Here is a 67,886-nt window from a genome sequence, read left to right on the forward strand (position 1 = left end):
GTAGCAGCGCACCACGCAGCGAAGCAGGGTGTTCGTGTCAGCTCGTGAAAACGCAATGCGTACTTCAGGGGCAGTGCTTAAGGTAATTTTAGCTTTAGCGTCTGCCTCTTCGTTTCCCATCCCGCCGCAATGCGCGGAAATCCACTGGAATTGATAAGATGGCCATTTGTTGAAGCAACCTGAATAACTTCTGCGATTTCTATTGCCAAGCTGTAATACGAACCTCGCTTCACGATCCAATTCGTGGTTAGCAAAGCGGGTTTGGCATCACAGAAAATTGTGCAGGCTCAAGGTCGCTCTCTGGAAATAAATCTTATTGCCTCCCGGATAGTGACAAGCTCTGCGGCAGTTGATGTGATTTAATGGTCCACTTTGAATCGTCGAGTGATATCCATGTCTGGAATGACACAGGCTGCGGCGGAGGTGTTTAGTGTGGTGGACCCGTCGGTGTACACGTGCAGAGAATTACCATACGTTGTATGAATGTGATATAGGGTTAGTTGACGGAGGCCAACAGAAGAAACGAGCGACTTCTTCGTAATTCCAGGTGTCGTAAAACAAACAGGTGGTTTAGGCAGGACACATGAAGCCACTGCAGAGGCATTTGGCGGAGAAAAGCGTGATAGTATAATATTCTCACGCTGCGATATTACTCTTGAGAAACTGCACTCTGGGTGAGTGGCGGGTAGTACTGATAGTGGGTGCTGTCTGTGTCGGCTCAGCAATCGAAGGTGAACTCTAAGTGGCTCGCAGAGCATGAGTAGACTGATGGGACAAGCCCGACCCTCTGCGATTGTCCGACTTGTTGCACGGTAGACCCAAGCATCTTCGTAAGCAATGAGCTTGAACACTCTCTAGCATCTTCACACAACTAGGTTTCATATTAGAGAGCACCGGCATGCTGTATGGAATATAGATCACAAATAGAGCAATGTACAATTGAAGTAGCCATGATTATAATGGGCCCCATCTTGCTCCTGCCACGTGGCGATGAATGAGAGCAAAGCTCTTCAATTTAGATTTAAGTACCGCGACATATCTTGTCCACCATAGATCTCTGTGTATGACAAACCCAAGAAACTTGTGGTGCGTTAAAGCAGGTATCGCTGCCCCATTAATAAATATCAGGTATTGCGACTTATGCTTGCACGTGAACGCAAGCACTGCGCATTTGTCGATTGAAAGAGTGAGACCCAGACGTCGTAGATATTTGTATGTGAGCGTCACTGCATGCTGTAGGCGAGCCCGCAATTGCGGGCGAGTAGTTCCGGATGCCGATGTGCATATGTCGTCAGCTTATGCACTGATCGTCACCGTGCTCGGAAGTTCTGCTGCTAGACCGATGACTGTGACATCAAATAGAATTGGGCTGAAAATTCCTCATTGGGGAACACCACAATGAACCTTATATTAGTCGGTGTCTCTGTTATCGGTCGTCATGTAAATTGTGCGGTCACTTAAGTAGCTAAAAATGCAAGTATACAGTCCTCCACCGATGTCGAAATCTTCAAGCGCATCAAGGATCGCATAATGCAGCACATTATTGTAGGCACCCTTAATGTCTAGGAAGACCATCGCCACTAGTCTGCGTTGGCTACTTTCCTCTTCAGCGCTAGTGATCCAGTTGACCACACCGTCAATGGCAGATCGGCCCCTTCTGAAGCGGTTCATAAATGCAGGAAAGGAGTTGTTGCTCTCTAGAAGCCACTCTAATCTAGACAGTACCATTTTCCCCATTACTTTCCCGATGCAACTGGCTAAGGCGATTAGTCTGTAGAAGGAAAGTGCATAAAGACACTTCCCTGGCTTAAGCAATGCAATAATCCGACTGCATTTCTAATTAGCTGGGGCTTCTCCCGACTCCCATGAGGTGTTATAATGAGATAACAGGATATGTCGTGCTTCTGTACCAAGGTGGTTGAGTGCAGCATACGTGATTCTGTCAGGTTTTAGTGCCGATTAGCGTCAAGAGGCAGAAATCACGGCGTCAAGTTCATGCATTGTATAATGCACATCAAGGCGCTCGTCAGACGATGGAGGCGCAATGGTAGTAAGAGGCTCCTTAGTGGCAAGAACATCAGTGGTGTCCACGATGAGGCTACAGTAGTGGCTGGCTATCTTAACTTCTGTCCGCCCTTGATGTAGAGCAACAGCTTGAAATGATTGACGTTATTGGGGAGTTGTATGCAAACTTCGTACTACCCACCAGATCTTAGATAGAGGTTGCCTAGGGTCTAGAGATCCACAGAATTTTCTTCAACGCTGCCTTTCGATCTTGTGAGGATGCCAAATAACATGTCGTTAAGCTCGACGACAGGCGGAAAGGTCTGAAGGCGACTTCGTTCGTCGGTATCGGCGTTCTGCACGGCGACGGATTGCACGAAGGGCCTCGTATTGGGAGTCAACTGCTGATCTCTGCATTGGTAGGTTAACTTGCTTGGTTGTAGTCACGCAGTGAAGAAGCAATGATGTTCTCTACCTCGGATGGATCAGTCGTTGCTCACAGCCGGACTTGACAGATGCCTTGAACAGTGTCCAGTCGGTTCGACGAATGTAGCGTGTGTGTGTGTGTCGAAACCACCTGAACTGATCATAGCTTGGAAGGTGCTCACTGCCGCGAGTGTCCAAATCTGTGCACCAACATGCGGAAGACAGAAGGCTTCTGGAAATGAAACAGAGGCTAAGGCAGCTGCTGCAGGACGTGCCACGAATAAATGTAGGTGATTCGTCGTTGAGCACGCTTAGTTCATTGGTGCATATAAAATTGGCCTAATTCCTTCCGCGATAATTCATTGTAGTGCTACCCCAGAGAGGATAATGTGCATTAAAATCGCCAATCACAATGTGTGGGCTTTGTGCTGCTTGAAGAATGGTCCCCAGGTGGAAGCAGTCTGTGCGCTTGGGTGTATGTCTCCTCCTATTACTGAGAATGTCCTGCTTTTTATGGTATAGTCAGGCTCACGTAAATGCTGGTATGCGACGTGACTTCATGTCTCAAGAATGTCAAATCACGGCGTACACAAACGAGAACTTTGGTCGTACGTTGATCATCGTCATCATCATCATCATCAGCCTGTCTACGTCCACTGCAGGACAAAGGCCTCTTTCATGTTCCGCCAGTTAACCCGGTCCTGTGCTTGCTGCTGCCAATTTATACCCGCAAACTTCTTAATCTCATCTGCCCACCTAACCTTCTGTCTCCCCCTAACCCGCTTCCCTTCTCTGGGAATCCAGTTAGTTACCCTTCATGACCAGCGGTTACCCTGTCTACGCGTTACATGCCCGGCCCATGTCCATTTCCTCTTCTTTATTTGAACTATGATATCCTTAACCCCCGTTGTCCCCTGATCCACTCTGCTCTCTTCTTGTCTCTTAAGGTTACACCTACCATTTTTCTTTCCACTGCTCACTGCGTCGTCCTCAATTTAAGCTGAACCCTCTTTGTAAGTCTCCAGGCTTCTGCTCCGTAGCTAAGTACCGGCAAGATACAGCTGTTATATACTTTCCTCCTGAGGGATAGTGGCGATCTACCTGTCATAATTTGAGAGTGCTTGCCGAATGTGCTCCACCCCATTCTTATTCTTCTAGTTACTTCAATCTCGTGGTTCAGCTCTGCGGTTATTACCTGCCCTAAGTAGACATAGTCTTTTACAACTGCAAGGGCACTATTACCTATCTCGAAGCGCTGCTCCTTTCCGAGGTTGTTGTAATTACTTTCATTTTCTGCAGATTAATTTTAAGACCCACCTTTCTGCTCTCCTTGTCTAACTCCGTAATCATGAGTTGCAATTCGCCCCCTGAGTTACTGAGCAATGCAATGTCATCTGCAAAGCGCAGGTTACTAAGGTATTCTCCAATAACTCTTATCCCTAACTGTTTCCATTCTAGTCTTCTGAAAACCTCCTGTAAGCACGCGGTATATAGCATTGGAGAGATTGTGTCCCCCTGCCTTACACCTTTTTTGATTAGTATTCTGTTGCTTTCTTTATGAAGCACTATGGTAGCAGTTGATCCCCTGTAGATTTCTTTCAGAATGTTTATATATACTTCATCTACGCCCTTGATTCCCTAGTGTCTGCATGACGGCTGATATTTCTACTGAATCAAACGCCTTCTCGTAAACTATGAAGGCTATGTATAGTGGTTGGTTATACTCTGAGCATTTCTCTCTTACCTGGTTGATAGTATGAATGTGGTCAATTGTTGAGTAGCCTGTTCAAAATCCTGCTTGTTCCTTTGGTTGATTGAATTTTAATTTTTTCTTTACTCTGTTAGTACGTTGATCACTGCGGACCAAATCTGGGTATATCCAGATATAGCAAAAGTTGAAACCATATTCGATTCACACATCTTTTAACAGAACACTGATATTTAAAAACTAATTATCTGAAGTCTGACAGACGACCACATAGACCACGAACATTCCATTGCATAACAAGTGACTGGTGCATGCGTTCTTCGAACATCAATGCCATATTCACTTATTGAAGAACCACTAGATGAGGCTCCAAAACCGCAAGTAGCTGCACATACACCTTAGCACCGGGAGTGTTTAGGCTGCTGAGGATCTTACGCATCGAACCCATCAAATTTTTAAGCATAGCTTTGACATCTGCGTTGTCCAACTTCTTGTTTTCTTCATTGGGGGTAGGGGCACTATGCGATGATGGCGCTACGGTGGCTCTTGACAGTAGTGAATGCCACTGAGCTTCCGGCGAGGTGAGAGCCAATGACTGGTTGCCTTTTACTTGCGTGGACTGTTTGGCACTTGACTTGAGCACCTGTATCCTTGTTTCTGGCGGAGAAAAGTAGGCTAGGAGGTAATTAGGGGACAATTTTGTGTGTCGAACTGGATAAGCTATGAGCACTGCTGCTTCGTTTGCGTCTGTGTCGCGAACGATGCTTACGGCGCCGTACAGACATTGCAGCTTTTCTGTGAGTGGAGTGTTCTCGAACCATCTTCTTAAGGATACTGACTTCATTGCTCATTTTGGGACATTCCTTTGATGTTGTGTCGTGGGCGCCTGAACAGTTCGGGCGTTTCGCCGCAGAATCGCAGTTATCATTACCATGAAGGTCACCGAAATGCTTGCAGGTAACTGCACCTTGCAAACTGCACTAACTTGCCCAAATTTATAGCATTTGTGACATTGCAGATGTTTTGGTACGTGAGGACGTACCAATTGCCTCACGTACCCAACATTTAAATATGTGAGTAACGTCTTCGACTGAAACACTACTTTAACACAACGCGTGCGTCCAAAGCAGCGGAAACCAAGCACGAGAGCCGACGATGACAGCAATTTCTCGAGACGTGAGTGTGTTATCTCCTCATCCACATCGTATAGAACTCCTGTTGTCGTTTCTTCGTCGTACGAGGAAAATGCGTGAACCGGCATGTTTCCTAATTGAACAATTGCTTTCATCGTGTCCAATAAGGTCTTCGTAGTGACCTCCACGGACAGGATGTTCTTTCGAGTACTTATGCGTATTTCTACGACTTTTCCTGGGGTGATGAGCTCAAAGTACTCCGACAGGATCGGCCTATTCAGAGAGTTCAAGATGCCTGTCTTCGATGTTGGCACATTTAAAATGGTGAACGACCGCATACTACTCGCCTTTGTCTGCGCTTGCCGGCCAGTCGGCGATGTCCGGCTGACTTTCCCCTTCAGGCGTCGGCTTGGTACGACCACGTAGTCACTGTCCGAAGCCATATCTTCAATGAAGGAGTCATCAGAATGGTGAATATGGGTCATGCTTGGGCCGGGGTGAGAACTTGCGTCAGACGCACTATGATGTGGTCGGCCCCGTCTCAGTTGTTGGATGGGGTTTGGGTCCCCCAATCTAAGGAAGAACGTTCCTCCGCGGTGTGTCGATTATTGAAAAATCTTGGCAAAAGAATCAGAAACTCACAGAGCTTGATGCAGAGGCTGCTCTCAGTGACCACTTCCTCTTCCTCCCTAAATACTCCTGAATGACTAACATATTTAGACGCAATTTTCACAAATCCCCAAGGAACGTTTTAGAATACGTTTATAATATGAACGTTAGCCATTTCTCGAGTACGCTTGCGCTGCATGGGACCCAGACACCCTGTGTCTTGTAAATAAACTTGAGCGTATCCAGAATCACTCAGCCAAGTTTGTCTCTCGTAATAACAACTATAAAAGCATCATTTGGTTAATGAAAGACAACCTTGGCTAAAAATCCCTAGCCCAATGCCGCTTAGCAATGCAATCGGAACTTTTTTTCATATTTTCTCTGATCTCACACGTATTAACAAAAACTTGCACATTTTCGCCCTCCCTTGTTTCTACGCGTTGTGATCATGAGTGTAAAGTAGTTGAAACGCGACGCTGCACAAATACGTTTCATTATTCATTTTTTCCTCACACCTCAATGCTTTGCAACAGACTTTGTAAATGTATAGCAGATAGTAAAACACTCTCCCAGGTCCAGTCGTTTTTACATCCAAATTTCCCGTGAGCTTTAAGTGAGCTGACCCCTGGCTTTTGCTTATACTGCCTTTATATATTTTTTCTTTTCTTCTTTTGATGAGATTGTGCCTTAATTATACGTCATCACTTTTTATTGTTGCATACACCGCTTTGTTAGTCGCTCAATTTTTATAATTTTATATGCCTTTTTGTAAACATATATTCTTTTATGTGAATATTTTTGCTCGTGTTAACTCCTGCAATAATGCCGTCGTGGCGTTGCACGTACTTGTATTAAAAAAAAGTTGGAGGAACAACAGCAACAACAACATGAGCGCGACTGCATTCATAGTGTTGCCGATGTCATGTAACAATCCTGTCACGGATATACTGTAGACGGAGCAGGGCTGCATGTCAATAATAGACTTAACGGCCACCACGCCAAGATGGCGAAGAAGCAGTGTTCGTCAAAGAAAGCGTTTCTTCGAGTGCCAATGGTTACCTACGAAGGCAGTGAAAACTGAGAGAAACAAATAAACGCAGAATTGATTTATTTTAAAACCATCTTTTCTCCCCACGGCGTAGAGCTTTAAAACACGTTCAAAATTACTGTGTGGTTATGTTCTTATATAAAATGCTACTCAGCTCTTTAGCAGGCTCCAGTCAATGGGTACAAGCTTGCTTAAGTGGCCATTCAAGGTGCCCGATATGGTAGGTACCCCACAAAAACATTCAAGAGTGAACTTTTTTGTCCGTGCACTTCTGCCTTGATCTCCGTTAAATTAGAAGTTTCAGCTTCTTCTAACTTGAGAGATTCTCGATGCAGTGCTATGACACCCAACATTGATTCTTTTTTGGCGAGAACAGAACACCCACAAGGGGTACGTAAACCTCCCCTCCCTATTTTCAAATGTTTCTACAGGACACGTTCAACACGGCACTCTTACCCGTCACTCTGATTATGGTGTTAGGATGCTGACCAGAAGGTCGTGGGATCGAGTCTTGGATTTTTTCTCGATGAAGAAGAAAGTGCTTTGTGCTCGTCCCCTCAGTTTTATGAGCACGTTAGCGAAACCCAGGTGGTCACACTTTTAGAGGCCTCTACAACGACACGCTTCATAATCAAAACACGCGTTTGAGAAGTTAAGCCCAGGAAATTATTTCGATACTCTAGCTTGTTTCAATACTGCCTCCTGTAGTTCAATCAGCCTCCTCTTTGTCTGTCCTCTTTGCTTCCGCAATTATCCTCTTCTCTACGTTTGTGCTTGCGAAGAGAGCACAAAGCAAGTGCTTAAATAGGCAGTTTCTCCTCAAAAAAAACAAAACAAACACGAATGTGTGAAGATGAAAAAACAATAGTGGCCATTGTATGACGATATTTCAACGTAAATTTCTAGATGGTCAGCACTAGCAAATATTACCAAACTAACGTAAAAAGAATTATTTATCAGATTTAAGTGCCACAATCACGTTTCCATAATGAGGCGCGCGTAGATAAGGCGCCAGAACATACACAATCTGGTGATCTGTAACGTGCACTGCCATCGAACATTACACGAGCCAATGCTACTCCATCTCCATCGAGAATCGACCGCCGCCATTGGTATATAACCTGCGGGCTTTAGCTCGTTAGCGGAGCACTAAAACACAATACAGCTGCTGAGGGAAGAGCATCACCTTGAAGATGCATGTTACCACAGCTATTATTAGGACACAGTCACTGTAATTTGTAAGTTTTTTTATCTCTCCCCTGGCTATATTTTGTTGATAGGATGTCAAATAAAATGTAAGGGCGATAATGAAAATGCTTGAGGTAGTACCGCATAATCCCAAACATAGCTGGTCCTTTAAATACCTATGCGGCATCACGTCTTGAGAAAATCTTCGCGTCTTGAGAAAATACATCATCAAATTATATGCTAAGGATTGAATCTAAATGATGATTGATTTGTGGGGGTGAACGTCCCAAAATCACGGTAAAGTGCCAACTCTCAGTGTAAGGCAGGCATCGTGAACAAGAGAAGCGCTGATGGCACCGCTACTAGAGACGAAGCCAGCCGCAATGGGTGAGTGGGTCCTGCATGCGCACAAGCTCCGACCGAGCAGCCAGCGCGCGTGAAGACGAAAACAACGGTGCTCGAGGCAGAGGTTTGCGAGGACTACGGACGTACGGTTCCTTTTGCAATGTGTTGAAATTCCTTCCCAAAGTTTGTGAGGAGGATGTATGCACACCCGTTCCGCAGCTTGATAATTCATCATGCTTCACAAACACCTCTCTTCAGGAAAACATGCTTGTTGCAGTCTGCTACACCATCGTAGTCACTAAAAGTATCATTTCTGACAAGAAACATTACGCTGCTTCCTGGCGGTATCGTTACATCATTATCGATGACCCGTAGAGGAGTGTTGTATCGCTCCTCTGCTCGTGCTGCTCTTATAGCATGTTCCATCAAAAATGACACGCTTGACCTTGGCAAATTATTAATCACACCATTAGCTCGTGGGAAATCTGTTCCGAGTATGACTTCCCTCGAACACACGGGTAGGACGACAGAGACACCGACGTAAATGAAGCCCTCTATCACGACCATTGCGGTACATTGGCCGAAAGGGGTTATGAGGTTTCAGTTTCAGTTTCAGTTTTACTCAGCATTTTCTTCACAGAGTTGCGAAAAAGAAAACGCAAGGATAAGAGCAGAAAACTGCTAGGTTAGCAGCTTGACGAGGCTCCTACCCCTTTTCACTTGGCATTACAAAAATCTGCAGAGCACCAAACATGAAAAAACAATTCGACGTCGATTTTTAAAACTTCAAGAAATTAGAAAATAAAAAGAAAATGCATCAAAATTACATCAGTTTCAGGTTTACATAAAATAAGCAAACCACAAAAAGAGAAAAACAACAAAAAACAAAAGAAAACAGCGTGCGGTCAATCATGAAACAATTCACACGTTGCTAAACGGCTACCAAAGTATTACAAAATGATTATACAACGTTTACAACACTCGGTCTGCGAAAAGCACAAGTTTTAAGGCACAAGGGAAACACTGACGAGTGAAATGTTGCATGTTTTACTCGTAAAAAAGCAACGAAAAAAAATGTCAAAGAAAGCAAACAATATAGGATGCCATGTTACACACGAGCACTATTATAGGGTGTTTCTTATACATATAGTATTGTAGCCGGACAGCTAGAAGAAGCTAAACTGCACACTGCCATTTTGGATGAGAAGGTTCTTAAGTTGTTTTTTATGTATAATAAAGATGTCGATGTTTTTATTTTCAAAAACGTTAAAACAAGCTGGAATACAGTGTTCAAGTTTTCTCAAACCGTGATTAGTTCGCGAATAAGGAACGAACCAGGAAGGCCTTTTCCGAATGTCATGATAGGATTGTGTATTTTTTCTGAGGTTACACAGTTTAAGAAAACAAGCGTTGTTTGATAGCGAGCTTTGTTTGTATTTCATAATAAGGTTGAAGCTGTGTATGTAATCGATGGGTAAAATCTTATATTCTCTGAATAAATGACTTGTATGTGCGCCGTGTGGTACGTTTGCAATATGACGAATCGCTTTTTTCTGCAGTAAAAATATTTTGTTCCGATTTGCTTTAGATGTATCTGCCCACACTAGACTACAATAGTTTATGTGAGATGAAAACAACGTATTATAGAGTAAAAGTTTAATGTTTGCTGGAAGTATCTGTCGAAATTTAGAGAGAGCACCACACGTCCTAGCTATATTTCTAGTTACTTTATTAATGTGTTCGTCCCAATTAAGATTTTCATTAAATGTTACTCCTAATAATGAAACTTCTTTGACAACCACCTCAATTTTTTCGGGCTCGAGATATATATCCAAACCACGACAGACAGCCTTCTGAACCGGTGCGAATACCACAGCTTTGGATTTTTTTTTTGTTGATCAATAAATAATTTGCAGTACTCCATATGAAGATGTCGTTAAGAATGTTGTTGGCTGAGTCTGCAAGCTTACCTAAATCATTACCATGAAAAAATGTACTAGTGTCATCTGCATAAATTATAAAGTCCACATATTTGCTGACACTTGTTATGTCGTTTATAAAATATTAAACAGTAGGGGCCCTAATATGCTGCCCTGAGATACACCTAACGTTATGGTTAGTAGGAAGGATTGGCTGTCATTTATAACTACAGATTGCTTTCTTTGTGATAAATAAGATTTCAGAAAGTCAAGTGGGGTTCCCCGAAAACCATAATGACGCAATTTTTCATAGAGTACTTCGTGGTTGATTCTATCGAACGCTTTGGAATAGTCAATAAAAACACCCAGTGTTAACAGTTTCTTTTCAAATGAGTTAAGTATGAGTTCTTTTTTCTGTGAGGAGAGCCAGTTCCGTGGACATGCCCCATCGGAAGCCAAATTGATGCGGTGATAATATAGAGTACTTTTCACAAAAAGACATGACACGTTGATATATGATTTTCTCTAGCCCTTTAGATATAACAGGAAGTATGGAGATCGGACGATAATTATAAAAGAGATTTCAGTCACCATATTTGTATAAGACACTAACTCTCGCATGCTTCATTCTTTCTGGGAAAACTCCCGTAGATAAGCAGATAATAAACAGATGGGTAAGAACAGGTAACAAAAGATCAAGTGCTGCTTTAATAGGCTTAATTTGGAGGTCATCTATGTGCCGAGCAGTAGTGTTTATAGTGACATAAATACAGACAATACTTTTTCAGGAGTTGTGTTTAAAAAATATGCAGTGCTCATGTTTGGCACACCTAGAAAGTCCCTGTAATCGTTATTACAGGCACGAGAAGGGTTTGATAAATCAGAGGACACCAGCGTTGTGAAGTACACGTTAAATTTATTAGCAAGTTCTTTACCTTTTACTATCTTGTTATCTATGTTTAACTCAAGCGCGTTGTCTCGAGAGCAACTTCTATTTAGAAGCTTATTTATTTTTCGCCAAAGCACGTCGCCACGAGTGCTAACCCTCTTAAGAGAGCTTCATAGTACGCATCCTTAGTTTTTCTCAGGTGCTTCGTTACAAAATTTCTATACCGCTTGAATTCCGAAAGATCGTTATGGTGTCTTGTTTTCACGAATTTAGCGTACAGTAGATTTTTCTTCTTAATCATTTCCAGACATTCTCGCGTCATCCATTGTTTCCGACCTTTCTTTAGGGTTACGTACTGCAGTAAGTACGTACTGCAGGTGACCGCCTGCAGTACGTACTTGAGGTCTGTTTTATTCGGTCCGAACTTTCCTGAGTCGCTTCGCTGATTTGTAACTTATCACAGAATAATCCACACCAGTATCGATCAATGCTTTGAGCTCTAGTCCGTCAATCCCCAACCGCAAGTCAGAAGTAATTTTCTCTCTACTGCACTCCTTTATCTGGAAGCAGTCATCTTCGTCGCACTCGTATCGCAGTGGAGGATCTTCATATCTTAGGTCGCCAGCAGCCTCCCCTTCATAGGTCGCCCTCTTTAGTTGCCCGGATTTGGGCTAGGCGAAAGATGTCTAGACATGCTTGGGAAGGGACGTGGGCTAGACGAGCGGTAGCACATAGGGAATGGTCAGCGTGGTTGAAGGTGGTGAGGCAGGTCGATGTTCCGACGTGAGCATAGGTGTTTTTTTAATCTCAGAAGGTCTTTCGCCGTTTCGCTTACACAGTGCGTTGATGGCGAATCGCCTAAGGCTAGCTTGACGATATCGGCATAATCGGTACAGGTAGCCAGCTTCTCCGCGGAGGAAGCACAAGGGCCTACGTGTGGCATCTCGCCATACATCGTTCTTCCGTGGCGTTGGCTCTGTCGCACGAGGTGGAGTGCGTGCTGCCTCTACGATTTCAGGTAGGCTGCGCTTTGTCTGCACATAGATACTTGGTGTCTCGATCGGCTCACAGTGCAGAGCAGGTCACCTGAGCACCTTAGAGTACGTTGCCGCCCGTTCTGTTGCTGGCACGTCACTCCGCGGCTCCCGCATGGCCTGGCGAATTTTTCCTCGGACAACTTCAGCAAGAGACAGCTCGGGGGTAACATCAGGTGACTGAAATTTCTTTAATTCCTTCCTGAAAACAGACCGGACGAGCTCCCGCAATGTGTCAAGATTATCCACTACGCCTGCTGAGTAGACTCCTGTTGATGCACCGGCTACGTCGCGGTTGTACTGTTGGGCTTTCTGCTAAAGCGTCGTTTTGATGGTTGTTGCTTCCGACCGAAACTCAGCAACAGTACGAGACGGATTTCGGACGAGTCCCGTGAACAACTCTTGCTTTACCTCGTGCATGAGGTGGTGCACCTTCTTGTATTCCGTCATGCCGGGACCAGCTCACTTGAAAAGGTTGTACATATCTTTGATGTACATCGTGACTGTTTCGTTCGTTCATTGATTCCGGGTACGAAGAGCTGCTTCCGCCTTTTCCCGGCGATTACTGTTGTCTAACGTACCCAGCAGCTGCCGCCAAAAATATTTCCAAAACGTCAGAGATACCACATAATTTTCGTACCACACTCGCACAGAGCAGAGTCTTTCAACGCAATGTATATGTTGCGCAGCTTGCCCTCCCCGTTCCACTGATTTAGATTTCCCACTCTCTCAAAATGCTCCAACCAGTTTTCGGTGTCCTCGTATGGGTCACCGTGAAACACCTTTGGATTGACAGGTTGGCTTACGATGAGTTTTCCCGGCGTAACTTGGCTCGTCATAGTAGGTGGTGCCACTTGTCTCCGTCACCCATGTTCTTCACACAGAAGAAAGTCGTCGGAACTCTGGTGATTCGCCTCGGGTACGGCGGCTGACTCGTAGGTGTACCGGTGTAAGCTCCACAGGATGCGGCTGTTCAGTGCTTGGACTTCGCTCTCGTGTTGGGCTCGGAATAATTTACCCAGAGCCTCCACTAGAAAATGTAGCAGATAAAACAACCTCACAACAAGGATGTCCTATTTACAAATTTTAATAAGGGCAAATTTGTGCCTAAAGCCAAAGGAAGGACACAGCAGCTGGGAAAAGGAACTGTACGTCCGTAGTCCTCGCGAACCTCTGCCTCTAGCACCATCGTTTTCATCTTCACGCCCGCTGGCCGCTCGGTCCAAGCTCGCGCGCATGTAGGACCCGCTCGCCCATTGCGGCTGGCTTCGTCTCTTGTAGCGGTGCCGTCAGTGCTTCTATTGTTCGCAATGTGTGCCTTACACTGAGCTTTGGCAGTTTCCCGTGGCATTATGATTATGAGAGATGCTGTAGTGGAGGTCTCTGGAAATTTTCACCACCTGGGGTTCTTAAGGATTTAATCTAGATTTCGTATTGGGTTTATGTGCTTACTTTTTACATTGAGCTGCTCTAGCATTACCAGTGCAGATACGATGTGTGCGGTGTGTAATTGCGACCAATTTGTTTCAATTAAAATCTTCGCGTCTGCAATGAAAACGCAAAATGAGTGCCTCTTGTGAGAACTGTGCATCTTTGGGAATGCTTTGACCGTAATCATTTTTAACCCATTTAGCAGATGCATAATGATGCAACAAACTTTGCTTTGTTTGCAATTCTAGATACATGGCACGCACCCACTTTGGGGGATTGGCCAAGAATGCAACGTAGAGACTGGTAAATGTTTTTTTAGGTAAGCTATGAAATTTAAAACCAAAAATAAACAAATGAAGTGGCAAATATACGAAAATAATCAATTTAACTAAAAGTAATATGCTTTTGAGCCTGTATTTCAGACCGCTGTAATAACCTGAAGGGAATAATTTTGAAAACGTAAGTTTTAACCTAACAAAATGACGAATAATTTAAATACCAGGTTAAAATGGCACTTGTCGAGTATTTATAATGAAATCACACACGGCATCAAAGGCATCCCTGTGACAGTATCCCAAGCCTGAGGAAGCGAGTGAGTGAGTAAAAACTTTATTGAATATGTCCGGCGTCATTCAGCGGGGTGGGGCTACAAGCACCCCGGCCTAGGTGACGGCCTCGAGTCCTTAAACCCGGGCGGCATCCTGGGCTTGCCGGACGGCCCACAGTTGATCGGCAAGGTCGTGGCTGAGCAGAGCCACCTCCCATTGCGCCTCGCGGTTCGAGACTGCCATGTCTACCGGGTTCGTAGGGCACTGCTGCGCGTTAGCGGTACACTTCCACAGCATGTGCTGCAGCGTCGCTCTGGCTCCGCATGCCTTACACGCGTCGGATGTATAAATGCCTGGGTAGCAGAGGCGAAGGATCACCGGATTCGGATACGTGTGTGTTTGTAGTTGTCTCCAGGCAACCTGCTGTTTCTTGTTTAGTTTGGCGTGGGGTGGTGGATATTTGCATCTGTTTAGTCTGTAGTGTTGCGTGATGTCTCTGAAAGTGGTCATGCGATCTCCCCACGTCCATTCCCGCATCGCTGTCGAAGTATGCGAGACATCGGGACGGTCGGCAGGCGTCGCAGCTCGGCGTGTAAGTCCTCGAGCCGCGGCGTGGGCAGTTGCGTTGCCCGGAAGCGGAGGGTCCATGTGGGCGGCGGTTCATACGAAGAAACTGTCGTTTTTGCGGCAGATGTTGCGTTCGTGAATTTGGAGAATGCTGGCCGCTTCGCGGGAGATCCGGCCACTGGCGTAGTTGCGTATCGCCGCCTGCGAGTCGCCTATTATCACCTCGGCGTCCGTGGTGGCTATCGTGAGGGCTATGGCAGCTTCTTCGGCCGCCTGCGTCTCTTCCGTGCCTATCGTCGCACTCGTGACGCAAGTTCCCTACATGATCCGTGATCGCGACCGCGAAGCCGCGGTGGCAGTCGTAACGGGCAGCGTCCACGTAAAATGTGTCTTTGCTATTGCCGCATTTCTTTTCAAGGTCTTGGGCGCGCCTGTTGCGCCTACCGATGTGATGTGTCGGGTGCATGTTCTTAGGCAACGGCAGAACGACGATGCGCTCGCGAATACGTCTGGGTATCCCGACCTTTTCGCCGCGCTGCGTATGGTAGTTGATACCCAGTGTCTCGAGGATTTGTCGACCAGTTCTGGTCTTCGCCAGACGTTCGTACTGGGCGATGTTGTGTGCTTCGATTATCTCATCTAGAGTATTGTGCAACCCCAGCTCGAGAAATTTTTCCGTGCTGGTATTGGTCGGTTATCCGATTGCGCGTTTGTACGCCTTGCGGATGAGACAATCTAGTTTGGTGCGTTCAGTCGCCTGCCACTTGAGGTAGGAAGCGACGTACGTTACATGGTTCATAACGAAAGCATGTACCAGGCGAATGGTATTGCTTTCCTTCATTCCGCTATGCCGATTTGTTATTTGTTTCAGCAACCGGATTGTTTCATTGACCGCGCCCTCTAGTCTGCGAACGGTTTCGCCGTTGTGGCCGTTGGCGGACAGGCGGAAGCCCAGTACCCTAATGGTGTTAACTTGTGGGATGACAGCGCCGTCTGATGTGCGTACATTAATTTCTCTATATGCGCACTCGAATGCGGAATCGGCGTTCTTGGGTTTACGGCCCCTGCGCGAGTGTTTATAGAGCAGGAGCTTCGATTTAGCGGCGGAACATTCGAGGCCAGTGTCGCGAAGGTAGTCCTGCACCACGTCGACGGCTTCCTGCAGCGTTTGCTCTACGTGGCCGTCATTTCCCTCGGCAACCTAGAGGGTGATATCATCGGCGTACAAGCTATGGTGGAGGCCTTCTACCACAGCGAGTTTTCGCGGTAATCCGACAAGCACGAGGTTAAAAAGCATGGGCGAGATTACGGAGCCCTCCGGCGTGCCCGTACAACCCATGTATATGTCTTGCGATTCTAGTCCGCCGATCGCTAATCGGGCCCGGCGGCCCGTAAGAAAATCCCGTATGTAGTGGTACGTTCTCTCGCCCAGTCCCAACGCTCGTATACTTTCAAGTATCGCAGCATGGCTAACGTTGTCTCATAATCAGAAGGTCGTGAGGAAGTGAAGCTTAAAATATTTTCCTCTGATAAGGTCGAGCCTATTTTTGTAACCTTCTTGTTCTTTTTCTTCTACAGGGGCTCACTCCCGGTCTTGATGATTGACCAAGAGTTCAGTGGTCTTTGCAAATTCTATAAAATTTGAGAATAATGGAGGTTAAATACTTCTACAAATTTTACATAAAATTTTGATGCTCTTAAAATGGAGACTGCTGTCTTTTAAGAAAAGGCTCACAAGAGCGCGTGGCCTGTGGTCTCATGCGGCTGCCTACGGCGCCATCAACAGACGGCCGAAGAGAACGCACCCGCTTTTAGTGGCACCACCCGTTGTGATGCAGGAGCGGGTACGTCAACTAGTAGTGCTTGTTCAACAGCCATGATTCGTTATTTTGTTTGTCAACAGATGTCACTAAAACCGGACGTGATATATTGAGCTGTTCCTCCATAGGGCTGTAGGCAACCACCGCAGCGCGCAGGCCAACCGCTCGCGTGTTCCCTTACTTGAAGAATAAATGTGTGCATATATAGATGTTTTCTATTAGTAATAGATATAAATCAAATAAACACCCTTTATTTCAAAACAAAGGTATGCACGTGTCGACACAGAAGAGCTATATTATAGATTAGCTAGATGATCGTTTGGTTTCCTTCAAATAATTCGGCGCAGCCCCGCAAATCTTCCCATTGGAGGACCTACAAATAGATGGTCCACAGTTCAAATACCAAGCGCAGATAAGTTTATTCTAATACAATGAAAACGTCTTTATACCTCATTTCTTCAAGCAGTAGTAAATTGCGTACAGGTGGAAAAAAAACATTCCCCGAGCCTATCGAGGATCAAGGTGGCTTTACCACTTCTTGTTTTTTTCTCTTCATATCATGGCTCATACCCAATGCAGAAAAGTGGCCGACTGTTAGGGGAACTTTTCCAGTAATTCATTAGTGTTGTCGTTAAATTATCGCGTTTACGGTGACGCTAGAAACAGGCGGTGACGGTGGGGAGTGACTGAGTCGAGCAGCTAGCACAGGGAGGCTGCGACGTTTACAGGTTGTGATTTTGTCCAGTATTGGGTTTGACCCACTGTTGCCTTCCCTCCATGTGAGAGTATTCACTTCTTGAATTCCATAGACTGAATCAGTGACCAACAAAACTTCAGCCCACTTAAGCTTCATTTTAAAATGAAAGTCACAAAAATCAAGCCTGTATTTGGAAATGCAGTTGTTATGTGCCCATCGTGCCATTAATACTTCTTTAAAGAATCAGCGAAGAGTTCTCTGCGCATTTGTAGGGCAATGCGCGAACATTCTGCTTATGTTTCTGCTGCTGATGATGATTAGGCATGTCTGAGCGTTTCGTAATTGGTTGTCCTTTACAACATCCACTAGTTGCTCAGCTCACATTGTTTGATGTATGGTGCCATTGTACACTTCTGTGACACAATATATGATGCATTAAGGTGACTTCATTCCCTACGTGACATTCGTATGAGTTCTTTTTTTAATATATAGCACCTGCTTGTCATGGATGCAGACGATCTGGGTTTGATACTCATTCAGATGGAAAATTTTTCAATATTTCTTTCATTTTCACCTTTGTCAATAGTTTGTTCACTGGAAAAATGATACTGCAAAGTGAGACAGCACGTGAAAAACACGGGGGCTAGAAGAATAAATTACAACAGACGAGTGCAAACTATCAACAGTCGATAGTTAGCGCTCACCAGCTGCAATTTCTGCGCGACGTTTTACTTTCCAGTATGCAACACTAATTTGCTTATAATAAGCACCTTCTTGTTCAGACAAGAATATGTTGTTTCGTTCACAACCAATGAAGTACACGCTGACAGCGACGGCAGATTTTCTGCAAAACGAGCTCTCTAACGCTCTCGGATTATTAGTTTTAGAGCTTATAAATAGACTGTCCTCGTATGCTCAGGTGCTTGTGCACTTGAAGCCCTTTCTAACGCACCTCACTCACCATTCCCTTCCGGAGCTGCCTTTTCAAAACAAAAGAACACAAGAAATACAAAGAAAGCCAGCTTGTTTGCTCGTAATTATTCTGGTGCTTCAGCTTCCCCTTACCCGACTTCTTTTTTGCACCAATTGATGCATCCTATTGCCACTCACATACAAACTATGACAACGGAAGCTGACTATCATGGGTACTGATATATTGCCAAGAACTAGAGCGTAAAAGCGCGTTGAGCTGTCACTATATGTACTTCATTGCTAGTAGCTACCACGGAAAACAAAGCCTGCAGTGGCAACTCTACTTAAATAAAGAAAAATAACTAGAATATCTTTGGTCAGGGTGCCATTTCCAATCAGGGCTTTGCTGAAGTGTGTGAATGGATAATATGGAAAGAATGAGAAAGAGGAAAAAATACATAAAGTTACAGAAAAAAACGGGTACAAAAAACGGGTACAAAAAACGGATCAATGCAAAAGGGAGAAACATAAAGTGAAAACAAGAAAAAAAGATCGCATTTTTTTAACTGAAAGATGAAGAAATGAATGAGATGGCGAAAATTTATAATGTTGCTTGAAGCAAGGCTGACAGCTGCTGTCAGTCCAGCCACGCACAGCTCAACAAAACGCTGGTCTTAGAGAAAAAGACCGCTAAAAATAAGCTGATTTCACACAGTCTGGTCGCGTTGAGGGCGCAGCGCGTAGGAGGTACACCAACCATCCGCTTACGCCTGCCATCTTTTTAAGCTCCTCCAAGACAGGAGGAATAATGCCTTGCTGTTTGAGCAGCATTTGACGGCAGGCCTAGCATGCAGTTTGTTGTTACAGCATGCACCATCCAAGTGACGATGATTGGCCGGCTAGTCTTTCGTTTAGCTGCTTTCGTCGCCCCGTCGGTAGAACATATGGTGCACGGAAGACTGTTATCGATGCGTGAATTGTACTAAGCATGACGGCGACGGCGAAAACCCATACAGAATGGCCATGTTTTTTCTTTTTTTATTTTATTTCAGTATACTGTCAACCACAAAAAAACGTTTTGCACAGAGGTGGGTACACCTAAAGAAAAGGAACAAGCAAGGGCACTGAAATCCTGCAGTGCAAATGCAGGTGACCACGCGGAATCACATACATCAGTAAAATTTCTATATGTGTGCATAGACGTAAATAAGAAGCTCATAACAGTCATGTTAAAAACACATATATACATAGGTTACTGATACGTATATGTATATCACAGCATCTTAGGTTAACTAATATATTACATATAATAGCTGACAGCATGAAAGGAAGAGGAAATTATTTCAAAACTTGGAAGCACAAAATCGTCGAGTACAGGAAAGAACACAGAAAATAGGAGCAGGCGCAAATTGTTTTAACAAAAACTGTACACGTACAGAAAGGGTGAGCACTCCCGCTTTAAAAACTGCCCTCGAAGGCAAAACGCCGAAACTTTTGTACGACATGTTCACTGAGCCTTGTGATTGATAATGGCAAATGGGCAAATGACTGCACATTAGTAGCTAAGACACATCTTTCAATATTCCTTCCTGTCCTCGACAATATTGGGCTTCCAAGTTTTAAAGTTATGCACCAACTAGCCCAGCAAAGTATTCTTTCAAGGAAGTTATCGTATTTAACAACCAGTCTAACAATGAAAGCATCTAGATTGGTGTTACAAAGAAAGACTTGGCAAGTTTTCAAAGTTGTTTTACGGTTGTTTGCAACACCACTGAGGCGTCTAAAGTAACATGTATTTGCTATCCCATTAACCCCCCCCCCCCGTTCTACAGTTTCTGCAGGCTTCGTGCCAGTATCGCGAAGAAAGATCCAAATAACGGAAACAAAGAGAAAAATGAAGAAAGAAAGAGAAGAAGAATCCCAAACATCTATAAACAAAAATAAATACAGGGAGAGAGAGATAAAAATACAACAAAACAAATACAGACACACACGAAATAGAGAGAAATCGAAAGAATGAAAGAAAAACTTGGCAGATCCCAGACCTTGGGTGCTATGCAGCATGGCCCGAGCTTCTTGGACAGACGAGTTTGCTCCGAGCTAGCTCTATGGTGGCCATGTCATGAAGACAGTATGGAGGGCATGATAGCAGCGCTGATAAAAGCGACGTAAGAAACGCGTGTGAGGCATCTGCGGTGATTATCAATTGACGATTAGTATGTGTGGTTTAACTTTCCGAAATCATCATATGATTTTGAGAGACGCCGTAGTGGAGGGCTGTGCAAAGTTTGACCACCTGTTGTTCTTTAACGTGCACCCAAATCTGAGCAAACGGGCCTCCATCGGAAATGCAGCCGCCGCAGCTGGGACTCGATCCCGCGACCTGCAGGTCAGCAGCCGAGTACCTTAGCCACTAGACCTCCATGGCGAGGCACGGTAGTCATCAAAGAAACATTGCTTCCACACACGTTAGCACCACCACTCAGTCAGCATTTCAATAGTGCAGCGATGCCACCGTGATTGTCACGCTATTTTTTTGGCAAGTCAACACACATTTCCCTAAGGCGTGTTTTCGTGCGTTTGTCCCCTTTCGGGCAGGCTCTTTCATTCCACCTACAGCACACAAATTTCCACTCTCGAAGGAAACGGGTGCACTAGGAGTGCACCTGAAGAAAACGGGTGCCCTCCGGCTGCTCGTTTTGCTTCTATCAAATATTGCAGATAAATATAAAAACGTATTGTTTCCAGGCGCGCTTCCATCATTGCGGTATCGCGGCTGTTAGTGGATACATCTTGAGCGTGGCACAATTTAATGCGAGACATCACAACCACACGATTATATATTTTTACTTATGCGAGCGTGTGCGCATAGTCTGCCCAACAAATCTGATGGATGAATCGTGCCACTCGCTGGCGTTGCGTTGTCAGCGCTGCTCATCAAGAAGAGCAAACGTGTTGGGCAGACCCGATCTTTACTGCAGGCGTCTGTCAAACTGATTGACGCGTGAACTGGGATACAAATACGGTGATTCTGAGAAGGCCTTAGTTCAACTCGTGACTGTCATGGTGCTGGTGTAACTGTCCAGCATATGATATGGAGACTGCTAAGCATCAGCTTGATTATATATAAAATATTTTGGTCAGCTTGCCCAACTTGTGCAAGGCTGGATCTATAGAGGACCTTCTGATCACCTTTCTACTAGATTTTTAAGTCAGTTGTCTACTTATCTGCTTGGTCTGCTTCGACGTGAAGACCGCAACAGCTCATCTTTATTTTGGTTTACACTAATTGCCTAAGGCCTAATGAATATAACACCGAACAATTTTGTCTTTATTGATAATGTTCGATCTATGACGGAATTATTATTATTTGCAGTGCGATTAGCAAGGTCATGATTAGTATCATGACTGGGCTTTGTAGCAACTTCACAAAAAAGATGCTTATAAACCCATTTTCCTTCATTTGGAGGTTTTAGCCATCATTCTGCCCGTGCAACTCTACTTCTGGGAGGAACTCAGCCAGACACCTTTTAACCAGGCACGCGACGTTGGCTTCGAGCATGCAGCGCAGAGCGATCTCTGCTCAATCAAGGAACTGATCGTACTTTTCATCACCATGTCCGCGACTGCGCCATCAAGAGCCACGTAAAGCACGAGGACACTACCACCTTCATAAGAGGCCTGCCATTGCCGCCTGAAACCAGGGGGCTTTGCAGCAGCTTTGCAAGCAGAATGTTCAGGAACACATTTTGCTTCATTTTGCACGTTAGTGATTACATACCAGCCTACTGCTATCATAGCGACGACCGCTTTTTGCTGCTGCTGCTGCTGCTGCTGCTGCTTCACCCACTGTGTAGAGGGAATGCTTTTGCATAAGTTTTTTTTTCTTCTCAAGAGAATCTTTTGAAATGTGGTATATTGAATCTAATCCATGCCCGAACTCTAGTGTCAGGAATATGCTTCAACATATCCTCTCGAATATGGGTGGTGGAGGTATGGGAGACGCCATCACAACCAAGAAATCTCTACACCAACGAGAAAAAAACCCGAGCACAAAGTTAGAAACACTAACGCGAAAAAAAAAGTGCTGAGTCGAAGACAGGAACAATGCGACATTGCCACTCAGCAGAACTATGCAGCGATGGCGAGAAACACCGGAGTAGCATCGCAGCAGAATAGAATTGTGGAGGTCGACCGGAAGAAAAGAGACTACGAAAAAAACTGTCAGAGATTCACCTCGTCGCAATTGTTGTGTCGATGTTGAGCTGGTCGTGACGTCGACGAAGAAGAAGGACGATGCACTGTAGCACAACAACAATATATATACATATATATATATATATATATTACATAAGAGTGCCACACGAGGCGCCACATGACAATTATAACAGAAACCCAAACTGCGAACAAAGTTAAACGGAACAGCACGACACAACACAAACGACGTCACAACAACAAGCTCACCAACTGCTTCAACTGCCAGCCCATTGCCGTCATCATCAACGACAAGATCTGCTGCCATGGCGGGCTCTCGCCTAACCTACAGTTTATGGAACAAATCAGGCACATCAGGCGACCAACAAAGGTTCCGGAGACGGGTCTCCTGTGCGATCTGCTCAGGTCGGATCCTGACAAAGACATCTAGGGCTGGGGCGAAAACGACCATGGCGCCTCGTTCACCTTGAGGGTTGATGTGATTTCCAAGTTCCTGAACAGGCATGGCCTCGACCTAATATGCAGAGCTCACCACGTCGTCGAAGATGGGTAGGATTTCTTTGCCAAACGCTAGCCGATGACCTTCTTCTCGGCGCCAAATTGTGGTGGCGCTTTAGACTATGCCAGCAGTATGATGTCCGCTTACAGGGGGCTCTTGTGCAGTTTCAAGACCCTGAAATCGTGCGGGCAGAAAACGATCTACCAGTATGGTGGTTTCCACTCCAGGCGTTCTGTGACGCCGCCTAGAGAGTCTCCTAAAGGGCCCCTGTAACACTTTTTGAGCATTGTCTGAATACACTGCCGATCAGTACTACAGGCTCGCGACAACACGTGAGCAAAATATTATAGCGCAGGAGTAGCCTGCATTTCACAATAAATTATCAGTCAGCTGAAAATTGCTTTCTCTTTTCTCTATAAACCACGGAAGATGTTCAAAAATAATTTGTTAAAATTCCACTTATCAGCCATTGGTTGACTTGAACATGGCGCGCTCAGTCATTACAGAGATCGCACCATGCGTGCGCACGCGATCACACTGAAAACGTCGCGCATTCGAAGAGAAAAGTGCTGAAAGTCACGAGGCACGCGTTACGTTTTTCTGTGCACCTGTCATATCTTCCTGCTTAGCTCCGAGTGCTTTCATCGAGGCGAGAGAAGATAGATTTCAATTACAGCATGCGACAAATCTTTGTAACTCCACTCACCCTGGGTGCATTCTAAAATTTTGGCGGCGTTGAATTCGTGCGGCAATAAGCTTTTTCAGTGAACTAAATCTATAGTTACCTCAAAAAAGCTTGTGAGTTCCTTTAAGAATAAGTGAATGTCAACAGTTGGAAAGAATGCGATGAAAAAAATAGATCAATAGAACAGGCTCGTGGCTAATATAGTAATATATCAGGAAGCGCACCTGCCAACACATCTTGGTTTATTTCCCATCCTAACTGTTGAAACTGTAGCGCCCTCGTTCGGGCGGCGCGCAAAACGGAGAGCGCGCGATGGCGAGAGAAGAAAATAAAGAAGACGCTAGGCCGTGGCACGTGAAGCTACGGCTCACGTTCCAGACTGGCATCGGTTATCGTTCAGGCGTGTCTCTCTTTCGCTCCTGTGGCATAAGCCTACAAGTGGTGACCCGGACGAAGACAATGACTGACTCGAATGCACCCGCAACCGAACAAGCCTCACGTCCGCAGGACGTCTCGGCCGTGCAACTGCGTCTCCCATCTTTCTGGCCACAGGACCCGCAAGTCTGGTTTCATCAGGTCGAGGCGCGATTCTCCCTGTACCGCATCGCCTCGGAAACGACACGCTACTACCACGTAGCCTCCGTCCTTCCTCCTGACGTTGCCAGCGAGCTCTCCGACGTCCTCTCCAACCCCTCGGACACTACGCCATATCATCACCTTAAAACCAAGGTGCTGGAACGATTCATGCCTTCGGAACGCGTCCGCCTACAGCAGCTCCTTGCAGAGGGGGACCTTGGCGACAGGCGCCCCTCCCAACTACTGCGCCGAATGCGACAGCTTCTTGGGAAACACGACGTCTCTGCCCACTCAGCGTTGCTTCGCGAGCTCTTCCTCCAACGCCTTTCTCAGCCAATCCGCCTCGTCCTCGCGGCGGCCGGCGACGTCAATCTCGACCGCCTGGCGGAGCTCGCCGATCAGGTTCATGAAGCGACCTCCCCATCTGTCAACGCTGTCTTACCACCAGCAGACAAAGCGATTTCGTGCCTTGAGGCCCGCATCGACGAACTCGCCGCCTCCATTGCCGCACTCCGGAGCCCCCTGCAGGAGACTCGTTCGCCTCGCTCCGGTCGTCGACTTCTTCCACGCACACAAGATGCTCGGAGTCCCAGCCCTCCACCCCTCTGCTGGTACCACCGGCATTTCCGACACCGAGCCACGAAGTGTACACCCCATGTTCGTGGCAGGGAAACGCCTGCCGGGATCACTGACGGCGGCGTGTGATCTCCCTTCTCGTCCCAGCCGCCTTTTCATGGTCACGGACCAGCTATCGGGCGCCAGGTTCCTTATAGATACGGGCGCGGAAATTAGCGTTGTGCCCCCGACTAAGGCTGATCGTTCAAAGTCACAGGGGCAAGTACTTCGTGCTGCCAACACCTCGTCTATAGCAACGTATGGGCTCCGATCTCTCACCCTCGACTTCGGCCTTCGCTGCATTTTCCGGTGGGTTTTCGTCATCGCAGACGTGGTTCAACCGATCATCGGCTCGGACTTCCTCTCATACTTCGATTTGGACGTCAGCGTGCGGCGGCGCCGCCTCATAGATGGTAAGACTCGTCTCTCCATCTCGGGAGTCCTGTCCGACATCGCTCCAATGGCCATCCGCATGCTGATACCTTCCTCACCGTTCGAAAAAATCTTGGCGAGTTTCCCGGAGTTAACTAAACCGTGCAACCTCACTCAGCCGCCTAAACATACGGTGACACACCACATCGTCACCCGGGGTCCACCGGCAGCCGCTCGACCACGCCGCCTGTTCGATGACCGCCTTGACTACCCGCCTCAGTAGAGCCACCTGGGTTGATGCCTTGCCACTGATGCTCTTAGGTTTACGAGCTGTCATCCGGGCAGACCTGCAGTGCTCAACAGCAGAGCTGGTGTATGGCACTTCCCTACGGCTTCCGGGAGACTTCTTCACGTCAACGAAGCTACCAGACCAGCCACAGCAATTCCTACAACGCCTCCTCGACTGCGTTCAAGACCTCCGGCCCACTCCACCCAGACCTTCCGAACACAAGACCATATTCGCCCACCCTGATCTGGCCACTGCAACACATGTTTTCGTGCGCCACGACGCGGTCAGACCACTTTTGACACCAGCCTACGACAGACCATTCCGCGTCCTTCACCGCACCCCCAAAACTGCCACTCTACTTCAGAACGGCCGTGAAGAGACAGTCAGCTTGGACCGACTCAAGCCGGCGTACCTGGAGACCGCCCTAGAAAGCATCTCATCTACGACTGATCCTCCGTAAGAATACCACAAACGGCATGTCACATTCCGACTTCCAGTCTACACGGGGGGCCCTGTAGCGCTCTCGTTCGGGCGGTGCGCAAACCGGAGAGCGCGCGATGGCGAGAGAAGAAAATAAAGAAGACGCTAGGCCGTGGCACGTGAAGCTACGGCTCACGTTCCAGACTGGCATTGGTTATCGTTCAGGCGTGTCTCTCTTTCGCTCCTGTGGCATAAGCCTACAAAACCATTTCAAAGTTTATGGTATAGTGGCCAGAAGAGCTGAGTACGCATTTGTGCACCTCTCAGTGACCCGGACTTCTTCTTTCTTGCTCATTGACCCCGTTCGCAATGGTGGAGTCCAAAGCACGTGCTTTCCAATTAAAAAAATGGAAAATGAACCAACAGAAGACAACATTCGGACCTTATTGGAACGGCTTCAGTCTTACCCTAAAAGAACTGACAACTGCCCAGAACAGGCAGCCGCCGTGGTGGAGTGACTAAGGTACTCGGCGTCTGTCCAGCAGGTCGCGGGATTGAATCCCGGCTGCGGCGGCATTTCCGATAGAGGCGGAAATGCTTTAGGACCATGTGCTCAGATTTGGGTGCACGTGAAAGAACCCCAGGTGGTCGAAATTTCCGGAGTCCTTCACTACAGCGTCTTTCATAATCATATGGTGGTTTTGGGACGTTAAACCCCACATATCAATCAACTGCCCTGAACATAAGATGACTGCACAAATGGAAAGATACAGCCCCATAGTGACTCAAACCAGCCCTGTTTTTTTAGTGAAAAGTGCAGTTACATTTTCATTTCACAAATTGAAAAGGGAGAGAGAATAAAACATTTATTAGCGACCGAGGAAGGAAGATCGGTTAGTGGGTTCTTAGTCTGGGATCCCATTGGCACGGGCTGCTGTCCTCACTAGGCTCACGACGGCCTCTTTGGTCTTCAGATCCGAGCGGGGCAGAGCTGCCTCGCACCCTAAAGTGTTTTGTGGGTTGTAGAGGTGGATTTTGTGTGCATTCCTATACTATGTGGTACAGCGTGGCGGTTTTATTGACGCAGGACCTGCATTGTGGTGCGTATGTGTCGGGATCTATCTTGGACAGCATGTATGGGTCGGGGTAAGACAAGGTCTGCAGGCGACACCACGCTATCTGAGATTCTTTACTGAGCTTTGGCCCCGGGGGTAAAAGTTACCGTCTTTCGAGTCTTTGATGTTCTGGAATATCTGTGTATATTAGGAGTGGGTCCATACGCATAGCCGAGGGTGCGATATGCTGGGGTCGGAGGTCCAGAATTGTAATTCTCGGGCCGAGGCATGGGCGAGTTCATTGCCCCTAACTCCGAAGTGGCCGGGTATCCATATCAGCTGCTTCAATTCGCCATCTGAGCTTGAAGACGAGAGTTGTGCAAGAAGTCGATGCGCATTGGGGCCAATGTAGCCTTTACGAAAATTTTGGTAGGCTGCTTTTTAATCTGTTAGAATGAAGGTGGACCTTGGGTTTCATAGGGCGAAGGCAATTCTTGCTTCTTCCATACAAGTACTTTAGTACTAACAAGAAAATTGTTAACCGTGTACACTAGTTTACGGTCACATGACAAGGCGCTTCGGATTACTTTACGTTTGTGCCACCAAGTGGCACGCCAAGCTATTTGCATGCGTTGCAATTGGTGTATATCAGCGCAGGACACAAATTGAAATCCATGAATGGATGGATTGATGCATGGATGGATGGATGGATGGATGGATGAATGGATGGATGGATGGATGGATGGATGGATGGATGGATGGATGGATGGATGGATGGATGGATGGATGGATGGATGGATGGATGGATGGATGGATGGATGGATGGATGGATGGATGGATATGGCTGTACCCTTTAGATCGGGCGGTGGCTAGCGCCACCAAGCCGTGATACTTAATGAACCAACACTAGATTTATTTTTTTTCCTTCAATAGTGAGGTTGAGGATTCGTACTTTGCAGCAAATTGTTCAATTTTGACTCGTGCCTTGACTTTAGCCACCAATCAGATAACCTCCTTCTAGTTAATTCTACCCGCTTAAAGTCTATTTTGCCCTCACTGTCCCTAAACCCCAGTGCTTTGAAAAACTCTGCGCCATCAACCTGCACTACAGGGTGAAGAACTTTACAGAACATTATCAAGTGTTCGACAGTTTCTTCTCCCTCTTCACACGCACTGCATACCATCTCCTACATTACAGCGTCTCTCATAATCATATTGTGTTTTTGGGACGTTAAAACCCACATATCAATCAATTGCCCTGAACATAGGATGACTGCACAAATGGAAAGATACAGCCTCATAGTGACTCAAACGCCTTCGTATTTGGCCCGATATGTCTTTGTTCGCAATACTCCCGCCCTGGTCTCAAACAGTAGAGAACTACCCCGAGTATTATGATAGATCCTTTACTTGGCTATTTCCTGCTTAAATGTTTGATAGATCTCTAGTGCGGACTTCTTAATCATGCCAATTCTCCACATATCGCTCTCAGCTTCCTTCACTTTCTTCTTAACCGATAATTCTTTTTGGTTTTGCCCCCTGCTGTTTTCCAAGTATTTACCAGTCAATTTTCTGGTTCGCTTCCACCATTTTATATCGACATTCTTCATGTACAAGTAGCTGAATACCTTCCTAGCCCAACGCTCCTCCCCCGTTTCTCTCAATCGCTTCTCAAATTTTATCTTGCTGCTAGCTTCCCTGCCCTCAAATGATGTCCATTCTATATCACCTTGTACTACCTGATTTGGTGTATTCCCGTGAGCTCCTAAGGCAAGCCTACCGATTCCACGTTGCTCAATTTCTAACCTTGATGGTAGTGCCTGCTCAATGAGTTTTCCTTGTTTGACGAAAAAGAGGTTGAAGCCCAATCCACTTCCCTCTAATTTGGCCTCTAATATTTGTAGGTACATCATGAATAACAAAGGTGACAGAGTAAACCCCTGCCTAAGCCCCCGTTTCACCTCTGTGGGCTTAGCGCCTGTGCCGTGTGTCCTCGTCTTGTGTCCCCGTTTCTTTGCGCTATTTTCTGTTGGCTTAGATACCTGTTTTTCTCACTTTATAACTACCTTCTTACTTTTATAGATCTCCTTTAAAAAATTAGTGACTACATCTTTCACGCCTAGCGTGTCCAATATTCCCCTCAATTTTTCTTGAACCACGCTATCGTACGCTCTCTTGATATCCCAAAGTGCTAGCCACAGAGGCCTGTGTTCCTTCTCTGCTATTTCGATGCACTGCGTCAGTGAGAACAGATTGTCTTCCAACCTCCTGTGTTCCCGAAACCAATTTTGCGGTTCCCCCAGCACCCCCTCGTCCTCTATCCATGCCTGTAGTCTTTCCTCTAAAATCTGCATCGCCAGCCTGTTGACCACTGATGTCACTGTTATAGGACGGTAGTTGTTTATGTCAGCTTTGTCCCCTTTTCCTTTATAAATCATGCTCATCCTGCAAAGTTTCCATCCATCGGAAACTTCTCCATCGATTATTATTTTGCTCACTGCCTCTCTCAAAGCCTGCTTAGACTTCGGACCTAATGTCTTTATCAGCATAATTGGAATGCCATCTGGGCCTGTTGATGTACTACTAGGAACCCTTTTTTCAGCCCTTTCCCGTTCTTGCTGTGAAAATGGAGCCATTGCGCCACTTGATTCATCCTTGTCTATTGTGATGCATAAAGCACTTCTGTGTTGAAATTTTTCTCTCACCCTTGTTCTTATATATTCAATAGCTTCGTCCCCTTCTAGACTAGCACCTTGAGCTGCAGTTATAAACCTCTGCTCTAGGCTCGTCTCATTTCTTAGAGAGTTTAGATGGTTCCAAAATTTCGCAGCTGCCTTTCTATCTTCTTTATGTACTTCTTCAAGCCACTGGGCTTCCTTTCTTCTAATCTTTTCATTTATCAGAAGGGATGCATTTCTTCTACAGCTTAGAAAGATTTCCCATTTTCTTTCAACATCATCTGTCGGTTCACCCCGCTGCTTATTATGTCTGTGTTCCCTGGAGGCTTCCTGGCGTTTCGATATCGCTCTCTTAACTTCCTCATCCCACCAACTTTTGGGTTTGTGTCTTCTTTTCCGGGGTGACTTGTAACGTGCCTTAGCAAGCTCTATCTCAAACAGTCTAATTAGATTCGTGTATGTCCACACTGTTTTATTATCCTCAATGGTTAATTTCTCAATTTGTTCAGTGGCTAATTCAATTTGCCTTTCTGAATGAAAATTTTCCTGTAGTTGCTCATCTTGTCTCTTTCCCACTTTCGCGGCTCTTCCAAAACTTAGCTTAATACAATTGTGATCACTACCCATACTTCTGGAGCCACCTTCATCTATGTGCATTCCCCTGAGCTTATTATACATCCTATCTGTCATCAGTGCGTAATCTATTGTCGACTGTAGCCTTCCTGCCTCCCATGTTATTTGCCCTTCACACTTCTCGGTACTGTTGCAAATGATCAAATCCAGCCTTTCACACATATCCATGATCATTTTGCCTTTTGAGTCAGTATACCCATCTATATCTTCTATTTGTGCGTTAATATCTCCTAGTATACTTATCTCACACTCTCCTCCTAACTCCTGAATGTCCTTTGATATACACTCTACCATTGCCTGGTTTTCCTCTCTGGCCTTTGCTCCCATCCATAAGTACACAAAACCAAGGATTGTCATTTGCCCTGCCACTTTCCCTTTTAGCCATAAATGTTTCTTGCGCTCCTGCTTGAGCCTTTGCCAGTCTGTACTTTTATGAATGAATGCCCCAATACCACCACCCTTTCTGCTGCCTTCTGTTCTAGTACAATATTTCCACTCGTAGTCCGTATTGTTAGGAGGTTGTTCCATGTCCCTGAGATGTGTTTCTACAAAACCGTATACCATCGGCCTCTCCTCCCTTAGCTGTTCTTCTATCTCTTCCCACTTCAGCATGTTCCTACCGCCCTGCATGTTAATATACCCTATGTCTGAATTGGCTCGGCACTCGTGGCTACGTTTATTTCTGACCCTGACTCTACCTATCTTAGATACTGGTGCCACTTTGGAATCGTATCTGTCCATACCACCTGTCAAAGAGCCTCCCTAGTTGTTTTCCTCGTTACTAGCTATACTGCACCCCGAAGGGCCCGCTTGTCCCCAAAAAAAGCTACTGCGCGTCCTGCAAGTCGCCAACCCACCTCATGACCTTGCCGCCCATCGAAGTGAATTCTGTCTCGTTGAAAACCACCCCATCTATGCACCTCTCTGTTTATTTCCACGACCTCAAAGTCTTCCTCTCGACTCATCCACCATATCTCTTGGTTTGCGTTGACAACCGTTCTTTGCAGGTTGCTATCACGCACCGGTACCTCCGGTATTGTGCATATCGCTACCTGTACCTCAGGAAAAATGGCGCGCATGTCATCGACGCCTTTCACCAGTGTAGTTGCTAGCCCTGCTGTATCTTTATTTAAGACATCGTTTAAACTGCCTCAAATTATCACGAGGTTTCGTCTATCAGTTGTAGTTTTGAGTTTTGCGCTCGCTTGCCTCATGACTGCTTCTAGCTTGCGTCCTGGGAACGCTCCTACTGCAACCCTCTTGTCACCTCTTACCCTCTCTTTGATGGCTTCTGTGCATCGATTTAAATTCGAGTCCCCAGCGATTATCACATGCTGTAACTTTTCAGCTGGAGCGTCCTGCACCTGGGGGTTACTTGCACCTGTGACGCCGGCTGCTTTGTCCCCTCCTAGCCCCACCACCACTTCGCTGAACTTGGGCCTTGCGACAAATGAACCGGCTGAACCTGTTTTTTCCAAACTTGCTTGCTCTTTCTTCTCCGCAGTTCTGGTTGCCGGTTGCCTACTGTTCTCTCCGTAGGCCGCTCCTCTGATTACCTTGGCTAGTGCTTCCTCGGCGGACTTCAGCTTTTCTCCCATAAACCTCGTTTTCTCTTGCTTTTTTGCCAACGCAGTCTCGAGCTCGGTGATTCTCATCAGCATGTCACTCTGGGGTAACCGCCATTTTCTCCATTTTTTCCTCGACCTCACATTGCCTACACTTCGCGTCAGCCTCTTTTTCTTCCGCTCTAGTCTTGGGTTCACTTTCAAACCAGCCCCACATCCTGAACACTTCACAGTCTTTTCAATCATGTCTTTCTGACACCAATTATTCTATGACTTGTCTCACTCGATAATTACAAAACTCGAGCCCTGTCCTGCGAAAAAGAGAAAGTCTAAGCTCTTCTACAAACAATTGCGTGTTCAATGTACATGCACTTCCCCCACGGGGTGGCAAAAGAAAAAGAAAAACAACAAAAAACAAAAAAATCAAAAACACACAAACAAATAAATACCTAGTGACTGACCCCCGAAAAAAACCGTTCAATAAAATAAGTGCTACAGAGATTTTAACTGCTGCCCAATAATTATAAAGACAAGCTCAAACAAGCAAAACAACTTATCTGCGGAGTCGATCGGGAGCGCTTAAAAAACACGTCCATCCACCGTTACAGTCCGAATCGAACATCACGCAAATAGCTTGAGCGCCATCTGGTGGCACAAACGTGAGTATAACGAAGTGCCCAGTCATGTGGCCGTGACCTAGTGTACGCGGTCTGCAATTTTCCTGATAGTACCAAAGTATTCCTTGCATTTTTATTGTAAGAGATATTACTCCATAAAAAATGTACATATACACCTGCATTATAGGATAGGAGCAACGCTTGTAGAACTTGTTCACTTTGAAAACTCGTTGTTGTTGCGTGGTGCAGCCGCAATCGGTGGCTAAAAGTGGCGCTGCTGTCGCAACAGGCTTCCACCTGTCCAGCAGCATGCGCCAGAAGGAGTGTGTGTTTGGCAGTTTCGCTGTGTCCGCGTGCTGGATAATAGGCAGACTGAATATATTTCGCATGCTATTGTGTTCTATGTAGCGTGGACGTTTGTTTGTCTGCAATGCTGACTGGTGTGCTTGTATGCACAAGCGTCTGTTTCACTAATAAATACCCGCGACAATTCTGGGCTGCACGTGATCTGGCTCTCTGTGCTGCGTGGTATCACACTATTCCGCATCTTTACAAAAGGCTGTCGGATAAATTGTGAGTCTGCGATGTCCATTTTCATGCTGAGGACACGTTAAAATTTCATACCACCTACAGCCACGTTGTCGATAGGGAAAATGTCGAAAACACTCACGGTAATGAAGAGAAGTCTTGAGCAGGAAAGTGTGCCTAATTTTTTTCTACCTGCCGTGATATCTTCGCAGTCGCAAAAAAGATTTCAGATCAAGGGAGTATTGTCGAAGACAAATGTTTGAAGTGTGTTAAATCTCCACGCGAGCCTGAGAACTGTGCGGATGCAGCAAGTGTTGTACCCACGTTGAACAGTATTGAAAGTCTTTGTTTGCAACCAGCGAATTGGCGCAGCATTGACAGCTCTGATAAAAACAGTAGTTTTGTGGCCTTTTGGGCAATAAAGGCTGAGTAGCGCGCACTAGGCATTGACAAATGCGTCGTTTTCGCTGAAGATATCTCAGAGAGTGATAGTGTGCATGTTGCAAAAACATTTAAATCTGACACTCTCAACTTGCTTCCAAAACTGACAGAATTGCTCGTGCGCGTTGACGGACTGAATCTGTACCCAGGCTGCGAAATATTATGCGCTGGGGCGCTATCATGTGAAGGAGATAGCAGCTCCTGTGAAGTATTAACCCAGAGCTTATGTTGAATTCTAATCGCAGATTCAGATGCTCTGAGCGGAGAAATCACATTCCAATGGCGGATCGGGAGCGTGAATTGTGTGTTCCAATGGTAGATTAAAAGCAACCGCAGACGACGGATTGCTCTGTGCAGCAAGAATTCTTGCTCCACCAAAATCGGCAGGTTTGACCGGAAGTTCAAGTAACGTATTCTGTGCGCCCGCCTTTCATCCAATCGCCCATGGATGTCCAGAAAACGCTTTGCACTCTCTCGCGCCCTCTCAGGCTCCCTCGCTAGATTTCCGCTCACCAAGCGCTGCCGTCGAGACGCCCGCGTTCCAATCGCAGATTTGGCGAAAACAATCCCACTCGCATCAGAGCGCTGTTTTCGCAGTCCAGCCCAGCGCTCGCGATCTGCCATTGGAATTCAACATTACTTGCATACTTTGTTCGCATGTGAACCTCCCGACTTCAATGAGCACCTTTCCTTAACTTGCGCAGATGAGCCAGTGAAAAATATTCAGTCTTGACTGGGCTTGATAGCTATCTAAGTGTGCACATGCATAACTTACTCATGTACTGGTGAGGGTGGATTTCTGCGAACGCGCAGTGCAGCATAGCGAATCTGCAGAACAACGTTAGCGATGTTACCCAGTCTTCTTAGCGTTTTGAGACCTTTCATGCAAATTATAAATATAATACTTCATACATATTATATTAACATGCAAATTATATTAACGATGTTATCTTGGGTTTTGCCTTGGTGGTGGTTGACTGATATTTCGACAATCTAATGTTCTTTAACGTAGACTAACACTGCACAGTACACGGGGCTCTAGCATTTCAACTTTATTGAAATGCGATCGCCATGGCCAGGATTCAACCCGCGGCCGAATGGACATGTTGCATATACATCTAGCTCTGACACTATCATCGCGCTTTCACACCCAACAGAACTGCCCGTGCGTACTGAGTCACTAAATGTGCATTCGCAGGCTGTGAAGGAAGCATCTGCTGTGAAGTAATAACTTAAAGTATAAGCAGCATACTTGCTCGAAGCTAAAGCTCTCGAGCCCAATCGGCGTCTTTCTGTGATTTGCGCAGATGAACCAACGAAAAATTCCGGTCTCGACTGGGCTTGATTTCCACTGAAGTGTGCCGACACAGCCTTAACTTAGTCATGCGCTTGCAACAGTTCATTTCTGCGAATATGCTGTTCCGCTTAGTAGATCTGTCTGACAACGTTAAGCGATGTTATCTAGTCGTTGTTTCAGCCTTTAAAACAAGTATTATGGCTAATGCGAACGATATGAGCAGATCCTTCTGTACCTTTCGCGCGGCTCCAATGATGTTATGCAGATACGTATTTTCACGGAATCTATAAGAACCGTTAGAGTATTTCCCGTTAGCTGAAAAAAATTGGCATCACAACTGGTCGCATAGACAATGAACAAAGCTAATGCCTGTCGCGCTGAACTTGATGAGAGCCGCACCATCCCCTGATCACCAGGCGGCTGCTATAGTTCGTGCAATGTAAAACACCACATATAGTGCTTTCAGGCATTCTTGCTATGTATTGAATCTTCACGATTACTCAACGAGAAAAACTAGTCATTCTCATCATTCGGTTTTCAGGCAATTCAATTATTGCATGGATAGCTGGTGAACACGCCACGTTTGCTCACACTTCTTCATCTACTACAAGGAGCCTATTGATACAGTAGCGCCACCTGGACAGGAAGTAAGTTTTCCGCCGCTTTAAATGTGTGGCGGAGGCGGAGAGTTTGGCAAGTGTACAGTTTTTATAAACGTTGATTAGTAGTACGCATTACAGTGGCGCTGCCTTCTCATGACGTAAACATCCCATGCTCGTCAGCGCGTCTCGAGCAACTTTGCTGCGTGCTCATGAAATCGTGCACGTAGTTTCCCGGTCACTTAGATTTTGGAGCGATGTGGTTTTTCTATTTAAAATTTGTCTGAGTAATGACGTGTACTGCTAGTCGGAACGGCCGTGCATTTGCATGGTGATGTTTTCGGTGACTTTGCTTGGATAGTGTGTCTAAAGAGTAACGATGACGGTGCATTCCATCCATGACGCAGGTGCAACAACCTTGGGCGCAGGCGCAGGCAACACGGTACTAATACAGAGAAGCTCTATAAAGCCACACCGTCTCATTGTAACGGCTTTTTCTTTTCAAACGTTTTTGTAAAGCTCACAATAAACTTGGTTAAGCATATATGTACAGGAACTCCTGCAAAAGCCGAACATCGACAGCATGCACAAGTCGCCAGAAAGGCTACCGACATCGCCATCGATTCTCAGCGTTAGTGGATGAAAGCGCTCATTCATGTTCAGGGCCTTTCAGATAAAGAAATACTACTTATAAATTGGCTACGGGCTTTTGGGAATTATATACAGCAGCTACATACACTACGAATGGTAAACTTTCTGTCGCGCCGGAAAAAAACGGAGTAAAAAAATCAGCTGTCAGTTCCTTTAACATCCCGGAGAACTGGCTCTATGACATCCACTTAAACATAGTAAATGTGCCCTCCTTGTCTTCCTCCATGCAATACCCTGTTCACATCTCGCTATGTTGTCATTCTGACCGACATGCCACTGGTTTAGTCTCTCAAATACCTTGGGGTAATCTATTATGCATCTCTTAAAAGGCGGCCACACATAGAATACATAGCTGAAAAAGTCGCACGAGTCGTTGGCATGTTGCGTATAATAATCAACTATCGAATATTCATGAGAAGAGATACACTAGAGATGATATATTGAACGTCAAGTCCTGGTCAAAAGTTCTCAGGCCACGCTTTTATGAAAATACATGAGATAGTCACCTTGGAACTTTTGACCCCCCGCCCTCCTTTACGTTCGTCCAATTTTAGAATTCGGTTACGTGCATTTATATATTTATTTATTTTATTTATTTACTTTCAAACACTGCAGCCCTATACAGGGCTATTGCAGGAGTGCGGTACATTTACCTGAACAAAGTACACATGATTCCAAGGTAGAACTATCATAGCAAAGAAAACAGCCACAATGAATTACTTATAACAGTGCATCTACAAAATCTGATAACGACAATGCACGAACACTACCAGGAACTTCTTTCTACCTTTCCATACCTCTAGGAAAATGACTGTTATTGAAAACGTTCAGTGCAGTGCATCTACAAAATCTGACAACGACAATTCACGACTACTACCGAGTAATTCGTTCCACCTCTCAATATTTCTAGGAAAATAAATGTTCTTAAGAATGTTCGTGTGCGTGAAGAAAGGCTTTGAGGTGAGGCTGTGGTAACATCTAGTTGAAAAAGTATTAGCATATGAGACGTAATCGTCAGAAGATAGTCGACAAATCGGTGAAGAATTGTATGCAATAGCTTTAAGGAATCAGCATTGCATCTAGTGGATAGGATAGGGAGTTTTGAAGAATTCATAGCTGAAGAAGGTGAAAAGTTATGATCGTAGCGATGGCAAATGAAGCGAACCGCCTTCCCTTGTACAGATTAAACCCTGTTGAAATCGCGTGTTTTATACGGGTTCCTTACGCACGAAGCATACTCCAGTATAGAGAGTATGAGGGTTTGATACAGCAGTAACTTGGTGCTTTTCAGAGATTTAGATGGCGTACGGTGCAAGTGGCCTAATTTTCTCAGTGTTTTGTATGTGATGTTATCAATAAGTGGTGACCATTGCAAATTGTGTGATAAGATAACCCCTAGGTATTTATACTCTTGTGCCCGGTGAATAATTGTGTTCTCGTAAGTGTACACATGCGGCAACGGGGAGTGGCTGTGAGTGAATGATACCACTACTGTTTTCTAAAAGTTCATACGCATCTGCCAATGCCTTCAACAAGTGCGAAAGCTGGTGAAAGAATCCTGTATTATGGTATAAAAATCGGGAGATTAAATTACTTGATGTAAAGCGCAGTCGTCGACATAAAGACGGAGTTTCGACTTCATGTTGTACGGGAGGTAATTTATAAATATTAAAAATAACCATTCATGAGGTCCAATCACGAGGTTCAAACGGTATCTGTCTTTCTGCGCTGCACTTTCTACTGGTGCTGACGCATTAAAGGTGTTCTGTGCATTAATGCCCGCATATTTGAGAAACGTTTCATTAGTTTGACTGTCTGGTCGTAAAAGGCTGCTCCTAAATAAAATGACCCATTCTTTAGCAAAGTAATCAATAAGTGAGCCAATTTTAGTATTTTCCCCCATAAGATTACGTGACGGCTGCGCGACTTCGCAGGCGTAACTATAATGAAAACACTGCAGCTACAGCCCTGACAAATTCTATAAATACCAGCACTCATATCTCTGGGGGCGATCATTTTGTGAAACACGTTAACTACAAGTGGCAGTTACGAGAGAGAGAGAAAGAGAAATAACATTTATTTGTACATCCAGTGTGTAGGAAGTCCCCGGCCTCGCAGAGCACGGATGTTCCCTATCTTAAGATTACAGCTGTTATTGTACGATAATCTCAGAGCCTAGACCTTGAAGATGTTGTGCTCTGACTAGGCGACAGTTATTCAGGTGCTTCTGCGCCCATCAGCCGGGTCGTTGGCTCCTCTTCTCTGTTGCTTCGTCAAAGCCTCCTCAAGCCGCTGGATGGCCCTTTGGCAATAACAAAGCTGCGCTGTTGGGTGTCAAAACAAAATTTCTGCCGACAAAGGTCTAGTCAGGCTCTTTCTCCAATTTGCGCTTTCGGTGGTGAGCTAGAAACTGAAACCATTTTGTACCGGTAGGCGATTTACTACCGCTCGAAGATTTAGGATGAAAAATTTTTTACGGGCTCTTGGAATGAATGTATCCATTCCCGTGCTTTTGTCATTTGGAGCCTGTACTTGTGGCCTCGCCATGAAGCGTGAAAGTTTGTGTGGCTGTTCGGAATTATCTCAATCAAACCAAGCTACTAACAAAATATTCTATATTATTATTCTTCTGTGTTCTGGATTCTTCTGACTCATCATAGCTTTTATTTTATTTATTTTTGTTTTTGAAAAATACGGTGTTGATTTAATTTATTTTATTACTGATAAAAAACAATATACTTGATACCACTGAGTGAGCATCAAAACTACAGTTTCAAATATGCGATGCTTTTATTATATAGACTACACTACTATGAAATCTATTGTTTTGTAATATTTTATTCTATAGTCTCCATTACTGTAATATTTCCTAAGATTTGTTAAGACCACTCAATTCTTGGCCAATCCCCTCCAGTGGGTATAAGCCACAAGAGATGGTGAACGAAAATTCTCTGCCTTCTGTTCCTGCCCTTCTTGACACAAAGATGACGAGTAAACAATTCTTTGAATGCAAGATCAGAGATCTTCTGCAGCCGTTATCGCCAGCAAAAACGTGCGTGGTCATAACCCTGCTCTTTAAAAAAATTAGGAACTGGTTCGAATGAGTAACCTTGTGGGGCAGACTTTTCCCCTCCTTATGTGATTAGGGGGCCTGCCCACCTCCACCAGGGGTCAGCATTATCGTCTTTCCCTTTTAGATTAGTATGAAAGGGTTGCGGCCCCCCTGCCTTCTCATCCGTGCGCACGCCTACATCTTGTCGTTTTGCTGTAGTGAATTGTAACAAGGTTTTTGACCAGGCCGGTTGGTGAAGATTCATAATAGTCTACAGCGCACTCTGACACACGCACGGAGACAAGCGCTGCCTGCGCGTGTCTTCTTCGTCCTTGTGCCAGTGTGCGCTGTAAGATATTGCACTACAAGTGATGCCACAAGTCCGCCCTCTGCAACGTTTTGCTTTTAAGATGCGTTATCACGAGTTTGCCCTTCCTCACATGAACTCATTGCGCCAAGGTATTTCACCCTGTCCAAAATAAAGAAAAACAACACATCTAAAATTTTGCATTAGCTTTTTTTGATTTCAACCTTAGGGAAGAATTTTAAAGACGCCGCCCTTGGCACCCATGTCAGGCCGTGAACATGCCATAGACACTCAAGCTCGCCGTTGGGCAACTAACGGGGTCCAGAGGCGCGAGCTTCGGGCACCGCTCTCCAAGAGGCTTGCCGGGCACGTACACATAGTGGTAGCTGTCGGTGCCTCCCATGCGTACCGGTAGCTTGTCACGGTCCACGTAACGGCCAATGTCCCTGGCCGTGACAAAACGTATCCTCTCCAGGGCTTCGACGGGCATTAAACCCTTGCAGAGATTCCAGATGCCCTGGAGCAGACGTGGGGACCGCCATAGCAGAACGAAGCCAAGCGAGCGGGGGTAGTAGCAGCGGAATAAGGCCATCAGATGCCGACCCAGGTCAAGCTGTTGAACACAAAAGAATGTTTACCATTATTGTATTTTGTAGCTGCATGCTCATTACAGCGTTTCTTCTCGTACACAGTGCCTACAATGCGGCTGACAGGAAGAAACGAATGAAACGGCTGTGTTTGCCGTGCACTCCATTTCTTCAGTATGCAAGTTTTGAACGACGCATCAAACAGACCTGTAGAGCTGTGGAAATTGTTTTCCTTGAGTATATCGCTCAAGAAGTCAGTATTATCCGCTAACAAGCTGAACTTCTGATGTCATCACGGTATACGTGTGGCCACTTAAGCTTGACGACTACGTTAGCGTGGCATAAATTCAAGCGTGAATAATCTCGAAACCATAATGCAAACTAGTCACTCTAGATGAATAAATATGTCCGTCTATCATGGAAGTTTATATACTGGTGTTGCTACCTTGGAAAAAGTTTGTTTTTATTTCACTTTCTTTTCTACCAGACTCTCGACTATAGTAATAAGGAAGGTATATGGTGCAGGGGGGGGGGGGGGTATGTATATGCGTCGGGGCTTGACGTTCTGCGTAGGCCTTTGTTGCAAAGCAAGAGAGCACTGGCACTTTACCTTCGAATGCATATCTGGACCTGTGAGTTATTTTTCGTGCTTGCGATCAGTTTATACTGAAGTTGCTTCTTTGAAAACTAATCTTGAAGGATACTTCACCTGATGGCGATCGCCGCCAACGCAATCCACGAGGAGTGTTATGCGCGAGGCGTTCTGTCGCCGCAGAAGGGTCTCCACGAAGAAGATGAGCACTCGACGGACGTCGGCCAGAGGAAGGTTGCGAATGTTGGCGGGTCGCACCAGGAGTACGTGGTTACCGTAGCGGTCTACGTTGAAGGGGTACACGAAGCCGGCCTGCAGGCAAGCCCTCGGCAGGCTTGACTCGGTCAGCTCGTGCAGCCGCACCTGGTTGAAACAAGGGCAGGCAAACCAAGCTTGTAAGCAAATCGCATTCATTGAGATAGCGATTACATGTACACTCAAGGTACATTTCTACCATCGCCGTAATGTTTTTTTATAAATGACTAATTTGTAACATAGCCCAGCTCACCGAAGGTTCTAGTGAATAGAGAGATGAAAATGTGGCTTGAATGCACATAGAAGCAAGGGAGGGTGGCTATGGCTGTGTCATTCTGGTGAAAAGTGCGGACTTCGATCAAGTGAGTGTAGCCATTCACGCACTATCTCGTCGTATATAAGCATACATGGCTGCTACATAGCCTCTGAATGCTGTGCTCTCACCAGTTGTTGAAGTGATGGACAACATGAACGTCGCTTCGATAGCTGCAGTAACCGTGTTTCCTTACGCCAGCGTTTTGTAGAGCTACGCCAGACCGGATCCTAGATGAGTTAGCTGCCAGCCGTATGCTTCGTATAACATTCCAATTTGTTGCTATTGTATTCACATTACTTCGCTCTCGAAGCGAAACTGACCTTTTTACTTTAAAACCCCTATCGTTTCGGAAGAAAAAAACGACGGCATATCCACGGGGTGCATGATAAAAAGTGGAGCTAAGCTCTTGCTATTAAGATACCTCGCTCCACACCTCGAATGAAACTTGCGAGAAAATTTCATTGCATTAACCAATGTTCGTTCAGGCCCGATACGTTGACGTTGAAGTCGCCAACGAGCAGGAGCGGTCTCGACCTGTCGTATATGCGCCTGTCCTCTTCGATGAACCTTCTGACGCCTTCGATTGGAAGATTGTGCGCCAGGTACAGCTTCTCGTGTGGCCTGGTGTCACTGCCGCGCTGCTTCGGCCTGCTGCGCTCGTACATCCAGATCGTGTCGGCACCACCGCGCAGCTTCACGGCACGCTTTTGCCTCGCACGCTTGCACATCGGGGTTCCGCCTTCGAGCACAAGCCGACGCCGTCTTGCGCGCATGCCGCTCAGCAGCCTTGTCTATCTGCCGAGATTCTGAATGCGCTTGCTTGCCAATACGACTTTTAATTTACTACGCCGCGCCCCCTAGCGTACACCGCTGCGGACAAACACGCGATCGCCGACGTCTTAGTATGACGTCATTCCTATTTTTTCGAGCGCTCGCACATCAGGGTTCCGTGTTCGAGCGCGAACCGCCGCCGCCTGGCGCGTATCATACTGCAAGTAACGCCATCTAGTATCTTGCATTTCCCGCTCATATGCATTCGTTATATGTAGAAATACCAGCCTCTAATTACTACTTGAAGACCTAACGAGAGATGGCTACATACACTTATGTCGGGACGCACGACCCACAACCTAAGGATCTTCACCCCTAAATCCCTTGTATTTATTTATTATTTCTTTTAATACTTATTTATTTATAGATGCTGGCACCCCACACTGGATCAATACAGGAGTGGATAACTAAGAAAAAAGGTAGAAGTGTGCTACCTCCTACAAAATCAAAAAGACATGTTGTACATGTCAAACATTCATAGGAGGTGCAAACGTTTATGTTAGATACAAACATGGCCCTGCCGTGGTGGTCTAGTGACTAAGGTACTCGGCTGCTGACCCGCAGGTCGCGGGATCAAATCCCGGTGGCGGCGGCTGTATTTCTGATGGAGGTGGAAGTGTTGTAGGCCCGTGTGCTCAGATTTGGGTGCACGTTAAAGAACCCCAGGAGGTTGAAATTTCCGGAGCCCTCTACTGCGGCGGCTCTCATATACATATGGTGGATTTAGGACGTTAAACCCCACATATCAATCAATTAGATACAAACATGATAAAGCAGATAAACTGTATCAACACCAGTACACATAATAAAAAGAAAATCAACTTTCACAAGAAAGATACAGTGTTTCATTCGATGGAAATGTGTTAAGTTTCTTGTAACGGACACAAAGTAAGCGGCAGCCAAGTGAGCACAAAATTAAATAATCACTTCAAAACAATACAGATATGGTTTAAAAATAAGTAGAATATATAGTCTTAAAACGTTCCAGAAATTCACCCATTGATAACGCTTGCACTACATCATTAGGCAGCTCGTTCCAATATTGGATAGCCCTCGGAAAAAAGCTAAATTTAAAACATTTGATAGAGGCAGAAGGTGGAGGAACGTATATATTGTGTTCGTGCCTAAATGAAGTGTGACCTTGGATGGCAATGTAGTCACTCTTTTTTATGGTGATAAGATTGTGATTGATCAGGAAAAGAAATTTTAGTCTTGATTATCACCGATTCGCAAGCCGCCTGCAGTAATTTTGCTAAGGGCCGTATCTCAGCCAATGCCATCAATATTTTGCAACGACGAAGCACTCCACTCCCATACACTTGTATAATATGGGTGCCAGGACACGAGGGTCTGCAGGGAAATGAAGCGGCCCACGCCGCTGCCCGCGAGCACGTCAGCCGGGCTGCCCCCTGCCCACAGGACATTCGACCCGTCGTTGAAGAGACGGAAGCTGTTCAAAACACCTACTCGTCGTTACTCCAGCATTACAGGCTGAAGCGATGAGTATACCCTTAACTACACCCAAAACTGACAAAAGAGGAAAGCGTAATACTGAGACGCCTGCGAAGCAGCACATACACACATGGGGACCTAATGCATCGTCTCTACCCAACGAGATATAGCTCTATGTGCCCGCTTTGAAACGTACTGGACACCCTGGCACACTTGCTTCTTGCGTGCCAGTGTATCGCCAGACGTAATTTGCAACAACACACGACTGATAAAGAAGCAAGACAGACGAATGAAGACCTAACCGAAATGTGGGAGGCGAAGCTCGCCCTCGAGAACCTAGAAGACCAACAACAACTCGTCACCAGGGCCAAGAGGGCCGTAGAAGCCAGAGTGTTTCTGGACTAAGAAGCCCTCCCACCTCAGGGTGACACCGGGCATAGCTCGGGGCACTGTTTAAAAATAAACGTTTACTTCTCTCTCCCTTTCAAGAGCGGTCCTGGATTCTAGCATTCGCAAGTTGGCAATTTTTCTAAATTCTGAAGGGGAGTCATGTCGCCGATACTTATTGTAAAAAAACCTTAGTGGGAGGCGTGGAATTTTATCAAGTTTAGATTTGTTTGTTTTGGTGTAATGGCCCATATTATTTTGGCATACTCCAAATTAGGCCTGACTAGCGTTTTGTATGCCAGAATTTTAACTTCAGGAGGTGCGCAGTAAATGCGTCTTCTTAAGAGACAAAGTACATTCTTTGCCTTAGCACACGTGGCATCAATATAAGTATTCCAATTTGAGTCAGACGTTATACTGACATCGAGGTATTTATACGCGGACACTCTTGTTAGGACGGTGCCGTCAATGAAATATGTACGAAGCATGGTTTTCTTTTTTTTTTTGTAACTGACATGGCGACAGTTTTCTTCGTGTTTAATGCCATCTGCCAAGTGTCACACCAAGCTTTAATCTTTTGTAAGTTTGATTCAAGGAGAGTCTCATCGTGGGAATCATTTACTTTATTGTAAAGGACACAATCGTCTGCAAAGAGCCAAATGGGTATTGTGATATCATTGGGCATATCTACGCTAATAGCTCTCAATGAGCATCTGCCAAGTACTGTCAGATTGTCAATGTACGCGGACGACATCTGCGTTTGGACGTCTGCAGTAACACGTCTACAGCTGCGAGCGCGAATTCAGAGAGCTGCCACTCAAGTTGCTATTTACCTCCGTCAACGAGGTCTGGAAATTTCCTCTGATAAATGTGCACTAGTGGCATTTACGCGCAAACCAATGCATAACTACAGCGTTCTGATAAACAGCGAAAGAATACGTCACCTCCGATCATACAACTTCCTAGGTGTTATAATTTACAGATACCTCTCATGGAGCTCACATGTATCATACATGAAAAGGCGATTGACAGGCATCTGTCATTTGTTCAAGTTCTTCGCTGGAAAGAACTGGGGAATGTCCACAACTGCTATGTTGCGACTATACAGGTTTCTTTTCCTTGGATTCCTTCGGTACAGCCTACCTGTGTTAACCAACGCAAGTAAAACAAGCCTACGAATGCTTCAAAGTGTCCAGGCTCAAGCACTCCGGATATGTTTAGGCTTGCCCCAAAGTGCGTCAACAGCGGCAACTATCGCCATCACAAGGGACAACCTCATCAAGACCCACATTAATGTGGAAGTGCTGAGGACACATATACGACACCTTGCTCGAACCCCTCGACATCACCTAGCCTCTCTACCAGTGGTCCGACCATGCACATCTTACTGCAAAACAGTGACCGCACATGGTGAGTCGATCCCAACTTCGTTCTCTCCTGCCGCTAGACCTGTGACTCCGCCATGGTGCCTCGCTCAACCAATGATTAATATTAACATACCTGGCGTCAAGAAAAAGGCCAATTTGTCGTCACCGGCTCTTAAACAGCTCACACTACTTCTCTTGTATGAGAAATATCAAGACTCCACACATATCTACACTGACGGATCGGTTCAGCCGGACAGCTCTACAGGAGCAGTAGTGATACCAAGGTTGGCCACGACAATTAAATTCAAGACATCTCACGCAACAACATCAACGGCAGCAGAACTGGCAGCACTTCGTGCCGCGTTGCAATTTGTAGTTGATCAACCTACACGCAAGTGGACTATTTTCTGCGACTCGAAGGCGGCACTGCAGTCTCTACTATCAGCCTTACGCCGTGGACCACACGAGCAGCTGGTACTGGAGATAACAGAGGTTATACACCACCTGACTGAGAAAGGGCACCAAATTACATTTCAGTGGTTGCCCAGTCACTGCGGAATCATCGGCAATGAACGGGCCGATCAGGCTGCCCGCTCAGCCCACACAGAAGATCATAAACTGCGACTACCACTTTCTAGGACGGATGCTGCACGAGAGCTCCGCAGACTTGCTCGCCGGCAAACCACATCGCAATGGAATCAGCCGCACTTCAAGCATGCCCGACTGCACTCGTTTGACCCTACGTTAAGTCTTCAAGTCCCGTCGAGGCTTCGCCGAGCAGACCAGACCCTGTTATGTAGGCTGTGGTTGGGCGTTGCATTTACCAACGCCTACGCTTTCCGCATTGGGATGGCCGACACCGCAGCCTGTGGCCACTGTGGCAAGGAGGAAACCATTCAACATGTTCTTTGTGAGTGCCCAGCGTATAGTAGGTGGCGACTATGCCTTCGTAGGGAACTCAACAGATTAGATGATCAGCCTCTGTCGGAGCAGGAAATTCTGCAGTATCGTCAGGATGCGACTTCACAGAAGAGGGCCCTGAAAGCGCTGCTGCACTTTTTGCGATTGACCGGCCTTGCTGAACGGTTGTAGCTGGGACACCCTTCCTGTGTGTGTTTTCGTTTTTTTTTTATGAGTGCGCGTGCGTTTTTTTTTTCCTCTATCTAATCCCTCTTTCTTGCCCCTACTTCCCCACCCCCAGTGCTGGGTAGCAAACCAGATGCCAATATCTGGTTAACCTCCCGGCCTTTCCTTTCTCACTCTCTCTCTCTCTTGGGCATATCAATAATGAAAATTAAAAATAGCAGTGGGCCCAAAACACTGTCTTGGGGTACTCCAGATAGAACAGTGGAAGGATCAGAGCAATTGTTTTCAATCACCACAAACTGTTCTCTATTGGAGAGATAGGATGAAAAGCATTTAGTGATGAGTGGATTTCTGAAATTTTTTTCAATCTTTAAAAGCAATTGAGCGTGAGAAACATTATCGAAAGCTTTAGCGAAGTCAAGGAATAATATGTCTACCTGTGTGGGATCGTTCAATGCACTAGCAAGATCATGGGTTAGGTAATTCAACCAGTTAGGCTACTGTCGAGTGCTGCTTACAAAAACCGTGTTGACAACTAAGATATGAAAATTATCCCAATATAGAGATATTTGTTTAGAGACAATATGTTCAAACAATTTCGAACACGTACTTACTAAGGAAATGGGTGTTTAGTTACTAACATCCAACTTATTACCGCTTTATAAATAGGCACATTTTTCGCAGATTTCCAGGCAGTTCAAAAGCAGCATGAAGCAGCTTAAGACCGATAGATAACGGTGAGGTATTTAGCGGACCACTCGGCATATCTATAAAAAAACCATTAGAAAGGTCATCAGGACTCAGACTCCTTTTGATATTTATGGTAAATAGAAAATTTGGTAACCCGTGTTCATTTATTTCGACTTTATTCATATGCAGCTTATGAAAAACTGCATCAAATTTAGGTTCGGTACCATCATCGCTTGTAAAACTGCGGTGAAAATGTGTTAAGAGCCTGAGCTTCAACTTGAATATTGTCCATTCCGACATTACGAGGGGGGTTGATATATTTCCAGAATTTACTGAGAAAACTTTTGAGGAACGACACTAAGTTAGAGCTGTGAAACATAAACTTTGAATCTTTGATTAATTGCTTCAGTTCCAGGCTGATATCCTTGATAACACGGCTGGTATGCAGGCTAATAAAGTGTGAACAGGCCTGACGTTCACGCTTTAGTCTTGTTTTTAAATGTAAGATATCTCTAGTTAACCATGAGTTGGCTTTTTTAGTGTTCTTAAGGTGATGTGGAACGTATTAATTTATTTAATGTTGAACCACGTTCTTAAAATGACCCCAGAACTTGTCTACGTTTCCACCAAAATGATATACTGTTTGGAAATTATGAAACGATCAAAAAAGATGATCCAGTTTGCATACAATATTAACGGCCTTAAAATTCAGATTCGTGTTTTTTTTTCGAGCACCTCTGGGAGATTTTTGTATAAAACTTAAAGCATGTGACAACCATATTGTGATCAGATATTCCACTCTCGACCAACTAGCTAGGAAGATAGGGACTCATTTTATCTGAGATGAACACTAGATCTAAGATTGTTGAAGTATCTTCAACTACTCTAGTAGGTTCCGAAACAATTTGAGATAAATTAAAAGAAAAGGTTTACCTAAGTAAATCATCACAGGGGCGAAGTTCAGATGAACCTGAATTTAACGTTGCCCAATTGATTTCAGGTAAATAAAGTCATCAATTAGGCATATAATATATTTGTAGAAAAAATTTCCCTCCATAAAAGTTCTAAGCATTTCCATAAGCATGTCGGTAGAACTGGGAGGCCTATAAAGTACACCGACGGAAAAAGAGCGGTTCGCAAATTTAAGCTTATTCCAGAGAGCTCCGATTTCACTTGACTCAGGGATAATGGTAAACGGAGTATCATGTCTTACAAGAAAAGCCACACCCCTTCCTCTACTGCATCGATCCTTACTTAAAAGACTATAGCTACCGGGAGTAACGTCAGCGTCGGGTATTTCCTCGCGCAGCCAAGTTTCCGTGATGCCAACACTATCTGGTTTATGCTCGGGGACAATCCTTTTTAATATCTTCAATTTATTCAGTATTTTTTATTTACCTATTAATACTGTAACCCTCACTTGAGGGTCATTACAGGGAGGAATATAAACACAAAACAAAAACAATACACAATGAGAAAACAGACATTACATTTCATGTTGCCGGTAGTACAATTCTAGCGAACACTCAAACGCTTTGACATTTGCGCTAGTAACAGCGTACTCTGGAAGTCTATTCCACACTTCTATACTATACGGAAAAAAAGAATTTTTAAAGCCATCCAGACGCGCCCAAAAAGGCCTTATTGTATACTGCGATCATTAATGTTTATGATCTTAAAACAACATGCGAATGTAATTGGTGTCACGCGCCCTCGTTTGTAGCACCCGAGCGCACGTACCGCCTATGATTTACTGGAGTGGTGGTACGAAACAGCAATGCTTCTATGAACGCTGCCGTTAGGCACGCCAGGCACACTTTTCTCAAATATTCACATCTCAATTCGCACCTGTGCGCGCCACTTCAGGGCCGTGTCCGCCATGCGCACGGCACGCTCCAGGTCAAGGCGGTTGTGGACGATGAACCGCCAACAGTATTCGTCGCTGTCCAGGATCCGTCGCCGGTCGCTCGGGTGGTAGGCGGACGCATCTCTGCCAAGAGACTCGTCGAACAGCCGTGCCCGGAATGCCTTCATGTGCTCGCTGGTGATGTAGTAGCGGCTTTCCCCGAACACATCTGGGTGTGGCTGCGGAGCCATGGCGCAACCGGCCCCCGCCTTCAGGCTCCCCGCGCTTCCTCTTCCTCTGCTTCTAACCCTGTAGTTTCAGTTGTTCTTTGCGTGTGGCACCCGCTAGGAGGTGGCATATTAGGTGAGTTTTCTAGCTTGCATGATCCTTGCTTCTTGCCCCACTATGGGGAGTCGGCCTCGAAAATGGTGTTAAATATAACAAAATGGTTTTTGAAAAACAGGCGAGTTCAACTTAGTATGAGACGGTGTGCAGAGCCCTTTCCGTACCTTTTCTTCTTTACTGTAGATTCCATGATAAAGCTTGAGGGCATGCGGTGGTGGCGACACACTATGACCGCTGCCTGAGCTAAAGCCGACTAATGGTTCCCATTGATAGCATTGGGCAGCGAGCATTTGCACTGCCATCGAAAAAAATGCAGGTGGCGCTGGTGATGCCGCTTTTTCAAGTAACTGAATTCGCTCTGCCGAAACGGATATACTTATTAGGTAGACACATCCGTAATATGTTTACTCGGTTTTCGCTGCGATGTGTATTTTTGCAAAATATGTAACATTACCTTCCGGTACGGCAGAGCAGCGGCCTTTCCAGCGCTCCTGGCGCGCTTTTGATATTGCCTGGATCGGGGCTTTCAGTTTAATTACCGAAGTTGTCTCAAACTGCGTGCACTTTTTGAGGTTTCAGAAAAAATGCTACATGCCACAAATTGTCATCTTCTACAACGTTTCCATGTAAACAACTTCTATATATATATATGCAGAACAAATGAAATCGATGGACAATTGTGTATCACAAAAAACAAGCCTCTCGGACAATCTTCGTTCTTTCGTACTCCCTTCAATTTAACAATTTATAGTTTACTAACAAGTTTTTTCAAATTACTCACTTTTGTGTATATTTGAATGCGATAAAATACGTGGTATTTCGACCCCGAACTAGAGATAATGTGCAAAAGCGACAAGTAACTGACTGCCACGGAATTTTAAAAGAAAAGACTGCATTGCCTACAGAAATACATACGTTATCAGATGAACTGACCGAATCTGTCAAAGACAGAAATTAGCAGAAGGCTTTCGGTAATATTGAAAAGAGAGAAAACTTCCTTTAGACATTTCGACCGGAGTACGGTGTTCGTCAGGAATGAGTGTAAAAAAATGTGCTTGCTTCTTTTCATAAAAAAAGTTGATAACTAAAGAAAGAGTGAAAACGAGAATATAGAAAGAAATAGAAAAAAAGAATGGAAAGAGTCGGGTGGAGACAAGCTTAACTTGTCAAAACCCATACACGATTTTTCCCAGTGGCGCACGGGTGCTGCCACGTTTGATTCCATGAGCGTAACAGGCCTTCCCCTAGCTAGATGCTCCAGCCACCGCATTAGGCCAGCGAAGCAGCCGTGGCCGTAAGCGCGAGCACCTGAGGTTTGAAGCCAACATGATGGCACCTATGCACACGCGACCACTCGCTTCAACCAAACTCACGTTTGCTACTCGCCCACTGCCATTGCAACAAGAAATGAATGTTGAAATCAGCTGCCGATTCACGTAATATCATGCTTGCGACAAAGCATCATGTATGTTCAGTCTCTATCAGAGAAATGAGCTGTGTTTATTTAGCCGTGCTTGCTAAGCCTAATCTCCGATAATAAAGCAAATAAATGCCTGCGTTGTGCACTTACGGGCCACGCCGTGGTGCCGGATGACAACGTTATAGGATTGAGGTGGAAGGAAACTGCCCCCATTAGAGCCGCCATGTTCACATTTCCGGCGCGCTTGTCTGCTTCACTTATACTTACCAGCGCGTCCGCCTGCTTTGCTTGGCGTCCCCATAGCGTCTGCTTCACGAAGACGCTGTGGAGAAGCTGAGCAGATGACGCGACGTGGATGTTGAGCAGTGCTGCAGAAGTCCACGGCTGAAGGACGGCCATGGTGTTGCAGCGCCGTCTAGTTTTGAATCAACAAAGCAGCTGCAAGAAATTGTTTATTGGTGCGAAAGGGTATGCGGTAGCTAGCTTCATAAGATTTTCCTATAAATACACTAACTCTAGCACTATTTTCGGTGGCCGCGACAACGCACTGCGCTTCAGCAAGCCTGTGAATCGTGGGTAGTACATAGATTTGTCTAATTTTGTACTTTCGGCTCCGGTTAGCTTCACTTGGCTTGAAGTTGATTTGTCCCGAAACGACAATCGGCAAATCTCCAGCAGTTGCACTTCACTGCTTTAACCTTTTTGGCGCATCATTTCAAATCAGCTCACGAAGTTTATAATTGTCCGTTTTTTCGTCTGAATCAAAATTAAAACAGCAATAAACAAGGTCACAAGTGCGTTTGAGGCCCGTAAGCACGAAAAGTAGATGAAACCGTGCACTAAACATCTTTCCCATGGTTGCTGAACGATTGCAGCGCCAGAGTCCTCTCTAGTTAATTTTGCAAAACTTTATGGCTTGATTAACAAGCGTTGTCACAGCCGGTGGCAAGTGGGGGAAAGCAGTAGGAGGTAATAAAATTTCCCGTAAAGTTCGTCACGCTCATACGTACGCGCAGGCATACGCACCAACATAGATGTAGAGTTTACTCGCCCCCTCCCAACGAGAAAATTCCTAGCTACGCTATATACCAAGAACCATATTCTGTGTTCAGAAGCCAAGCTAACATTTCGTTTGAATGAAAAAAAAATCACAGCATGTCCACGAAGTGAGTGATTGATGATGATTGAGGCGAAGCGTCCGTCCGTCTATTCGTCCCTGTGTCCGTTTGTTTGTACATGCGTCCATGCGTCCGATCGTGTTTAAGAATGCAGGCGGCGTGCGGGTAACACCGACGAGACGCTAGCCAAGGCAGCCGAGTGCAAGCGTCTTCAACGCGCCCGCTGCTCTGCTTCTTCCATGCTCAACCAACGATCCGCCATGTATGGCGACTATCCAGAAGACTGAGAGATACTTTCGTTTTCCGTGTACCCAGGCACAGCCCGCGCAGCAGCCAATCAGAGAGTAGCGGTATAGCATCATCTAGAATATCCTCACTTAACTGCAGTTTGTATGTACTTTTACGAGACAGTGCCATCGATTACACTGTTCGGGAGATACTGTCTTCTTTTCTATCTTGTCTCTTCTTTTCTCGGTTACACGTGACGAATGACAAGGTTAGACTAAAAGGAGCTTCGCCCCTAAAAAACGAGAAATCGTAGTGATCTAAGTGGTGCCGACAAAAGATACCTTGATGGTTGCAAGCTGGGTGAAACCTTTGCAGTCTTCGGAGTTTCCTGCTTTCTTGAAGAGAAAGTTGGTGGTGAAAAAAATAATGGTGGGGTAAACCAGAAAAGGCTGATTATAGGACGTAGGTAACATGAACGTATAGCAAGCTTCACGAGAGACAAAGAAGTGGTAACGTAAGAGTAAAAATAAAATGATATCACAAAAGTTGCAACGAGAAAGAACCTAACTAAGAGGTGTGTGAGGTTTAACGTCCCACACCACCACATGATTATGAGAGACGCCGTAGTGGAGGGTTCCGGAAATTTCGACCACCTGGGGTATTTAACGTGCAGTCAAATCTGAGCACACACAGGCCAACAGCAATTTAGCCTAGAGACTTGACTAAGGTAGCACACATATTTCAAAGCGGCTTCCACTGTACACAGCCTGGCCAACTTTTATCACTAGAGACTGGATATTAGAGAAATGCTTATATTCGCTTATACACAAGAACACAGTGAGTTAAGTATGTGCTACCATAAATATGTTATGTTAAGTATGTGCCACCACGCCCTCTGTCGCAAGCACGGTGAAGCAACAGTGTGAAGCGGCACGCCATCAAAGGCTCGGCAATACAAACGCGAAACTTCCCAACCCGAAAGCTTTACGCTCGTGGAAATTTCTGCTGTTTTTTTTTTTGTGTGGAAAGTCAAGCAGTTTTCGCTGACAGTCCTCATTGTCTACAACACGTGCATTGCAGTCGGTGAAAGTCACTGCTTCAGGTGCGTACTATCACGGTGAAGAGATTTGTTAAACAGTGAAAAGCGTGGCTTTCGACTATGTCATACTGCGAATGCCTTGACTGTCACTAAGTAAAACATGTGCTTTCACCCGACATCATTGTAGCGCTAGAATCTTGCTCCAGCTTCCTCTCAGGCACCGCATGCGTTTATCATTCGCCAGTCACACACACACGGTGCGAATTTTTCAGCCGTAGCACAATTTTTTAATGCTACAGTGACTCCGGCTGAAAACAGAAGTTTGGCCAAGCGACAATCAAGGCATGTCGCAGATCGACCAAGTCGAAAGCTACGCTTTGCGTTTTTCACGTTTCTTTGCATGGCGATAGTATGCCGTAATATTTGTACTCAAAGTGCGTAATGTGTGAAGACACACGTGAATTGTAATATATCCTATTATTGGCATGCGGCCTGCGAAAACAAAAACGAAAGGATTTGGTGTGGCATACTATACAGGCACACTGTATGCAAAGTACTGCTGCAAATCGAAACAAATTGCTGGCGCCATAACACGCTTGAATACACGCTGTAATTGAACTTTTTCGTATACTTTTACTGAGGCTGACACTCTTTGCTGTTCATTGCAACTATCCTCTGGCAACAAACATCGAAGTTTTTTTTTTTCTTTGCGGATGGAAATTTGTGCATTCTGGAAACACCAAACCGGCATGATCCCCGCGTAGTGTTATGATCTTCACAGACAGTGCTGAGTAATATTTTCTTCTTGCGCTGATCGTTTCCGTCAAGAAATGGCGCAGTTGTGCTCAGACGTCTTCTTGTAGGTGAGCGACGTGAATAGGTGCTTTTTTCATAATTAAAAAACCTAGAAACGCCGCTTGCCATGTTTACTTGGCCCAACAGATTACACAATTTGGCAGTTCAGAAAAACGGCATATTTCAGCTGGCAAATAATACATACACATTGCGAAAATACACATAAAAACGCGGCTCAATTCCTCGTCATTGTGTATTTCTTTGCTCAGTATATGCGTTATTTTGCTGCTAAAATATGTCATTAGGTATGTACCAACTCGGCCTATAAACAGTCTTGTTAGAACATAGTTCAATATAAAGTGGCCACCTGGGTTTGACAGTATGTAGCAGGAGCTGCTTCGACGCGTGGGTGCGAGATAGGTGTGCTCTGGTCTATAGTGCTTATAGGTTGTGCTGTTTGAACCTTAAAGTCTAAAAATGATTATGTGAATGCATATTTTAAAAATCGGCAGGTATATCACCATTATTTAGCTTCAAGTTCCGCTTTCTGATGCAGTTTGAGGTCATTGTTTATGTACCTGGCCACACAGTTAGGAAAATCAATAGTGTTCAAGAAAGAAAACTAAAAAAAACAAGAAAGCCAAGCCACCAGTGACTTAACAAATAATTTGATTGATTGATTGATTGATTGATTGATTGATTGATTGATTGATTGATTGATTGATTGATTGATATGTGAGGTTCAAGGTCCCCAAACTACCATATGATTATGAAAGACGCCCTAGTGGAGGGCTACGGAAATTTCAACCACCTGTGGTTCTTTAACGTGCACCCAAATCTGAGCACATGGGCCTACAGCATTGCCGCCTCCATCGGAAATGCAGCCGCTGCAGCCGGGATACGAAACCGCGACCTGCGAGTCAGCAGCCGAGTCCCTTAGCCATTAGACCACCACGGCGGGGCGACAAATAATTTAATCAAATATGAAAAATTGTTGACGCCACACAACTTGATAAAAACAAAAAAGAATGATTTTTTGACACATGAATCTGTGATAAAACCACATAAAAACTAAAAATATCACATAATGAGAAACAAGAATTAACCGAAGTCAATGTGAAGGCGATGAAATCAAAAGGGAATGAGTAGAACAGTGGAGCCTCTTTACAAAACTGGTGGTCACCCGACTTTTTACATAGAAAAGCAACAAAGAAGCAATGTAACAGAAAGCAAAAAGCGACAAAATGCTCTCACAAAGCACTGTCCCGAAAAGAAACTTCTCGCAATAATGATAAGGTACATTTGTCACTAGTCTTTACGATGCGATAAGTTTCTAAAATATCCCTTTTGGTCTGGTCTGTTGATTTATACGCAAACTTCGAGTTTTTTTTTTTAGAATTGGTTTGCACGATCTGTTTCGACCGAGCCGCCTTCATCTTTTCCTCTGCATCGTTACATTGTTTAGCCAAAGTGCCTCCTGCATTGTTCTTGCCATTGGCATGTTCTTTCGCTAAAGCACCTTCCCGTCTGTCGAATATATATACAAGCTGTAACAAGTCGGGGAAAGGGAATACACCACCCCACAAACTCACGCTGTGTAATAGATTGTTTTCAAGCACACAAGTGCCACCAACGGGCGCGCAAGCGCACACGGGAAATATTGGTACGTGAGAACAGCCGCCGCAACGAGTGCGCGGGTCTCACGCTTTACCTTTCCGCTTGCGCCGTTCAAGGAATTCTTAGACACCGTGAATTTCGCAAGGTGCAACATAATACTGAGTAATTAAATCATGAACTTCAGTGTTTAGCTGCGAGAGCCTCTCCGCTATTTCCATCGGTCCCTCTGTTGGATCTGATAAGCGGCTCAGAAGCACCACTCTCTTATTTTTTTTTAAACTTGTGCTTTACGGCAAAAATGAAATAATGAAAAAGAGATACAACTCGGTTGCCTATGAAAGGCACTAGCAGCCTCAGATACGCGCATGCATTTGCAACCAATGCTTATTGACGCAGTCGACAAGTACAGTGCGAGGTTCTGAATTTTGAAGAGTGCTATAATAAGTATAGTCGGTGTTTATTAAAGTAAGATACTTTCCCTGAAAAAGGTCCTGGTCACTCGCACCAGATATGTAACGAACTCTAAATATCTACTAACCTTCATTGGCACTATGATTAACCTTCATTGGCACTATAATTAGAAGTTGGAATAGTACTTAGAGGGAAAAAAAGCAGGACAAGGAAGGAAATACACGCACTATCTAGCACTCGCTCACAACTAAAAGTTTGTTTGTTTTTTTTACACGCGGAAACAAAAACTTATGAAAATGAGGATGTAGCGTACGTGTCGTAAAGGGGCACGAAAAGTAAAACAACGAAGGCGCGTGTTTACAGTCGAATAATACACTCGCATTACTTGTCTTGCAACAACCACGAAGGTCGACTTTACAAAGTGCGGCGTTATTTGTGACTTGATATTCCTCCGCAAAATCTCGTTTCGTCTGATTATGTTGATGGTACAAAAGTAGTGCGGTTTCGAAGACTGGATCACGTTTGCATGACTGACATAGTGAGGCGACCTGAGATGGCTTCATTGGCGAGCCTCAAGAGACGGCTTCAAATGCTCGCTTTCCCGCGTGTTCACACATCAACCAGTCTAGCCAATGTACTTGTAGACAAAAGAGAGAAACATAAAAATTTGCGTGTAAATACTGCACAACAACTGACAAAACAACTGACATGACTCTGACCAATTTTTTTTGGTCACTGCAGACTAATACACGACCCCCATATAACCACAATAACGGAAACATGGTAGCATGAAAATGTGCCGAATGGTTGTGTTGTACCTCCCAGTTACAATATATTTAGAAAGGACAGAGACTCACGAGGTGGTGGGGTGTGTATAGTTCTTCATTGATCGATTTTAAAGTACCAGAGACTCTTTGGGGCAGATTAATATGTGACAGTACTGTTTTCCTTATTGGAGTAGTATATCAGCGACCCTCAAGCTCCCCTGAGTTCCTGAAATTCTTGAACAAGTTTTTATGTGAGCATGTAAATAGGAACACCAGGTTGTTAATGACTGGAGATTTTATTATTTTACATATATACTGGAAACATTTTTCGTACAGTGGTGGGGAACCAGTAAACGCTGACAAAATGCTAGAAATTATGTTTACCTACAATCTGAAGCAAATAGTTCTTGAAGACACCAGAATTACGCTGACGTCAAGGTCGTTACTAGATTTGGTGTTCCTATCCAGTAAGTTAAACGATTACAAAGCGACGGTGAAAGATGACATATCGGATCACAGGATTATCTGTCTTGAGCTTCCTGTTCGAGCAACGTGATATGTGAAGAGCTCTACACAAGTAAAAGTTAAAAACTATTCTAGGGCTGACAATACTTACTTCAATTCTTGACTATTTGGAGGTCCAATTTGAAAACTTTGAGATCACCTCTGGTTTGAAATCGGTAGAAGAGCTATGGCAAGAAATTAAATGTGTTACAAGTTACTGCATAAACAATTATGTTTCATCACATGTTAAAAAAAACAAAGAATTCCTTGGATCATCCGAGATATAACTCATTTGAAAAGAAAAATTAAGAGACTGCGTAAGAAGAGCCAGTCGCTAGTGGCTCTGAAAAGTCTAAAACTTGATCTGAAGCACGCTTTGGCTAAATAAAAGCGCTCTTTGAAAAAACTCTCAGTGATTTCCTTCGATCTTCGCCCGAAAAATTCTGAAGGTATTTTAGCGATAGGAAGAAGTAGTCGATAGATTATACATGTCGGTAGTGAAATTATAACAAAAAAGATACAATAGCAAACCATTTTAACCTATTTTTTCAGTCTGCATTTAACCTACCAGAAACCAAAGCAAGTACGGAAGAAGCCTTAATTTGTTTTACTGCTTCAATGGAAACACTTGAAATAGCTTGGGTGGGGGTATTTCAGCAGCTACTCGTATTAGATACGACAAAGTCGAGGGGTCCCGATGATTTACCAACTGTGTTCCTCAAGTGATACGCAGAATGGATGTCACAATATCTAACTATTATATTTAGAAAATCTTATACAACGCACTCACTGCCACGAGATTGGCGCAATGCATTCGTCATTCCTGTATTTAAAGGCAACAATCGCAAACTGGCAACAAAATACCGCCCAATATCACTCACTCCCGTTGCTTGCAAAGTGTTTGAACACATAATTGCAAACACATACTTGCATTTCTGGATCAGAACGCTTTGCTGTACCCTTACCAACATGGCTTCAGGATGGGGTTATCAACAGTGACCCAGTTTATTGAAACAATTCATGATTTTGCGAGTGCTACAGATAAAAAAAACAGGCTGATGTGATATGTGTGGATTTCGCGAAAGCGTTTGATAAAGTATTCCATGTGAAATTATTCGTCAAATTACATCATGCAAGAATAAATGAACTCGTAATAAAATTAACTGAAGCTTATTTACCCTCTTCGTACGCAGGCAGTGAAACTGGATGGTCACTTATCACAACCCTTGGCGGTACTTTCGGGAGTGCCCCAAGGCACTGTGTTGGGACCACTATTGTTTCTCCTACACATCAATGATATCAGTAGTGTCTCAGAGGAGGGTGTTATTTTGAAACTTTTTGCAGATGACTGCTTAATCTATGCCGCAGTTACTAAACTAAACGACAAAATCAAAATTCAGAACTCTTTGCAAAACTTAGATAACAGGTGTAGGTAATAGAAAATGGCAATAAATTATTCTAAATCTACATTTACACATATCACCAAAAAGAAAACCATTCATTCATTTGTGTACAGCATTGGTGAACACTTGTTGGTAAATACGACCCAGTTCAAGTACCTTGTGGTAACCATTACGCAAAAGTTAACATGGAATGAGCATATAGATAACGTTTGCACGAAAGTCTATCAAAAGTTGTATTTATCGAGGAAGAAACTGCAGGATGCATCGCGCGACGTAAAATGAATTGCATGCACCACCTTCATTAGGACAGCACTAGAATATTCATCCGTTGTTTGGTGTCCCCATTAAGTTACTCTTAAGAAGAAGCTAGGAAGAGTACAGAAACTAGCGGCGCGCTTTATGTGTTACGGGTACCGAAGGAAGGAATCAGTCACACTGATGTTACGGAGATGCAACCCATACCCTCTTGAACTACGTAGAAATAAATATAGGCTGAAAGTATTGTTCCAAATAATGCACGATCAACTAAAGATAGATAAGCTCAAACATTTACATTCTCCAGACAAAAAAAATCTCCTAACTAACCACAATTGCGTCATAAAACCATACCGTACCAATACTGACACATTTTGATTTTTTTCCAGATGCCATAGAAATGTGGAACAAATTGCCGAACAAAATTCTTGTTTTTGAAAGATGTCACTGACTTCGAAAATGCTGTAGAAGCGCATTTACGTGATTGATAAATTAATTTTTTTTTCAGTGCGAAGGGATGTAAGCGACTTCATGTTCATAGCAAGTATTTTGAAAAATCACTGTGAATTTTTAATTGTTCTTGAATTGTTATTTTAATGTTGAGATGTTAATTAAGGGAATACTAATTTTGTCGTGAGTTGTCAAGGTATTAACAAACTTTTTAACTTTGTATATTCTTTAAGTATGTCCTCTCTGTTATTTATTTATTCATTTATTTGTGGAATACTGCAGGCCAAAAAGGCCCAAGGAGGAGGGGCACAAACACAACCACAAGATCAGTACATGAGTGACACAGCTTCACTAAAATACATCTGTGTAAGAGGAGAGCGAGTAGAATTAAACATCAAAACAAAGAAAGCACGCGATCAGTACATGAGTAACACAGCTTGACTAAAATACATCTGTGTAAGAGAAGAGCGAGTAGGAGAGAAACATCAAAACAAAAAAAGTCAAGCGATATTGGGAGGGAGGGGGGGGGGGTCAAGATTCACAGAAATAAACATTGGGTTCATCAAGATCGAAGGTTTGAAGGAATTCAGAAGGCAAGTTATTCCATTCTGTTACAGTTCTCGGAAAAAAGGAAAACTTAAATAAATCTGTCCGCGCAAAATACGGAGTTAAAGATTGGACATGAGAATGACGAGTTTGCCTGGTCGAAATTGGGGTAACGTAATGTGATGGGTCTAGCCCAAGTTTATTGTTAATTAGTGAGTCCAAGAATTTTAGACGGAGAAGCTGGTGCCGCGATTGTAGCGTCTGGAATTCGTTATCTCGCATTAGTTCAGTAACTGATGTACCACGACCATACTTCGAGTAAATAAAACGCACTGCTCGTCTTAGAATCTTTTCGATGGAATATATGTTAGACTTAGTATGCGGATCCCATACAATACAAGCGTATTCAAGCTTTGGACGTATTAAAGTGTTATAAGTTAATAGTTTCACTTGCGACGGGGCGTCTCTGAGTTTGTGCCTTAAAAGACACAGTTTACGGAAAGCCAATGATGAAACATCGGCAATGTGTGCATTCCAGGACAACTTATTCGTTATCGTTATACCTAGGTATTTGTATTGACTGACTTCTTTTAAGGGTTGGCTTTTGGAGGAATAGGAAAACTGAAGGGGATTTTTCTTGTTAGAAATTTCAAGGCAAACAGATTTATCGAAATTGAGCACCATGCTGCATTTGTTACACCACGAAAGAATATTGTTAAGGGCAGTGTCGAGAGCGACCTGGTCATCTGGCGAGTGTACATCTGTGAAAATAATGCAGTCGTCTGCAAAAAGTATTATTTTAACAACCGGATCAGTAATAGCATTAACAATATCATTGCAATAAATTATAAACAGCAGCGGACCTAGAACACTACCCTGCGGTATGCCGGAATCTACTGGGAGATGAGGAGATGTCTGTCCACAGACGTCGACATACTCTTTCCGGCCGTTCAGGTAAGCAGACACCCAAGATACTAGGTAGTTTGGAAGCCCTATAGTCTGCAATTTCTCGATGAGCTTGTTATGGGGAACACGGTCGAAGGCTTTACTGAAATCTAAAAACAGTACATCGACCTGACCAGCTTTGTCTAAAATAGAAGCAATGTGATGAATAACTGAGACCAACTGGGTGACTGTGGAAAACCGTTTTCTAAATCCATGCTGAAAGGGAAATAAAATGTGGTTATCATCTAAGAAGCTGTTTATACGAGTGGCAATTATATGTTCTAGCATTTTGCAACATGCGGAAGTCATAGAAATTGGACGGTAGTTTGGTATGCACTCTGGGTCCCCCTTTTTCACAAAGGGCAGAACACGTGCCGATTTCCAATCGATGGGTAAAGTTGCTGAACTTATTGAGGCTTGGAAGATCACAACAATGTACTTGGCCAATATTTCGGCATGACCCTCTATGAGAGTTGACAGTAGTACCAAATAAATAAATAACTATTATATAGCGTTCCACGTCTCAAAACCAAGATATAATTCTGAGAGACACTAGAGTTAAAGGCTCCAAAAATTTTTACGATCTGGTGTTCTTCAACGTCATTTAAATTGTACGCACAGTATATATATATATATATATATATATATATATATATATATATATATATATATATATATATATATATATATATATATATATATGTATGTATATGTATATGTATTGTCGCGGTTCAACGTAAGCAGTGCACCGAGTAGACGTTGAGTCGGAGATCCGATGGCGTGTGTTTTTATGTAGGAGCCAAGAGCAGGCGAGCAAAACAAAAGCACGTCATCTTCTTCAGTCCCCCTTTTGATGAGGCTGTTGGCGCGCACATTGTCTTCGTTCTTTGTTTCGGGCGGCGGCATTTGCCTCCCCTTTAAAGAGCATCGCCCCGATGCTATAGCTGAGACAGTAATTCGCGCGTGAAGTCACTTTGTAGAAGCGACAGTGCCCCGCAGAGTCACTCGCAGAGTCACTCACTGGCGTATGGCTTAATGCGCACTACGTGCACAAGCTCAGGTCGGTGCTGGCGACGCCTCGAACAGTTTGGGCTATCCGGGACGACTTCATAGGTAACGTCACTTAGTCGTCGCAGCACTCGATAAGGTTCGAAGTACCTGCTGAGCAACTTTTCGGATAGTCTCCGTCTTCGTACAGGCGTCCACACCCATACCCTCTCCCCGCTTTCGTACGTTACAGATGTATGACGTTGGTTATAGCGGCCTGCGTCGTACTCTGGCTGTTGGTATATTCGCAGACGTGTGAGCTGCCTGGGTTCCTCGGTGCGTTGAGTAAACGCGTCAGCACTCGTTTCGTTGACATCGCATTCGTGTGGCAGCATCGCGTCTAACATCGTTCTTACTTCTCGTCCGTGAACAAGGCTGAATGAGGTCATCCGTGTGGTTTCTTGTTTCGCAGTATTGTATGCGAACGTTATGTAAGGAAAAATCTCCTCCCAGTTTTTGTGTTCGATGTCCACATAGATTGAAAGCATGTCTTCCAGAGTTTTGTCAAGTCGCTCGGTCAACCCGTTGGTTTGTGGACGGTAAGCTGTTGACTTGCGATGAATAGTACCGCTGAGCACCAACACATGATCTAAAAGCGCGGCCGTGAATGCGGTTCCGCGATCTGTTATAACAATTGATGGCGCACCGTGTCTCAGCACAATGTTCTCTATGAAGAACCGGGCTACCTCTTCTGCTGTGCCGCTCTGGATGGCTTTTGTCTCGGCGTAGCGAGTAAGGTAGTCGGTCGCCACTATGACCCAGCGGTTACCAACACTAAAAAAGGTGGGAAGTGGGCCGAAAAGGGCCATTTCGATCTGGTCAAATGGCGTTGTCGGAATCTCGACAGGGTGTAGCAAACCGGCTTGTTTCGTTGGAGGTGACGTGCGCCGCTCGCAATCGGGGAAGGTCCGAACATGATGCTTCACGGCAGCGGTGAGTCTAGGCCAGTAATATCTCCCTCGAACTCTGCTCAGTGTGCGCGTGTAGCCTAAATGTCCAGATGTTACCTCGTTGTGGCACGCTTGCAATATCTCAGAACGAATAGTGGTAGGGACGACAAGCAGGTAGGTGGACCCGTCTGACGAGAAGTTCATTTTGTAAAGGACATTGTTTCGCAGACAGAACGACGACAATCCTCTTGTAAAGGCTTTGGGTGCACTCTGGCTTCGTCCTTCTAAATAGTTAATCAAGCAAAGTAGCCCAGGATTGTCATGCTGGTGATCTGCGATGGTTGATGTGTCGAGGATTCCGACGAACACTCACTCTTGATCAAGAGAAGCAGCCGACTCTATTGGGGATCGAGACAGGCAGTCGGCGTCCGTGTGTCGTTTTCCCGACTTATACACCATCGTTATATCAAACTCCTGTAGTCTAAGGCTCCAGCGTGCCAATCGCCCAGAAGGATCTTTCAGGCTTGTTAACCAACACAACGAATGGTGGTCACTGATAACCTTGAATGGGCGGCCGTACAAGTATGGGCGAAATTTCATAACTGCCCAAACCACGGTGAGGCATTCCTTTTCAGTGGTCGAGTAATTTGCTTCTGTGCGTGACAGAGTTCTGCTTGCGTAAGCGATCACTTTTTCCTCGTCGTCCTGACGCTGCACAAGCACAGCTCCGAGGCCAACATTGCTGGCGTCAGTATGGAGCACTGTACGGGCTGTGTCATCAAAATGGGCAAGCACGGGGGTCGTCTGTAGACGTTGCTGCAAGTCATTGAAAACAGCTTCCTGTTCGTCACCCCAAACAAATGCAACGTCACCCCTCGTGAGACGAGTTAAAAGTGACGCAATGCGCGCAAATGTGGAATAAACCGCCAATAATATACACAGAGACCCAGAAAACGCCTCACTGCCTTTTTATCTGATGGTATTGCAAACTGTGTGACGGCGGCAACTTTTTAGTGGTCTGGACGAACTCCTGCGTAACTGACGACATGGCCAAGAAACTGCAGTTCCTCAAAGCAGAAGTGACATTTCTCCGGCTTGAGCGTCAGGCCTGCGGCCCGTATGGCCTGCAAGACAATTTGCAATCGTTCAAGGTGTTCGTCAAACGTTGTAGAAAACACAATGACGTCGTCAAGGTATACTAGGCCGGTTCTCCATTTAAGCCCAGAGAGAACGTTGTCCATGAGACGCTGGAAAGTAGTGTCGCGGTTCAACGTAAGCAGTGCACCGAGACGTTGAGTCCGAGAACCGATGGCGTGTGTTTTTATGTAGGAGCCAAGAGCAGGCGAGCGAAACAAAAGCATGTCGTCTTCTTCAGTCCCCCTTTAAACGAGGCTGTTGGCGCACAGCACACATCGTCTTCGTTCTTTGTTTTGGGCGGCGGCAATATATACTTATATATATATATATATATATATATATATATATATATATATATATATATATATATATATATATATATATATATATATATATATATATATATATATTATTCTTTAACGTGCACCCAAATATGAGCACACGGGCCTACAGCATTTCCGCCTCCATTGGAAATGCAGCCGCCGCAGCCGGGATTTATTCCCGCAACTTGCGGGTGAACAGCCGAGTACCTTAGCCACTAGACCACCGCGGCGAGGCTACAAGCTGTTTAGAACTTGTACGGTTGTAGCTCCGTTTAATTGCAGCTTCCGCTAGTGTTCGGGAAAGCGTGCTTGTTCTAATCAGGCAGAACAATTGGGCTCCTAAAAAATTTTTGTGCTACACACTCTAATATGCAGCTGTCATTCACAACCCCAGTATTTCATAGATTATGAGTAGTGTTGACTGAAGACTGCCTGTCACGTTTGGCAACATGGCGATTGAAATCACCAAACTAGAGCACGCTGCATCCGAACAGTCAACAGATGAGTCTATCAGTAGCAACGCTGCCTCGTGATCACTGCCATGTGCAACGCTAACATCACGCCCCAAAACTTAGTGTTAGCCCATGGGCGCCACACAGCCATTTGGCATCTACTTTGCTCGCTACCGAATTAAGATTCCAGAGGAAAGCAGAAATAGAGCTGAGCAGCCAGATGGTAAGGCTACAACAAACCTTTCACGAATACTCAGACAAGCTCAAGCAACTGACCACAGGCCACATTTTTCAGGCTTGTGACCTTAGCTCAAGTTGAGAGTCAGCATTAGACTTCATACTTTAACAGAGCCTGTTTGAAACACAGGAAACGATCGCAGAAATCGCGCCGCATATGAAGCTGTCCTTGTTTATTTCATTTCATTTCATTTTTTCAACCTTAAGGGCCCGAAGACATAACATTAGGGGGGGGGGGGTCATACATGGAGGTTTTACGTTTCTAAGCAATGTAACAATATGAGGGTACACACTGATTACAATGAATAAGCACGATGATTTCTTTGTTTAAGCTCTCAAATGGTGAAATAACCTGCCATAGTTTTTTATTTTCTGAGACTTGTTTTTTCTCAGGAGCAGCACATGTCAGGCTTTGCGAAGGGAACGGATGACGACCTATATTCCTGGAAGCCCTCTAGTGCTATCTTTTGCTGTTTAGTGCATGAACTCCAGGCTTTCGAATAATGTGCTACCCCACTAGAGCATGGCGGAACATTAGACACCCAAGCTTTTAGTATTAGCTCCTGGCAAAGGCTGTTCTCAAAAATAAAATTTCAGTTAGTCGAAAAAGCCACTCTCAGTCTAGCGAACACCACGGTGACAAAACGATCATTTACGAATTACTTGGGTGAGCTATCTGGTACCGGCTTAGCTAACAGACGATGCGCGAGCGCCTCGAACAAGTAATCGTGACCGACTCAAGCCTTCGAAATGAGCTGAGTGCCCAGAGCAACAAGTGCTTCGGGATTCTCATAATCATAAGGTGTTTGGGGACGTTAAACCCCGCATATCAAAATGTCTTCAAACAATTTCACTGTTAAGTTTTCCGGTAAAAAAGTTTGCAGTCAAGATAACTAGGTAATATTAGCCACTCGTTGCAACAGAATCGACACGTGGAGCTTTTGTGTCGGTACTCTCTTAACATTTTTTACTAACTCAATTGAAACAACTAAATCAACCGCTTGCACATCGCTTTTTGGCGTCATCTATTGGCAAACAAAAGAACGTATCATGGCCATTGGATGGGCGCTGCTAAGTAACAGAATAGGACACGCTTTTTTCAGCTGTAGATTGATGGTGCTGTAGGCAGTCGCCGCAGTGGGCAGGCCACGTGCTCGCGTTTTCTCTTTCATAAAGGACGACAGTGTATAGCCATGCTGACTATGACTGGTAACGAGGGAAGTGTGTCTTCACAAAGGGTTCACATGGCTGAAGCTTGACCTTATTTCTACAACTTGTTTGATGCAGTTTCACCATTGTGAACTAAAAGTCTAAACGTATTTGGCCTTGCTGTGTTTCTTCTCCTTGCTCAGGGGTAGAAGCTGTCCAGGTTCTTAGTGCTTTGAAATGAGAAGTCCACACTGGCCCAAGCATTACCTCCCACTTCATACTACTGTAAATTGCCGAGCAATCACCCCCTCTATGCTGAAAGATGATCGGGCATGATCTGTAGTGGTGCCCTGGCTTGGTCTCGGACGCTAATTCAATATAGAAGTGCGTCTAGGAAATATCCACACCTATGTTTTAACGAAATGCTTTGTTGAATACACACGCTCCTACTGTTTTTCCAGACCCAAGGAGAATCCTTGTGTGAAATTTCATGTGTTAGGACAAGAGGGGAAATATGTTCTACAAATAGTCAGACAACTTGTAACAACTCAGAATGCAGCCTCGAGGCATCACACTGTGAAAGAGTTAAAAAAGTTTTGCACATATATAAGGACTCTCAGACCTTTGGTTCCAAATAACCGCTGCTGCATATTTTGTAGTAAAGAACAGGTGGAACAAAAATTTTAAAACAGCAGTGGGCGCTTTCTCGGACATTGGCACATATTCTAGATCTTCTCTAAAGTAAAAACAGGAGCTTCCTTGATATTTTACAGTGCCTACTCGCGTTTGAAGTTGGAGTGGGGGCACTAGCATATGCTTTTTTCATAGCATTGCCAGGGCTGCACAAGATGCCCATGGAATGTAACTGCCCGTTTAACAAAAGAACGCATGCCACTCAGTCAGCTGCTCAATATGCGAGTGTTTTCTTCACACTATCACCACACTACTTCACACTATCTTCACACTAGTGCGCTGTACTTTACAGTAATAAAAGCATATCTATATTCATAATTTTATCTTTAAGCAAAAAAATTTCGCTCCAATCACTGAATTCTGAACAAAGTGGGCACTTATCACTGTTTCTTATGAGAATTTATGCTTTGTTTGCATCCTGAGTCATGCAATAAAGTTCATGTATGCACAGCCTACTCTCCACCACCTTTATTTGGAAGTGGGAAGCTAGGCTGCTGCTTGAATTGTACAGGGTATAAAGGAAGAGGTAGGGTAATTTGCCAAATCTGTTACAGGTAGGTAGGTGTACTTGCTGCCAAAGACATCAAAGAAGGAAAGGTGACAGTGGTGGAAATGAATCTGTACTCCAGCCAAGTGCACAACGAGCTATGCCAGGAACATGATTGAAAAGATCCACCAGTTAGGCATGCCAAAAGCTGCTAATAAAACATTGTCGTTGCTTCATCATCTAGCATTGGTCATTTTCATAATTATTTTATTTTTCCTGCGTCAAAAACCTCAAGCTGATCATTCTGTTGCTATTAAATAGTAGTGCATATTTTTCTGGGTGCTTATTTCCCAGCAATCTTAGATACGATATTTAGTAAATGTGCTCAATGACATTAATGTTTATCTGCTTCCTCGTTTGGTTTTAGGATGCACTTATCTCTGGTAGCAAAGGATTTATGTTGATCTTTGATGTGGGTTGTAAATAACAAGCAACTTTTCTAAGCAAGGTTAACTTAGCATTTTCGATAATATGTGGAGTTTAACGCCCCAAAAGCACCATATGACTAGGAGACACGCCTAACTTTGGATTTTCCTGGCAGTAATTTTTATTAAACATTTCTATTTGTCCTGAAAATTTATTTTCCTGACAGTATAGCTGCATGACTGCTGCGAAATTATATTGAATTAGTTTGCATATTGAGGATGAAGGAACTTTGCGATTGATTTGCGAAAGGCGTGTGTACGGGCCACTCGAACACTTAACCAACTGTTTCAAACATCCTCTCATGCAGTGAATGTTCACTGGAGATTCTGTCTTTTGCTTTGAACAAATTTGAAAAGAAGAA

The 67,886-nt window shown here is 44.8% G+C and overlaps 1 protein-coding gene across 1 annotated transcript; it reads right to left on the bottom strand.

The window, feature by feature from the left end:
* Positions 1-39,565: 39,565 nt before the first annotated feature.
* On the bottom strand, positions 39,566-49,096 carry LOC142777402 (motile sperm domain-containing protein 2-like). Its single transcript, XM_075881754.1, has 3 exons — positions 48,784-49,096; positions 40,669-40,914; positions 39,566-39,985 (listed from the first exon to the last, which is right to left on the bottom strand). The coding sequence occupies exons 1-3, from the start codon at positions 49,030-49,032 to the stop codon at positions 39,638-39,640; spliced, it is 843 nt and encodes a 280-aa protein (XP_075737869.1). The 5' UTR covers positions 49,033-49,096; the 3' UTR covers positions 39,566-39,637.
* Between the last annotated feature and the right edge of the window lie 18,790 nt (positions 49,097-67,886).

The sequence above is a fragment of the Rhipicephalus microplus genome, chromosome X (assembly GCF_043290135.1).
Source record: "Rhipicephalus microplus isolate Deutch F79 chromosome X, USDA_Rmic, whole genome shotgun sequence".
In the NCBI taxonomy this organism is placed as follows: Eukaryota; Metazoa; Arthropoda; class Arachnida; order Ixodida; family Ixodidae; genus Rhipicephalus; species Rhipicephalus microplus.

Excerpts from the sequence above, each read along its gene's own strand:
- LOC142777402 (XM_075881754.1), bottom strand. The coding sequence starts at position 49,032 with ATGGCTCCGCAGCCACACCCAGATGTGTTCGGGGAAAGCCGCTACTAC. Across the intron at positions 40,915-48,783 it reads CCCTGAAGTGGCGCGCACAG|GTGCGGCTGCACGAGCTGAC; the intron begins GTGCGAATTGAG and ends TGTTTCAACCAG. Across the intron at positions 39,986-40,668 it reads TTGGCGGCGATCGCCATCAG|CTTGACCTGGGTCGGCATCT; the intron begins GTGAAGTATCCT and ends TGTGTTCAACAG.